The sequence below is a fragment of the Eretmochelys imbricata genome, chromosome 9 (genome assembly GCF_965152235.1).
Source record: "Eretmochelys imbricata isolate rEreImb1 chromosome 9, rEreImb1.hap1, whole genome shotgun sequence".
In the NCBI taxonomy this organism is placed as follows: domain Eukaryota; kingdom Metazoa; phylum Chordata; order Testudines; family Cheloniidae; genus Eretmochelys; species Eretmochelys imbricata.
In genome coordinates this window covers 64,870,221-64,941,183 of record NC_135580.1, presented here as the reverse complement: position 1 = coordinate 64,941,183, position 70,963 = coordinate 64,870,221, and the positions used below count along the sequence as shown (strand labels likewise).

Genomic DNA, 70,963 nt, shown 5'->3' with positions numbered 1-70,963 from the left:
AATGGAGCCCAGGTCAGAGTGGAAGTTAACCCTCTCGTGCCCAGGAACCCTTCAGGTCCAGCACTGCTGTTCAGAATCTCTGTGATCAAAGGTTACGGGAGGCATATGCCCCATGCCCAAACGGAGAGGCACTGTGGAATGGTGTCTAGTGTAGAGAAATTACATGCTAACTTCTCCCTGTGTGGGAAATGGGAAAGAAAGGGTAACAGACAAGCTAGAGGAAAGCATCTAGGCCTGTCTCTGTCATGGGCTTGCTGTCTTAATTGAGGCCAAGTGCCCCAGTGAAACCCAGCACAAAAACTGGGTAAAAAGCAAAGGTCTCCCAGAAAAGCAAGTGCTGCATCCAAGGTCAGCTTTCTTGTGAAATACACTACAAAACTCCTGGAATGGGAATGGCATGGGAAAACTGAAAGCCCCTGTCCCCTAGCAGCAAACTGCTATGCAAACTAGTCCAGTTACGCAATGGGAGGGATTGCAAGCTTTACAGAAGGCTGCTCTTTATGGACATTCTCTCCTCTCCCTGGAGCAAAGGTTGGAATTAATTCTCCTATTGCAACTGAAACTAGCCCAAACAAGTATCTATGTATGTCAATCACATAACAATCATTCCTGCATCCTCAGGGTGTGAAGCCCTAGTCCAGATGGGTGCATCACCCTAACCTGCCCCCCAGGAAATCCCAATGGAATAAAAGAGAAACAATCAGGCTCTTCCTGTTCTCTGTTTCCCCATTCGGGGGACTGTTTGCCTTTCCTTTTTCAGGCCTGTCTGTTTTCTTACCCATCTCATCATTGTGTGCTTAAATGTCTTTGTTTCATAAGGAATGAACAGGTGTTTGTGCAGTGTTTTTCAGATGCTGAATATGAATATACTCTGGGAAGCTGCTTATCTCTCTACACTTGATTTCAGGTCCCTGGTTTCCTTCATTCCATGGGGTTAAGAGAACTGTAGTGTGTGAGCTCAAAAGGAAAATTTAACTCTGCCCTCCCAAAATGTCTCAAAAAAGCTATTGACTGGAAAAGAGAGCTCTGTTAGCCCTGTTTGACTGCGTACTAGTGCCAAGCTGGGGAACACACCAGGACAGGGTGCTGATATCCAGCAGCAAGCTGAACTTTAGTTAGTGCCACGCACAAAGTACATGTACTGCTAGCTAACGGGGGTTAGTGACAACATTCCTATTACAGCAGCCCTCAACCAGGCTTTTCCATGTCAACTAGCATCAGGCTGTTGAAGGCCCTTGATTCATCAGCATCTAATTTTCCTCAGAAAAGGCAGCAGTTATCTTGTGATTCCAGTCAGACCATGTGGTGTTTGTGTGTAATTAGTTCTCAGAGTCTAAAGCCCCCATTATCCGACTTATCATTAGCAGCCAGAGCTGTGCTGGAATTTAAAGGGACAGTGTGGTATTTAACCACACATGTTTGCCACACAATTTTTCTTTGATTTGTTGGCATTTATTACAAGAGGTACTTCAAGAAAATAACACTCTCTCCCTCTGAATGTTACAGCTACCATCTACCTTGCCAGTATTGGAACCATAGGAGGCAATGATGCCCACCGCACAGCAAGCAGAGCTCATAGTGAGTAGATCCCACTACTCTCTACAGAGCCTATGAAAGCATCAGATGGATCCCTTGAGAACAGATCTCCATTTTCCACTAAGCAAATTGGGACACAGTCACCCTTTCCTTTATGTTGTCTTCACTGACCTACCTGAATCTTAAGAAATCCTTAAGCAGTGCTGACTGTAATAATCACAAATTGGTGCCAAGTAATCCCAAGCCTCACTGATTTTAACTGCTAATCCTCATTAACCCTCCTTCCCAACTCTAGTCAATCCCATCTTGTTCTAGCAAATTCCCACCAAGTTGGGCTAGTCCTAGCCAGTTTTCATGGATCCCAGATAACAGCAAATCTAGCCCATCCTCGCTCATACTCACAGTTCTTAGGCAATCCCTGTAAGAGTGAATTGCCAGTGCCTCCCAATCCTCACGGCTCCTTTTCAGTTCTAAGGATGTCACAGCCGTCCTTGTTCATAGAACCTCAGGGAATGCAGTGATGTACACCAAGATTTTTAAAATATGTGCTGAGTCTTAAGGGACTTGTGGGCTGGGAGTTTAAACAGCTCCTGAAGTTTCCGATGCCAGCATGCTCCTTCGCCTGCCTCTGAATCTATCACACAGTTGGTGATGACAAGGGGGAGATGCCCACGGGCAGCCACACTAGATTCTTGGTCATTGTGTAGCTTATTAGCAGCCCTAATGGAGAATGTCTTCTGTTATCAACCTGGGGACTAAATTCTACCTCCCAGTCTCACCTGGCAACGGTAACCAGGGAAACCTGGAAGTGCTCCTACAATAGAAGAGAGTTGAAGCCCAGAGGCCTCTCTCTGGAGGCTGAGGGAGAGATTCAGCTCTCGCCCACTTCAAAGTAAATCGGGAATAACTTCACTGGCTTCCCTCCAGTTACTCCTGGCTTACGCTGGGGTAGCTGAGAGCAGAATCTGGTCACGAATAGCTACGCCCTGTTGAAACCAAAGCTGGGCTGAGGTGTTTATCCCAAGGCCAGGACATTTGACCATGTACCCTGACATAGACTGAAGCAATGAGCCGAATTCAGGCCAGTAGCAAAATGCCCATTGACTTCAATGGATTAGGATTTGGCCCTGGAATTTTAGGGTCACTGATGCAGTTTTGCCAACTCTCTGATTTTTATTGTGTGTCTCGGAAAAATGCAGGGGGAGGGGTTAAGGGTTCCCGTGAATTGCTGGTATCTGCCTTCAATCTTGGGAAGGCTTGTCCTTATTAAATATGGCCACCATCTTCCATTACTCGACAGAAGCCACAGGCTGTTCTGAGGGAAAATGGTGGCCTTTTTGTCACCGTGTGTGGGTCTGGCAGGGGACAGGAGGACATAGAAGTGCTGGGAATGGGGCTCTGGGTACAGCAGGTGGGGCAAGAGTGCTGAGAAACAGGACAGTAAATTATGAGGGGACAAGTGGGTAGGGGGGATGCAAGTAGCAGACAGAGGGGAGCAGGAGGAGACTGTGATGGGAAGGAGACTGGGGGAGAATATGAATGTGGGGGACATGTTGTGGGGGCCTGCAGGGAGAATGGGTGGGGCAGCTGCCTGTCTTGTCTCCTTGAAAAGGAGCTAGAGAGAGGGATAACATGGCAGGTCCCCGTGCCCAAGGCATATGAGTGTGTAAGTGGTGTTTCCTCCAAGCAGCAGTCAGGGAGACTTGTGTATGTGTTTCTATGAGCACGTGAATGTATTTAAGGTTGCATTTTGATCCCAAGATGATCCCATGCAAACTGGGGATAGGCAGCAGCAGCTTCCCTGAAGGTAAAAGAAAATCAAGAGATGGGTACAAAACAGTGTGCTTTATTTGGCTTTAAAAATCATGAGATTTTTAGAAGCCTGTCTCATTATTTTTGAGACGTCCTTGTGGCACCTTAGAGACTAACAAATTTATTTGGGCATAAGCTTTCGTGGGCTAAAACCCACTTCATCAGATGCATGGAGTGAAAAATACAGTAAGCAGTATATATAATATCACAGCACATGAAAAGATGAAAGTTGCTTTACCAAGTGGGGGGTCAATGCTAACAAGGCCAGTTCAATTAAGGTGGAAGTGGCCTATTCTCAACAGTTGACAAGAAGGTGTGAGTATCAGCAGAGGGAAAATTACTTTTTGTAGTGACCCATCCACTCCCAGTCTTTATTCAGGCCTAATTTGATGGTGTCCAGTTTGCAAATTAATTCCAGTTCTGCAGTTTCTCGTTGAAGTCTGTTTTTGAAGTTTTTTTGTTGAAGGATTGCCACTTTTAAGTCTGTTTTTGAGTGTCCAGGAAGATTGAAGTATTTTCCTATTGGTTTTTGAATGTTACAATTCTTGATGTCTGATTTGTGTCCATTTTTAGAATCATAGATATTTATTCTTTTGCGTAGAGACTGGCCGGTTTGGCCAATGTACATGGCAGGGGAGCATTGCTGGCACATGATGGCATATATCACATTGGTAGATGTGCAGGTGATATATGTGATATATGCCATCATGTGCCGGCAATGCCCCTCTGCCATGTACATTGGCCAAACTGGACAGTCTCTGTGGTCAATGGGAGCTCCTCTGACAACTCAGGCAAATGGCTTGTGTCTGTGGTTAGTTCCTATTGTGATTGGCTTCACCTTCCCCACTAGTTGGGTTACAGGTGGCTGTGGTTTGAGAGAGAGAGGCTAAGGGAATTGAAATAAAATGTTCTTGTAGTGGGTCACACCACCTATCACCAGCTCTATGGGAGGCTGCTGCTGCTGTGGGAGGTCTCCATTCACGATAAAAGTTTTGTTGGATTTTTAGATAATGTGGTCTGCCTTCTTTCCTTTGCACGCCTCTGCTGTTACACTGTAAAGAGCGCTATCTCTTGGCATATGACAGTCTGTACCAATATTTGTAAGTCTATGTTAGGTAAAATTGTTAACGCTGAAAAAGGCTGCCTTACCCAGAAGCGCTTAACACTTAGCCTGGGAGTTTGCAAGCAGGGCTACCTGGTGCTTCCCTGGCTGAAATCTTGACTGCTCCGTAGACAATACAGGAAGGGAGAGTGTTACTTAGTTCAATGAGTGTTTTCGGTGTTTTTTAAACATCTCCTTTGCCATAATTGCTCTGTTCTGTTTGGTTGCTGGTGGTCAGACACAAGAGCAAACTTAGCATATTACTGTTGAACCCCACTGTGGGACTTGTGCTCAATTCAATGAACGTTGCAGCCAAGACACGCTGGCCCTTTGTGGTGTGTAGGAGGCTTATCCACCAAGTGAGCCAGAAGGGAGAGCCTGGAATGGTTCCCCTCACATTATTTTGAGACAGAAGTAGTGTATTTTGCCATGAATTTCCCACTGCAGGCATGCATGCACGTGCACACTCCTACAAAAGCTTAGGGGGGCTTAGGCAAGTCGCCTGCAGCCACACTTTTAAAAGAACAGGAGGACTTGTGGCACCTTAGAGACTAACAAATTTATTTGAGCATAAGCTTTTGAGAGCTACAGCTTTCTGTTGTGTGGTTGCTGGTGAGTATTTGCTTCAAGTTAGGGGGCTGTCTGTAAGCAAGGACTGGCCTGTCTCCCAAGATCTGTGAGAGTGATGGCTCGTCCTTCAGGATAGGTTGTAGATCCTTGATGATGCGTTGGAGAGGTTTCAGTTGGGGGCTGGCTAGTGGCGTTCTGTTATTTTCTTTGTTGGGCCTGTCCTGTAGTAGGTGACTTCTGGGTACTCTTCTGGCTCTGTCAATCTGTTTCTTCACTTCCGCAGGTGGGTATTGTAGTTGTAAGAATGCTTGATAGAAATTTTGTAGGTGTTTGTCTCTGTCTGAGGGGTTGGAGCAAATGCAGTTGTATCGTAGAGCTTGGCTGTAGACAATGGATCGTGTGGTGTGGTCTGGGTGAAAGCTGGAGGCATGTAGGTTGGCATAGCGGTCAGTAGGTTTCCGGTATAGGGTGGTGTTTATGTGCCCATCGCTTATTAGCACCGTAGTATCCAGGAAGTGGATCTCTTGTGTGGACTGGTCCAGGCTGAGGTTGATGATGGCATGGAAATTGTTGAAATCATGGTGGAATTCCTCAAGGGCTTCTTTGCCATGGGTCCAGATGATGAAGATGTCATCAATGTAGCGCAAGTAGAGTAGGGGCATTAGGGGATGAGAGCTGAGGAAGTGTTGTTCTAAGTCAGCCATAAAAATGTTGGCATACTGTGGGGCCATGCGGGTACCCATAGCAGTGCCGCTGATTTGAAGGTATACGTTGTCCCCAAATGTGAAATAGTTATGGGTGAGGACAAAGTCACAAAGTTCAGCCACCAGGTTTGCTGTGACATTATCGGGGATACTGTTCCTGATGGCTTGTAACATTCAAAAACCAGTCGGAGAACACTTCAATCTCTTTGTTCACTCGATTACAGACCTAAAAGTTGCAATTCTTCAACAAAAAAACTTCAAAACCAGACTCCAACGAGAGACTGCTGAATTGGAATTAATTTGCAAACTGGATACAATTAACTTAGGCTTGAATAAAGACTGGGAGTGGATGGGTCATTACACAAAGTAAAACTATTTCCCCATGTTTATTCCCCCCCCGCCCCCCGCCACTGTTCCTCAGACCTTCCTGTCAACTGCTGGAAATGGTCCACCTTGATTATCACTACAAAAGATTTCCCCCCTCCCCCGCCTCCCACCCCAGCTCTCCTGCTGGTAATAGCTCACCTTAAGTGATCAGTCTCATTACAGTGTGTATGGTAACACCCATTGTTTCATGTTCTCTATGTATATAAATCTCCCCACTGTATTTTCCACTGAATGGATCGGATGAAGTGAACTGTAGCTCATGGAAAGCTTATGCTCAAATAGATTTGTTAGTCTCTAAGGTGCCACAAGTCCTCCTTTTCTTTTGCGGATACAGACTAACACGGCTGCTACTCTGGAACTTTTAAAAGAGGCCACTAACGAGGTGCTTTGGTTTGATGGGGCCTAACTTGATACCTTCTGCCTGACTTTTAAAAACACTGCAAACCATGCACACCACTTCATGTCAGTGGGAGTGGCAAGCACTCTCAGCCCCTTTGACAGTCAGACCCAAGCGGTCGCAAAACGAGGCACCTGAACTCAGTGGTAACTTCTGAAAATCAGGGTGCCAAGTTCTGTAGCCCCCTTTTCCCAAGAAGGTTCTACTCCTCCCTCTCGCCAAGCTGGTGTGAGGTGAGGCTAAATAGACAAACATCTGTAAAGCACGTTGCTGTCCTTGGAGAGAAGGGACTAGAGAAGGAGAAACTATTAATTATTTTTATTTTGATCAGGGTTTTTATTCAGATAAACTATTTTAAAATGAAATCAGGGCTTTGATTCAGTTTAGTCCTCTCACCCTCCTGTGCTGGTGCACCTGTGGCGGTCCAAGCAGTCCAAAACAAGCCGTCTGTGCTAGCGAGAGGCCCACTGCTGGGAGAAGTTAAGTAATGGCAGCTGAACTTTGAATTCCATTTGGAAACTGGCTTTTATGGACTTACCTGATCCATAGTGTTAATTGAGGGGAGTCCAATGAACTGCTCAGGGAAAGTGGGAGGTTCTCCCTAGCATTGCTCACTCACCACCCTCCTGGCAGACCCAAGGAGAAGCAGTGAGGGGTTCAAACCTCCCTCTGCCAGAGAGGAGCACTGTGAAGTGGGGCTGTGTGAGGAAGGTCCTGAGGGCTGTCAGAGGGGCCTGGAGGATGCAGGCAAGTGACAATATCCAGCACATTGGCTATACATCCTTGCAGCCAAGTCTGAGCCCTAAGTGATGGGTTATTGCCTTCTCAGAAGGGGAGTTCTCACCACCTAGCCCATGAACTGTAGCGCAGCAGGCTTTCAGCCACAGCCTTACCCCCCCCTCTGGGCTGGAGCAGAGTCAACAAGTGGGGGAGGGCATCACATTTCCCCTGGTTGGTGACTACACTGTCCCTTCTCCAGGAGCTACATGAAAGAAGCAGCAGGAGTTTCTAGTGGATGTTTACTCAACCAAAGAGTGTGTGTATATGAGCGCTATTCAGCGGCAACATCCTGTTGGAAACTGCCTGTGTTCCTTATTAACCACCTGCCCACTCACTACATGTACATGATCTAGACTCCTGACCCATTAAACAGGGGCGCACAGCAAGGTGTGTGAGAGGAAGGATGCTGGGGACCCTGCAACACACCCAATGTATAATGAGTTACATACAATTTGTAGATTAGTGGTCAAGGGATAAAGCTGACCATATGTAGCAAGCAAGAAACATGTATCTGTTGAACAGGGGGGTTGTTTACAAAGGAACAATGCCTGTTCTGAGCTTTGATTAATAAGGGACAAGCTGAAATGTATTTCTTTGTTCAGAGGCCAGCTTGCTGAAAAGAGACTGAAGATAGGCCCCCAGCCTTCACCACTAATCCCTACTTAGTCCCATTATCACTTACTTACCTGCCCTGGTGGCCCTCCTGCACAATTTCCTAGAGTCCCTGTTCTGAGTCCCAAGTGTTGTCATTTCCTCCCCAAAATCTGCCCTTCTCTCTCTAGAGCTGGTGAGTGTGTGTCACTGCCTCATATCTCTGGAAGTTTGTCCCAATTCCTGCAGTGCTTAAGAGAGTTTGTTAGAAATATGGAAACAACAAATCTCTAAACTCTTCAACTCTGGATTTCCACTGTGCTCCGTTAGCTGTGTCTGAGGTTCTTTGTGTCCACGTTTTCTGTGCTGAATACAATGTTGGCATTAAACATTAATTAACAATAACTTTTTCTGTGCCTGCTCTGCTTGCCTCACTGATGTCAGACAATTCTACCTGGATCACTACTAGCAGTCTGAAATCTGTTCTCAGACTCTAGCTAGTCCTCTCCTTCTCCTTGCCTGCAGTCTGCTCATTAGTTCCAAAGCCATTCTACAAATTCCTCCCCAGGATCAGCCCTAAGGAAACAATGGAGTGAGGACTCCAATGGATCAGCCCACATGATCACAAACACTGATAATCTCCCAGGGCAGCTGTGACAGACTGATCATTTCCTCCCATATCCTGAATGAATTTTACCGAATTAAGTTAAACCTTATTGAATTAGGGTTAATACCTTTAGGGTCCATTTGTATTAAAAATGTGATTAGTGTATGTGTTTTGTATGTAACTTCTCTAGGAGGAGGGGGATGCTAATGTAATTCCTCTGGTTATCAGTCCTTTGAAGTCACCCATGGAAAGATACATGTATACTGGTTCAGAGGTGGAGGGAGTCCAGGGACCAACAGACAAAGCATTTTTGGATAAAGAGCCTGGTTTTAAACTGGTTCTTCCTGATCCAGCAAATGAACAGGACCCCTGGTCCACAGAGGGCCTCAATATTTAGTGAAGTGATGGAAAGATTGGGCCTACTGAGACCCCAAAAGACTGTGATTGTTCTGAGCTGAAGCGGAACTTGAAACTACAAGGATACTCTTTCAGTGGGGTGCTCCTGCCAGAGCTCCTGTTTGGGTTGGGGCGATCTCTGGTAAGCTTATTAGCTGGTGTGCAGGTTCTTTTTCTGTTTTGGGTATGTTTTCTCTGTCGTGCTTTTTACCTTCAGAGAATAAAAGAGGCTTGCACAGGAAGTGTTGTGTGGTAGGTAGCCATAACTGTGGGCACTGTGTTAAGTGTTTTGGAAGAGAAAGCAAGCACATCTGCTCAGATTGTCTTTTGCTGGGCTAACACAGTGAAGGCAGGAAACTCTGCAGCCTGGAAATACCAAGGTCAGAAAGGAGAGAGATTTGGGTCTCCACCCCAGAGAGGTGACGGCTAGGGAGCTGGAAGCCTGACAGAGGGTGTCATTGCTATAGCACTAGGGGGAAATACTGGTGCAGTTGCCCTATTTCTCATTTTAACCATCTGGTTTAGTAAGTAAACCCCCTTAAGGCAGGGATCTTGCCTGGTTAGCGTCATGCACTGTGATAAGATCTTTGGATGAAAAGCAAAAACTCTAAGTGCTAAGAATTATTGGGCTATATCCTCAGCTGGAGTAAATCAGTGTTGCTCCATGGATTTCACTGGGGCTATGCTGATTACACCGGCTACAGATCTGGCCAATTGCTATTAATTTACCAATATCAGAGCAGCTTGAACACCATCAAAGTATTTATAAGAGGCCAGAAGATAAAAGAACTGGCAGGTGCCACAGGATGGGTTGCCCCCTGGAAATCAAAATTTGCATGCCATGGTGTACACGATGCACGCTCCTCACCGTCCATGCCCTCCACCTCTGCTGAACTCAGCAGTTCAAAATAGCATTGCTGTCTTTAAACCGCTTATGTGTATCATTCTGATCCCTTCCCCGCTCTCTACAAGATGATCCTTCTTCTATCCATCTGGTTTTTGGCAGATCTCTATCATTTACATCCCCCTAACCCTACACGTTCAGTGGCCCCTCTTCGGTCCCAGCAACATCCTCCCTAACACAAAATGGCACCAGGAATACTCACGATATTCCAGATGACAGTGGGGTCTTCGGTACTTCCCCATCGCCTCTAGACTCCCATAGCCCTGTATATCATGCAGTCCATCACATCTTGGGCTGAATGGCCTTCACGTGATTTCTAATTAATATTGCCCCTCTCTCCCCAGTGCCCCTTCATGTCTCCTGCTCTGTGTTCTGCTTGATTCTATTTGTCCGCTTCCATACGCTGCACTGTAAGAGCCATGTGTCCAGCCCACAGATTAATCTGTCCAAATCCCTTTCAGTTTGCTCATGCTGTCCTCTCCCTTTGCTGCATCCTCATCCCTGGTGCCCTCCCTCCTGTCAAACAATTGAGCTACTGGGAAAATTGCAGCTTGGAGCCTTCTCTAGTCCTTTGTCTGTAGAGGGAATAATAGTTTTAGGGGCAGGAAGCAGGGCTGTGTGGCAAAAGGAAACCTGCTGGGGAGAGATAAGAGGCTGGGAGTTAGGAACAAGCAGCCCCTCCTGTTTATCACACCTGCCAGCCCCATTGCACTGTGTTCCTATTCCTAGAAAACAGCTTTCAACCCACATCCTCCTGTGCTTTTAAATGCATTGTGAACAAGTCTGGTGCACAGGTGTGCAGTATCCCATGGAGCCTGAAGATCTGCTTACCCTCCATCTATGCAGTTAGTAATGTAGTCCAAGGATTGTAGCCAATTTAATGGGCTGATTGCCCCTAAACAGCCCTTTCCCTTCTCAGCACTTTCTTCCCACTTCCTGTGTCAGGTTTGCAGATCTGGATTCCCATCAGTGTTCCCTGGTTTCCTTCTGAAATGAGGGAACATCAGCTTCTCTTGCTGACCCTGCTGCACCTAGCTGGGTAGTAAATTGCTTTAATCATTTCAAAAAACATCCAGTGGAAAGTGCCAGATCGGCGGTGGTACAGCCGGAGATAGTCCATTTATCCACAGAACACATGCAGGAAAAGTAACGGCTGCATAAGCCTCCCCGCACTGCACAGCCAAAGGGTCTCAGACATAGTTCAGGCTCCAGGACCATTCAATAGCTGGTCTCTGGTTGGGCACCAGATGAGGTTGCCAACTCGTGCCACCTATGATGGTGGTGTGACCCCTACACGCACCCAGTAAGAACTGCACTCCTACCTGCCAGGTTCATTTTACACAGGCCACTGAACAATAGCAGCCAGATGGTAACAACTTTGGGCATTTCAAGCTTAGGCTGCTTATGACCTAGTTATCGCTCACCTGCACCATCCAGCCTCATTCCCCCATCTGATTCCATCTAAGTAGCCATTTCTTCTTTGCCGCGGTGAGTTGAACAGTTTCTCTCCAAAGTTTTGTACTTACTGACCTGCATGTTCTAATCATGTGATCAGCCTCACCCTATTCTCTGGGTGACACACTTTCTCTGGCTGCTTTCAGAACATGCCGTAAGGCCATGTGTTTTGGGTAGACTGGGTTCTACCATACAGCCTTTGCTGTATTTTGGGCTCCCTTCACTGATTAATATATAACCCATTTTCCTTAATTTTTTGATATCACTTGGGAACTGTTTCCTTGCATTTGCCTGTGGGCTCCTGGGTTTTCCCCTGTCCTGGGTCCTTTGCTTCTGGCTGGTGGTCTATTCGAGCTGGTAGATCTGAGTTGAGTAATATGTCTGACTTTATCATACAGAGTTCAGATGTTGCCCAGTAGGTGCCTTATAAAGGTATTAAATAAAAGCAAATACTAGTGGATTCACAAGAGTCAGTTATAACTTATGTTTAAAAAGTGGGGGAGCAGCAAAGGCATCTCTCCCCAAGAAAGGATGCCACATGAGCAGTGAATGGCTGTTGCTCTTTGCAGGTGCTACAGGGTATGAATAGTAATTGGGAGATTAGGCCAATGAGTGATCTGTGGGGTGATCTGTTACAGCAGATACTATCTTTGTTGGAAAACTGTGGTGGCCAATCCGAGTTCTCCATTTCTCCAAGCCATTTAAAAACAGAGATGGACCTGATTGTTGCTTTATTCAGTGGTCATACACATGGCCTTGTGGATAAAGCAACTCTCCCTCCAGCCTTGTAAAATGCAATGGGAGAGGCAAAGCCTTCAGAACTACATTTCCCATAATGCACAGACAGCCCGGTCTGAACCCATCCTGAGATTAAGAAGGCTACACGTAGTGACTAGTTTAAATCCAGATTAGATTTAGTTGAATGCTGCAGGAAGGAGGAGAGTGTGACCAGCAGCCGGACAGCAGAGGCTAACTGGTGAGAGACTCTGACATGCACTCCTTTAACATGAGATGGTCTTGTCTCCTGGCTGGAATTGGGGCTCAATTCTGAGGAATTCTTAGCTCAGGAATATTACATGGATTCTCAGGGTGCTGCTGGGAGGGGTGTTTTTTCTCTTCAGGACTGGGTGGCTGTGCTGGGAGTTTGTAGTAATTCTTTGGGCATTAAAAGAAAGTTCAGGGAAAGATGGTGGCATTTGACTTCAGCAGCCAGGGATGGTTCTACATATAAGAACTGGAAGTTGTTTAGGGAAGCATTGTGTCAGAGGTAGAAGTATTGTGACTGAGGGGTTGTTGGGGAATGGTTACATCTGTCTGTCCTCAAAAATCCCTAGATCCATCGCTTGAGGGGAGGGGGAAAAGTCAGCTATTATTTCTCCCCCCCAAAACAAGGTTCCTTTGACTTTCTCTGCATCCTCATAGGGACCCAGGAGCAGATTTCAATGTCCTTACACCAAGTAGTACCGTTCTCCCTGAATACACCTAGTAATCTTGGTGGAGTGAGGTGTATTCGGGGTGTCTGAGGGTGCTAGAATCTGGTGGCTGAGGCTTCTTATCAGCAGGTCACTCCGTTCGGTGATGGGAATTACTCTGCGTCACAGGGAGTGGGGTTGGGGGGGCGTGGCTTTGCTTCACTTGTGCTGCTTGCCATCTCCAATGAGGAATGTCTGATCAGCTGCTCTTTGTTAGGAAAGAAAAATAATGACACACAAAGCTGCTGTTTGTTAGGAAAGAAAAATAATGACACACAAAGCTGCTGTTTGTTAGGAAAGAAAAATAATGACACACAAAGCTGCAGTGGAGTTGTTGTTACTGTTACTATTATAGTAACTATTTAATATAATAGAAATTATAGTTAATATCATTATTAAGAAATGTCTGTATTATTTGTATTGTGAAAGCACCTAGAAACCCGACTCATTGGGCAGGACCCTATTGTGCTAGGCACTGTACAAAGAGACTTGCAGCTAGTTCTGGTTATTCTCTGCTCACAGGACATCAGTATCTGGTTATTCTGTGTTCACAGGACATCTTACTTAAAATTCTGCAATAGAGCAGGAGTTTAATTTTGACTTTCTTAGATGTTACCCTTCCCTCTTGCCCTTTCCTCTCCCCATTCTCCAGACTTCCCTGCTTCTCCCAGCATCCAGTCAGGTCAGCTCTTAAACTGGTGGAAATCAGTGATTGACTTTGGTGTGGTTATGCTGATTAACATCAGCTGAGAATCTGGCCCTGTGCTTAGAGGGCAGAATGGTAAGGACAGCAGGAGAGGATAGCATCATAGCCCTGGTTTACACTACGAGTTTAGGTCAAATTTAGCAGCGATAGATGGATTTAACCCTGCACCCATCCACATAACAAAGCCATTTTTATCGACTTAATGGGCTCTGAAAATCGATTTCTCTACTCCTCCCCGACTAGGGATTAGTGCTGAAATCGACATCTCGAGGTCAAATTTGGGTTCACGTGGACACAATTCAACGGTATTGGCCTCCAGGAGCTATCCCACAGTGCTCCATTGTGACCGCTCTGGACAGCAGATGCACTGGCCAGGCAGACAGGAAAAGCCCTGCGAACTTTTGAATTTCATTTCCTGTCTGGCCAGTGTGGCGAGCTCATCAGCACAGGTGACCATGGAGTCCCAGAATCACAAAAGAGCTCCAGCATGGACCGAACGGGAGGTACTGGATCTGATCGCTGTATGGGGAGACGAATTTGTGCTATCAGAACTCTGTTCCAAAAGACGAAATGCCAAAATATTTGAAAAAATCTCCAAGGGCATGAAGGACAGAGGCTATCACAGGGACCTGCAGCAGTGCCACATGAAACTTAAGGAGCTTAGGCAAGCCTACCAAAAGGCAAACACCCGCTCAGGGTCAGAGCCCCAGACATGCCGCTTTTATGATGAGCTGCATGCAATTCTAGGGGGTGCCCCTACAGTTGCCCCACCCCTGTACGTGGACTCCTGCAAGGGGGGAGTCTCATGCAACAGGGATGAGGATTTTGGGGACTAGGAAGATAGCACGCACCCAGCTAGCGGAGAAACCGTTCTCCCCGATAGCCAGGAACTGTTTATCACCCTGGAGCCAATACCCTCTCAACCCGGGCTCCCAGACCTTGAAGGTGGAGAAGGCAGCTTTGGTGAGGGTACCTTTGTAAATATAATACACGGTTTAAAAGCAAGTGTATTTAATGATTAATTTACCCTGAAGACTTGGGATGCATTCGCGCCCAGTACAGCTACTGGAAAAGTCTGTTAACGTGTGTGGGGATGGGGCGGAAATCCTCCAGGGACACCTCAATGAAGCTGTCCTGGAGGTACTCCCAAAGTCTTTGCAAAAGGTTTCTGGGGAGGGCAGCCTTATTGCGTCCTCCATGGTAGGACACTTTACCACAGCAGGCCAGTAGCACGTAGTCTGGAATCTTTGCATAAGAAAGCATGGCAGCATGTGGTCCAGGTGTTTGCTGGCATTCAAGCAACATCCATTCTTTCTCTCTCTATGTTATCCTCAGGAGAGTGATATCATTCATAGATTCATAGATATTAAGGGACCATTATGATCCTCTAGTCTGATGTCCTGCACAATACAGGCCACTGAATCTCACCCACCTACTCCTGCAATAAACCTCTCACCTATGTCTGAGCTATTGAAGTCCTCAAATCATGGTTTAAAGACTTCAAGGTGCAGAGAATTCTCCAGAAAGTGACGTGTGCCCCACGCTGAAGAGGAAGGCGCTTAGTGCATAGTGTGGGGACACACGCAATCAACTGTATAAAATCACTGTCTAAAAAATCGACTACTATAAATTCGACCTAATTTCATAGTGTAGACATACCCTAAGAAAAACCCAGTCACAGATTTCCATTAACTGAAGAATTGGCTTAGAATATTGACTATCCTGTTTTCTGAGGTGGACACCCAGTTTGCGGTGGCTGGCTATAGACAAACTGCTGGTGGTTCAGTTCAGAGAAACATCCCAAAGCTTGGAGGCTGCTCTGAACCACTTGGGCCTGCAAAACCAGGCCAATTATTTATTACTTTTACATTGCAGTAGCACTTAGGCGGTCCACTCAAGTACCAGGAGCTGTACAACCGCACAACACAAAGATGATCCCTTCCTGAAAGAGCTTACAGACTATTTCTTGCGGCATTTTGACCCTTTTACACATGGCTGGAAACAGGAGATTTTAGGGAGAGTGAGGCTAACATGACTCTGCTACCCCACACGTGAAAAGGGGAATTTCAGGCCAGCATGACTCTTCCCAGAAGAGATGGGGAGCCCAGGCCTGTTTGTGTGCAGGAGACGGAAGGTTCTAGGGATCCTGAGAAATCCCAATAAAGCCTTATCTACAGCCCAATGGGTGGTCATTCTGGATAGATGAGCATTGCTATAGCTGGGAGGATGAAGCACAGCACAGTAGAACTGGAGTCTCTGGTGGTTCCGTCCTTGTATCAGTGACGACTCCTCCCTTGGTTGCTGTGCTGGCTGGCACAGCAGTAAGGAGGGCTTGCTGTTCACTTTCTCTGGTATTCCTAGGTACAGAGGCGAGAGGCTCTCCCCTCTCTACAGAGTATGTTCCAGCTCCTCTCCCACTGCTGGTCATGGCTGCAGGCAATACAGGAACCAATCAGGTAATCCCCCAGCACCCAGTTGCCTCATGACATTTTGCATGTTAACTACCAACAGCTTTGCATTAGAAATGAATCAGTGACTTCTCTGGATGGGGCGGGTGGGAAGTCTGACCCTTTGCTTTGTCTGGGACAGGGATCTGTATCGTGTCATGCACTCTGAGGAACTTTGTCCTGATGCTGGCCCTTTGTGTGATTGTTTAATAAACTCTTTTGGATGCCTGGTACCTGGGAGAGAGCCCCATTTCTCCAGCCCATAGGACTGTCCGTATTGTCAGAGAGGGAGCATGCTGCATTGTTGTGTTTCCAAGCTCTTTGCTTTAACCATCAAAATAGTGTTAATGTTAAAATATGTTAAAATCTATAAAGAAAATGTTATTAAATTGAAAACCAGATGGGAAAAGATTTAAAGGTCCTATCTCACTCCTAAGCTGGACTGGCATGTTCCCTATGGTATGCTTGCAGAAGACAGAAATTCCATTTCACAAAAGATTTCAAAATCTGGCGTTGTTTCAAATAGAAACAAACCTGAAAATTTTAAAATTCTCCACAGAGGAAAATTCTGAAGAATTTTCATTCCGGGTTGGTTGACCTGTTTCATTTCAACCAAATCCAAAATGTTTCAATTTTGACTTTATTTTATAATATAAAATAAAAAAAATTCTAAACAAAGTAATTTAAAAATGTAAAATCAAAATGTTTAGTTTGGAAAATGAGAGAAAGGGATGTTTTGTCTTTGTTGGAACATTTTTTGTTTCCTCTCTGAAATGAAATTTTGGTGAACAGGACATGATTTCGTGAAGCGTTTCGATTTAGATGGAATTGAATCTTCTGATGGAAAATGGTTCTGTTGAAGTTTTTCTGACTAGTCTATTGTTTAGTTTTAGGCTAAAATGACCAAGCAATAAGGTTTTCACCATTTACACTGGGGACTAGCACCCCATAAGAAATAGACCTCAGTGCTGGCATATGTTCTCTGCTATTCAGCCTTTGCTCAATTTCATCCCATTACTTTTAATGAGAGCTGAATTCTGCATTTTGTGATAGTATTAGAAATTCTGGGATTCTTGCTTTTAAAAAAAAATTCATGCAATGATGTGCCACCAGTATTTTAATTCAGGGGTCCCACAAGTGTCCCTTTAGCCTGCGATGAACCCTGTATCCCCAGCCCCAGGAATACAATTCATTGTTTTTCCCATGTAAACAAAATCCGTCTCCTCGCCATGGAAGGAGAAAGCTCCACTGGACCAACAAACTGGTTTGAAGCTGCACTTTGCTAGAGATGTCTACACTGCTACAGCAGGGGTCACCAGGTAGCACGGTTACACATAGTCTTACACCTTTTTTTTTCTTAGAATGTGAGTAAATGTTCAGCCTCTGAAGAGATGTCAGTTAGTTTTGTTGTTGCAGGTTCTTTAGGGGAGCTGTGGAGGCAGCAGGAGGCTTTGCCCTCTACCCTCATGTAACTAGGCAATTGTTGAGGCAGAGTTGCTCCCTGGGAACTAGGAATTGGGTAGTGGGCTGAGATTGCTGAAAGAAGGGATTGCCTGCATGCTGTTCATGAGCCCTTCTGTTCCAGGGCTGTCATATAGGTGTAAATAAAACCAGTTACACATAAAATATACTCAAACTCAACATCACTGCTTTCTCCTCCATGGGGAAGCCTATGTACAAGGCCCCAGACATGCTACTGCTCAGCAGAGGGACAATTCTTTGGGCCGGATTCTCCTTTGTCTTACACCTTATCTAGTTATTTACACTTGTGCAAAGTGGATGTAAAATGCTCCCAAATCAGAATGTTTCCCTCTCACACATCAGCAGGAACAGTTTCTATGCAGCCTTGCAGAGGTGCAGATGCCAGCAGAAGATGCAGGGTCAGGAGAAGAAGGCCTTTGTCCCTAATACAATAATTGAATGGGGAGGGCTGGGGACTCCTTCCCGTAGGAATGTTTTTGAAAATATCTGTCATTTGGCACTATCTAGTGGGTCAGTAAGGAAAACACTGAGCTCCTCAACAGGATCTTTGAGCCCCAAGGATAAGTAATCTCTGTCAGGGGGGATTAGCCGTGTCAAGTGAAGGGGTGAGCTTGAGCAGAGGCAGGAGAATCGCCCAAACCTCCTTCAGAATTAGTGGCAGAACTAAAACAGGGAGTCCCTTTGAGCCCCCTCCAGGTCATTGCTTGTTCATCATAGATCTTGGGAAATTTCTTGTCTGTTGGGACAATGGGTAAAGAAGAATAAAGCTCCCCAGCTTAGGCGGCTGTTGGCTCAGGTCTCAGCATCACGGGGCAAGGTGGCATTGATGCATCTTGGGGTTACAGCACAAGAGGATAAGTGGATCTGACAGGCATTCCTGTGCCTAGGGTGCTGTGCGTGATGTATGTGTGGGGACAGAACTTTGTCAGGGCACAGCCCTGGCGGTCCTTACCCCCATTCCTATAAATGCCATTGTTTCAACTCTCTCAGGATGGATGGAGACTCTGCACTGATGTAAGGGGAGGGTCCAGGAGAGAGGGGCTCTGTCACAGGGATTGGCCCTTTCAAGGGAGTCAGGGACCAGGTACCTGTGACAGGTCTGTAAGTGAGAACAAGCCAACCCAGACCCCTTGGCAGTAATTACATTCCTAGGTGGCTGGTTGGCAGCTGATTAGAAACCACCTCAGCTGAGCTCTGGTAACCCTTTATCTGGCTCATTAGCTAGAGACAGGAACTTCCAGCAGAGTGCGGGCAGGCCTGGCAGGTGTGTGCCAAGGAACAGGGAACTCCCAGGCAGTGGCAGGAAGCCTTAGGCTGTCATGAGTCCCCAGAGGAGAGCTGCAGGAGGCAAACCCCTGGCTCTGGGAAAGGATTCTGTCCAGGTAGTGGCAAGAGGCCTTGCTCCAGGGAAGGAACCCAAGCCAAGAGAACCCTGCTGAAGGGGACAATCCTGGGCTGGCCCCTAGGGAATGGACTAGGGCAGGGGTGGGCAAACTTTTTGGCCCAGGGGCCACATTGGGGAATAGAAATTGTATGGCGGGCCATGAATGCTCACAAAATTGGTGTTGGGGTGCGGGAGAGGGTGCAGGCTCTGGGGTGGGGCTGGGGATGAGGAGTTTGGGGTGTAGGAGGGTGCTCTGGGCTGGGAGCAAGGGGTTCGGAGGGTGGGAGGGGGATCAGAGCTGGGGCAGGGGTGTGGGAAGGGGTGCAGGTTCCAGCTGGAGGTGTGTGCTCTGGGGTGGGACTGGGGATGAAAGGTTTGGGGCGCAGGAGGGTGCTCCAGGTTGGGATTGAGGGATTTGGAGAGCGGGAAGGGGATCAGGGCAGGGGGTTGGGGCGTGGGGAGAGGCTCAGGGGGTGCAGGCTCTGAGCGGCGCTTACCTCAAGCGACTCCTGGAAGCAGTGGCATGTCCCTTCTCTGGGTCCTATGTGGAGGCACGGCCAGGCGGCTCTACACGCTGCTCCATCCTCAGGCATCCCCCTGCAGCTCCCATTGGAGTGCATAGGAACTGGAGCGGGGCCACGCCGTGGCTTCTGGGAGCCGCGTGATACAGCCCCCAACCCTGCACCCGCGCCAAAGCGCCGGAGAAGGGCCAACCCACGTGGTGCAGCCCTGACCCAGCACCCCAGCTGGAGCACCAAAGCAGGGCTGAGCTGCTGGTCCAGTCCACCCCTTGACTAAGGGTATCTTTTCTGTGTTACTCTCTTACCCTGCCCTTGTCCTCAGTTATCCACTCTATGTCCACAAAGGGCCGGCTTCCTCCCTGCTCTAACCCCATGAATTCAGTGGAGTTATACCAGGGAGAACTAGACCCAATGAGCCCTTAGGATAATTGCTTACAAGATGGCTGTGATGACCATTTCAAGTCAGAGACCACAGTCCCGTTGCTTGGAGGGGAGAATATCTCCTCGGTGCAGGCTAACTTTGTTTTTCTTCCTCATCAGGAAAGTGACCCTCCTTGTCATTGGCCTGGACAATACAGGGAAAACCTCCCTCATAATGGAGATACAGAGAGGTGAGGAGCCAGCTGTCTCCAGTTACTGCTGGAGTCTGGGGATATGTCTATGCTGCTGTCAGAGGCGAGAGCGGATGTGTTGACGTATCCGAGCTAGCTTTGATCTAGCTAGCTCCAATAACACCCAGCACTGAAGCCACGAGCAGCAGCGTGGACTAGCAACTTGTGTACATAACCAGGGTCTTGGGCAGGGCTGCACAGCCCGGGCTGCCACTTGCAGTACCTCAGCTTTGCTGCTGTGTCTACCTGTGCTGCAGTCACACCCCGAGTCTCAGCTGAGCTGACATGATGCCAGAGGCAAAGAGTTTATTGTTCTTTGCAAATAACTTCAAATCTCCCCATCGCTGAGGGGATAAATCTTTCCGTGCTTCCAATTATTCCCCTCCATCCTCTGCAGGAGGCAGCATTGTAATAATCCTGTGAGGTCAAAATTGGATCATAATTGTGTCTTTATGCTCTGGTAGGTGGGTTTGACTTTCTCACGTCTATTTGGTAACTTTATGTAGCTGACATTGTTTGTCCGAGTCCAGCGTAGGGGGATGTAGACTTGGACAGTCTATATCACTCACTCTCTGTGGGACGTGAGGACCAAGCCACTGCTGAGCATCAGAGATCTGAATTCACTGCATCAGGCTGTTACACAGGATGCAGGCATACAGCGTGATGCATCTAGATTTGCAGAGTGTCTGGAATACAATGGCCCCTTCTGCAGAACTGGGATTTAGACAGCCAGGTGCAACAGAAATGTAGTACTGGGTAGCCACTCAGGTTAAACCTAGGGGATAAGATCGCCAGTGGGAAATATGGCTGGGATATCGACAGGCCTCAATCCCTGGGATTCCTCGCAAGCCATTTGGCTACTCTAAAACAATCAACAGAGTCATGATTGCTTTAAGAAATATACTGCTAGGATTAACCTAACCTGCCACTGCACAATAGGAAACAGGGTGGGGCTATTCCCCTCTCCCCCCACGCCAAACCTGCCAGGATTTAGGATAGATCTGTGAACAGGGGTGTCACAGAGCAAGGAGTTTGTGCTGCAGTGGCCTAAAGTCATGATGCTGACCAAGACCCACTTAATCACCTACTTTAAGACAGGAATTGGATCTGAAACAGCCACAGCCTACAGTGAACACAGTCCTAGGATTAACCTACCTACGGTATTTATCTGGCCCCCATCACTGTGCTATCTGAGCACGTTCCAATCTGTAATGCAGTTACCCTCTCAGTACTCCTGGGAGGTAGGGCCATCCTATTATCCCCATTTTACTGGTGGGGAATGGAGGCAGAGAGGGACTAAATGACTCACCTGGGTCACACTAGCCATCTGTGGCAGAGTAAGGAATTGGACCTGGGTTCTCTGAGTCCCAGGCTAGCACCCTAACCACTGGACCACTCTGCTAACTAAGGTCCTGCAATAACCCCCTGGAGCTGTCCATAGGGAATGTAATCCTGGCGTTTCCCAGAATTGCCAGTGTATCCCCTTAAATGAGAACAGGAATGTAGCTGAAGGGGGTTAATGCTAATACAAGGGATCCTTGCTATAAACCATAGCTGGGAACAAGGAATAATAATGTTCAGTGTTTGTCTGGGGGCTGCGTGTGTGTTACTGTGGGTGCTGTTCTCTCTGCAGTGCTCTCGTGTGAGGTGCTCCCCACAACAAAGCCTAACCAAACTGAACTCAGAGTGGACCGGTTTGAAGTCTCCCTTGTCGACCTGTCCGGGGGGCAGAGGTTGCGGGGCATATGGCGTAATCACTACGGTGACACTCATGGGATTATCTTTGTTCTGGACTCCAGCGATGTGCTGCGGATGGAAGAGGCCAGGAGGACCTTGGGCCGTGTTCTGGCTCACCCTAGGATTTCAGGGAAGCCCCTGTTACTGTAAGGCTGCCTTTCCCTTGCATTGAAGTGTTCCTTGGCCATTCCAGTAAATGGGGTTGCTGCACATCCGGGCAGGGACCTCAAAGGCAATATTTGGGGATCCCAGTGCTGAAACAGCATGGGTGAGGGGAACCCAGGATTGGAACGAATGAGAAAGCTGAATTAAGAGAGGATTGTCCCTTTGGATTAGGGCTGGTGGGGTGATTAGAAAGAAGCACAGTGCAGGTGAGACTAGCATGGAGTGAAAGTAGGGTAGTTCTGCAGACCGCACTTCTCTTGTGTCCTCTGCAGGGTAGAGCTGCGGGTGCCTTCGTGATGATCATTAGTTATGTTGCACAGAGATGTGCCTGGCACGTTGCAGGTGCTAAAGGAGAAGGTCCTTGCTCCATGGAGCTGTCAATCTAAACTGGGTGAAGAGAGAGTAGAGTAGAGGGGAGAGCGTTCTTGGGTTCCCACACAGAGCAGATAGTCCATCTGCTCAGTCTTGTTGGTTGCCATTGGGTCTTGTTAAGGTGTCTGAGTTTTTAACATGACTCAGCAGTTACTGAAGCATGATGGGTTATCTTCGGGAATGAGACAGGTGCAGCTTATCTGGGAGACTCTGCCAAACATTGAGGTGATGGGACGCTCCCCATAGGACTCTCTGTGCTCTGAGTTTTAACTGGGCCTGGCTGACATGATGCAGAAAGAAAAGCCCAGCCACACGGTTCTGTTCACATCAGTTTGGAACCGTGGCTTAGTGTGGCTTTGTATTCCCTCAGCTTAGCACATCCTGAACCACTCTGGAAATGGTGGTGGCAACATGTGAACTAATAGGCCCTTGTCACTGAGCCCCTCAGTCCCAACTCACAGTGTCTCCACCAGTCCCTTGCGTTCCACTGGCATGGTGTCTGCACTGCCGGGGTGGATGGGACAAGGCAGTTAATCTGTGAAGCAGGGGGCTGTGGCAGAGCAGGACAGCGGGTTATAGGGAAAGGGTGAGGGCCCAGGCTCAGGGCTGGGGCCAGTGCTCAGGTGAAGGGGCCAGTCCTGATCCCACTAAGGTGAATGTAATTTTTGCCATTAACTCAAACAGGAGCAGGCCTGGGGTGAAGTGAATGTTAGGGATGAACAAAGCCTACCCCAAATCACGGTTCTTCATTCGGAACCATGAGCCAGTTGGGGGTTCTCCTGTCCATGTGACAGAGGCTGTGGATTCCATCCCTCTGCTTCAGCGGTCCCAAACTTTCACATGGTCCCCTCCACACTAGAGATAAGAAGCTTGTGTAACTAAAACCTGACCCTGCCAGACTTCTAGGGAAACTTTTGGGGGCTTTTGCCAGACTCTGCCAAACTCAAAGTGAAGCTTCTTGCTGCCTCAGATTTGTCTGAGTTTCTGTGGCTGAGTTTGGTGGGTTTGTTTGATCCCATCCCAGAGCTCGGGACAGATGGTCACAGAGTGGTGGTCTGGGCTGAACCAGGCCCTTGCAAGCTCCCGCAAGCTCATACGTGAATCTCGCTGGCTGTCTTTGGAATTTGCCATGTTGCCTTTGAATAAACCTCAAACTGCAGGGTTACCAAATCATGCCAACCACCCTGGACAAGCTCCCCACAGCACTAGCCTGGCTCCACCTCCCCACGGGAGTGAGGCTGAAGAAGGATAACATTGAGCTACTGTAGGAGCTCTGCTGGCCAGTGACGTCTTATTCTTTTTTCTCTTTCGTCCCTTCTTATTACTCCCAGGCTGGCCAATAAACAGGACAAGGTTGATGCCCTCCTCCCATGTGAGCTGATCGAATGCCTGTCCCTGGAGAAGCTTGTGAACGAAAACAAGTCACTGTGCCGCATCGTAAGTGTGAGAAGGGCTTGTCCAGCTTGATGTAGTTTACACCATTCTCACCAGTCTCATAAGAACATAAGAATGACCATACTGGGTCAGACCAAAAGTCCATCCAGCCCAGTATCCTGTCTACCAACAGTGGCCAATGCCAGGTGCCCCAGAGGGAGTGAACCTAACAGGTAATGATCTAGTGATCTCTCTCCTGCCATCCATCTCCACCCTCTGACAAACAAAGGCTAGGGACACCTTTCCTTACCCATCCTGGCTAATAGCCATTAGTGGACTTAACCTTCATGAATTTATCCAGTTCTCTTTTAAACCCTGTTATAGTCCTAGCCTTCACAACCTCCTCAGGCAAGGAGTTCCACAGGTTGACTTTACGCTGAGTGAAGAAGAACTTCCTTTTATTTGTTTTAAACCTGCTACCCATTAATTTCATTTGGTGGCCCCTAGTTCTTATATTATGGGAACAAGTAAATAACTTTTCTTTATTCACTTTCTTCACACCACTCATGATTTTATATACCTCTATCATATCCCCTCTTAGTCTCCTCTTTTCCGAGCTGAAAAGTCCTAGCCTCTTTAATCTCTCTTCATATGGGACCCGTTCCAAACCCCTAATCATTTTAGTTGCCCTTTTCTGAATCTAATGCCAGTATATCTTTTTTGAGATGAGGAGACCACATCTGTACGCAGTATTCAAGATGTGGGCATACCATGGATTTATATAAGGGCAATAAGAGATTCTCCATCTTATTCTCTATCCCTTTTTTGATGATAATTCCTAACATCCCGTTTGCTTTTTTGACTGCCGCTGCACGGATGTCTTCAGAGTACTATCCACGATGACTCCAAGATCCTTCTCCTGATTAGTTGTAGCTAAATTAGCCCCCATTATATTGTATGTATAATTGGGGTTATTTTTTCCAATGTGCATTACTTTACATTTATCCACATTAAATTTCATTTACCATTTTGTTGCCCAGTCACTTAGTTTTGTGAAGTTCTTCACAGTCTGCTTTGGTCTTAACTATCTTGAGTGGTTTAGTATCATCTGCAAACTTTGCCACCTCGCTGTTTATCCCTTTTTCCAGATCATTTATGAATAGGTTGAATAGGATTGGTCCTAGGACTTCCCTTTGGGGAACACCACTAGTTACCCCTCTCCATTCTGAAAATTTACCATTTATTCCTACTCTTTGTTCCCTGTCTTTTAACCAGTTCTCAATCCATGAAAGGATCTTCCCTCTTACCCCATGACAACTTAATTTACATAGGAGCCTTTGGTGAGGGACCTTGTCAAAGGCTTTCTGGAAATCTAAGTAAACTATGTCCACTGGATCCCCCTTGTCCACATGTTTGTTGACCCCCTCAAAGCACTCTAATAGAGTAGTAAGACATGATCTCCGTTTACAGAAACCATGTTGACTTTTGGGCAACAATTTATGTTCTTCTATGTGTCTGACAATTTTATTCTTTACTATTGTTTCAACTAATTTGCCCGGTACTGACGTTAGACTTACCGGTCTGTAATTGCCAGGATCACCTCTAGAGCCCTTCTTAAATATTGGTGTTACATTAGCTATCTTCCAGTCATTGGGTACAGTAGCTGATTTAAAGGACAGGTTATAAACCATAGTTCCTCAATTTCACATTTGAGTTCTTTCAGAACTCTTGGGTGAATGCCATCTGGTCCCGGTGACTGGTTACTGTTAAGTTTCAGAGTAGCAGCCGTGTTAGTCTGTATCCACAAAAAGAAAAGGAGTACTTGTGGCACCTTAGAAATTAATAAATTTATTTGAGCATGAGCTTTCGTGAGCTACAGCTCACTTCATTGGATGCATGCAGTGGAAAATACAGTGGGGAGATTTTATATACACAGAGAACATGAAACAATGGGTGTTACCATACACACTGTAATGAGAGTGATCAGGTAAGGAGATCTATTACCAGCAGGAGAGGAAAAAAAACCTTTTGTAGTGATAATCAGTTCCTCAGATTTGTCACCTACAAAAGACGGCTCAGGTTTGGCAATCTCCCTAACATCCTCAGCTGTGAAGACTGGAAGCCGTGAAGCCGTCTCATTCCTTTTCATACGTATACAGGAATCACGGCTCCTGGGAACGCATTAAGCTGTGGGTCTTTTGCCATCAGCGTCAAAGGGAATTATGTAGAGGGGAGAAAACATGGGCATGTGGAACATGCAGGCCAGCACTGTCAAAAATGCCCAGTGATTTTTTTGGGGTGGCTCATTTTCTGGGAGCCCAACTTGAGACACCTTGGGCCTGAGCACCTGTAGCTCCCACTGACTTGCACCCCCATACTAAGGGGGTGTAAGCTGGGCTCCTGCTACACAAAATCAGTGGCCACTTTTGAAAATTTTGGCCATAGTATCTTTGGAGAGACTCTTCATGCAGAGCCTTATGCTGAGTAGGGGGAGCGATGGGACCAACTCCCAGGGCGTCTGGGAGTGCCAGGGGAGGAAGATGCGTGGCCCCATGAGCACCTCTGCATCAGTCCCAGCAGTCAGGAACTGGGCTGTGAGTATGGGAGATACATAAGCAAAGGTTCCCTGGGAATTATAAACATTTCTCCCCATTTTATGCCACCACCTCAGCATTGGTGAGGACATTAAAGGACGTTATTTATTCGGTATCTAGTGTCCCATCACCAGTATTTAACAGGGAGCGGCTGAGAAGCATTTGGCCTATGGAAGGGGGTGTACTCACCATCTGTAGCATCCCCTTGTGTCAAAGCGCAATGCTGCAAGGGGTCCTCATCCCCAGTGCCTCCTGCTGGATGCCTGCCTCTTGCCAGGTCTTGCGTGGCTCAGCCCTCCAGCCAAGTCAATGTCCATACCCTCCAGGGGCAACAAAAAGGTCCAAACAAAAGTTCTAACAAATCCAAAGTAGTAATTCCTCGGTCCCTCTTGGGCCAAACTAACATCTACCTCCTCTCCAACAGGATTCCCCATGCAGCCTCTCTTCCCCAGGGACTCTGGCAGGTTACCTCTGGGGTCTCCAAGTTACAAGCCCTGTCCCAGAACTCCTCTCACAGGGGTCAAACCAACCAGCTCCCCAAGAGTTTCTTCTAAACATTGTAGGCCCTAACTCAGGGCTTCGCCCAAGAGAGAGTCTGCTCTGCTCCCTGGGGGTTTCTTCTCTCTCCTTATTCCCTTCCCAGAAGCCAGTGTTTACATGTAGACTCTCTGGTCCGGAGGCCAAGGCCGGCTCTTTTCCCAGAGCCTAATGACAGGAACTCCACCACTGTCTCCCTTCTCCAGGGCTCCTGATAGTTCTCTTGCAGCTGTCACTGTCGCCCCCACCCAGAGCTGCTCTACCTCCTGTGGGCTCCTCCCAGCCTGCAGCAGCCGCAGCACCTTGCTTGTGAGCACTTCTTTTTCTCTCCTTTCCTTCTCGGAACTTTTCCTTTACACTGTTCTAGCTCAGCTGCTCCATTGCTGATTAGCTAAACGGGCAGCACCTGCCTGCTCTCAGGTGTAGCCCACAGGGTCGTTGTGAGCCAGTTAGGCCCTAATTCTCCTGAAGAGGCACTGAGCCCATGACAGCCTAATAAAAATAAGGCCCAAACCCTAATCCACACCACTCAGGCTGTCTTGAAGCTAGCAGACCGCTCAGTGTGAGGTTAAGATTAGGATTCCACTGGGTGGAAGGGGAATGTCATATACAGGCAGGTGTCTGTCCCCCGTGCCCTCTACTGGACCTGTTCAAGTGTGTGACCATGTTATCAGCTAGTGACCAGAGGTCCTCAGAGGATATAAACACTGCTACAGCTGAGATTGTCCTTTGGTTTACTTGGTGGCAGCCTGTGGCAGTTTTGGAGCAGGATTCCCCATGCTGCCTGTGAGTGGCTTGGCATGCTGGGATGGTGTCAGTCTCTCTGCACGTCTAGATCTTATGTGGGAGAGAAGAAACTTCTCCACATGCTTTGCAACCAGGTCACTATTTCCTGCTACCCCTCTCCTAGCCAGGCCATCTCACGTCAAAGGACTCAGTGTGTTTCCCCCAACTTGCCAATCAGGTGATTCTGTCTCAGATACAGAAATCCACAGTATGGCCCCAGGTCTGCAACCTGATGGCCAGACATTAGAGCTGCCTTAATCCTTAGCCTAACTGGGCAATCAGATGTGTGTCCTGTATGTTACTGCTGACCTTGATCGGGGACTCTTGTGAGTTGCTGTGCCAGTGAGCCATACGGGGACTTCCCCGGTTGCAATAGTAGAAGCCGGGTGGCTGGCCTTCTCCCTGCGGTGAGCTGCTCTCTGCAGTTGTTCAGGTACTTTTCCTCCTCGCTGCTTTGCTGTCAAGCTGCTGCTGCTGCAGATGCTGATTTGGGCTTTCTCTGCCCACAGGAGCCATCTTCAGCAACCAAAAGTCTCCATAAAAGCCAGTCCCGGACCATTCTGCAGGGACTCCGCTGGCTCCTGCACACCATTGCCATCAACTACAGTGTCCTGAGTGCCCGGGTGCAACAAGACAGCCCTGACCAGCCAGCCCCCGGAGAGCAAGAGGCTCCCAGGAGAGCAGCACGGACCCGCAGCCAAACACGGAGGGAGAGGTTTGTTCTATGGAGAGTTAACGTTCTGGGCCATGCCCTGCCCTTGGTCTGACATCTATGGATCTGAGTGCAGACAGCCAGCCTAGAAGAGGGGGATTCATTCTTCAAAGCCAAAGACTGCCCCCCCACCCCGAACTAGCACATTTCTCACTCTTCTCCTCTCCCTTACACCGGTGTAAGTCAGGAATAACTCCAGCCAAGCCCAAGGAGTTACACCAGTGAAAATGGGAGCAGAATCAGGCTCCAGGATGACACTGCACCACAACGAAAAGTGCTCCACGGAGCTCTGTAATTATAGCACTACCCCCATCCAAGAGGGTCCTCACGATACGCAGTAACTAATGCCATTCCTAGTGATACTGGAGTAGCTGTGAACTTCCTCACGCACCTCTCAGCAGAGATGATGGGGGGGCGGATAGCTCAGTGGTTTGAGCATTGGCCTTCTAAACCCAGGGTTGTGAGTTCAATCCTTGAGGGGGCCATTTAGGGATCTGGGGCAAAAATTGGGGATTGGCCCTGCTTTGAGCAGGGGGTTGGACTAGATGACCTCCTGAGGTCCCTTCCAACCCTGATATTCTATGATTCTCTCTCTCCCAGCAGGGGCTGTGCCAGCATCTCCCCTGGTGCCTCAAGAGTTGGGCCTGTGTGTACAAACCAATGGGGGGAGGGGTGGCTATATTCAAAACTGGGAGCATGAAAGAGGTGGCCATTTTAGCTGGCATGGTGACAGTGGGGTGGGTGAGGTGCTTCCCTGGGACCAGATTGGGGGAGAGAACTTTGGGCAGGCCCCCCCTTCAACTAAACTACATGGGGCCTCTTGAAAAGCCCTCAGGGAACAAGAGTTGGTGTATGAGGTGTGGTTGCTGCAGGTCCGTGAGCAGGGGAAGTGATGCATGCCTGCTGGGATGTGACAGAAGCACCCTCAGGCATATAGGGAGCTCTTGGTCACATGCTCAGCAGAGGCCTGGGACTGGCTTCATGGAATGGCTGGCTGGAGAGGATGCTACAGAATGTTAAGGGCCTCCATCAGCATCCGGGAACCTGAGCCTCTGGGCTCCTCAACGGGGCAAGATCCCGGGGACAGGATTTTGCTTGAGGCCTGCAGTTGAGAGGCATCCATGCTCTGGTCTCTGAATTCCTGCTGTCTGGTAGTGTGCCCTTCCTTGCCACAGCCAGGCAGCAGGGGACACTGCAGCTAAGGGCTCTGGGAGGAAAAATACTGCGGGAGATGGGGGGTGAATTTGTTAATTTGTCTGTGCTTCCCTGTCGCTAGGGAGTTGCTGGCCAGAAGGGAGAGTTCCCAGGAAGGAAGCGCCAAGATAGGGGAGTACAAACCACTACAGCCCATCCAGAACATCCTCCCACAGGTAACCAGCCTCTCCACTCATTCCTCACCCCTTAATATTGCTGTTCCTGTTACTATCCCCACCAAACAGGGACTGACCTCTGGTAATGGACTTCCCCCACCTCTTCCCTGCACAGAAGGAGGAAGGCCCAAGGGTACCCAAGAGAAGGAAAAAGAAAGTGAAGATGAAGAAGAAAGGGTTGGTGCAGTGTGGGAACGTGGCTGATGAAGAGGAAGGGAAAGCTTGGGGAGGAGAGAACAGAGCAAGTGCTGCCGTTGGGCTCCTCCACAGCAACAGAGTTGGCCAGGAGAAACCACTCCCACAGGGGACAATTCCTCTCCCGGCAGGTAACAATATTAGTAGGCATCAGACTGAAAGAAGGCTCTAGCAGGGGTGCTGGAACAATTCATTTAGTGGGGGATGCTGAGAGCTGTTGAACCAAACTGTAGACCTACAGATGATGGACACCACTTCAACTCAGGGGAATCGGAACAGCACATATTGCACATGTAAACACTAACTGTGTGAAAAGTTTAGCTGGAACCCAACACCCACCTCAGGTCAGGATGGGTCCAGTTTATAACCAACCTGCAGACAATCAGAGCAGGTCCATCCAGGGTGTTCCCATCACATGGGGCCCTCTGAATTTCACCTAGCATGTTGTTTTCAGATGGTGGGTCGTGATGGTGGCCTGATTCCTGCCCTCTCCTGGGGTTTGTGACCTTCTCTACTAAGCCTGCCCCCCAAATCCTGCAGTGGTATCAAGAAGCACCTGTTCCCCATTCCCTCACCATGGAATTGGGAAATACTTGTGCTGCAGCCACTAATATAAAACAGGTGGTAGCAGATCCCTATAAGGTTTTAGTGCCATAGCAAAGGAACTTGCTCAGGTTTTGTGGAACTTGAACCTCCGAGTCAACCTGCATTGGGTGCCTTGGTGTAGGCCACCTGCCAATGAACCTGTCACTGTCTGGTCCATGTGACACAAACTCTACAGAGCTTATTCTTCTCTAGTGAGTATTTAGTTACCCCCCTGAATGCCACATGCTAAGCATAAAAACATAAGAACGGCCATAGAATCATAGACTATTAGGGTTGGAAGAGACCTCAGGAGGTCATCTAGTCCAATCCCCTGCTCAAAGCAGGACCAATCCCCAACTAAATCATCCCAGCCAGGGCTTTGTCAAGCCGGGCCTTAAAAACCTCTAAGGATGGAGATTCCACCTCCACCCTAGGTAACCCATCCCAGTGCTTCACTACCCTCCTAGTGAAATAGTGTTTCCTAATATCCAACCTAGACCTCCCGCACTGCAACTTGAGACTATTGCTCCTTGTTCTGTCATCTGCCACCACTGAGAATAGCCGAGCTCCATCCTCTTTGGAACGCCCCTTCAGGTAATTGAAGGCTGCTATCAAATCCCCCCTCACCCTTCTCTTCTGCAGACTAAATAACCCCAGTTCCCTCAGCCTCTCCTTGTAAATCATGTGCCCCAGCCCCCTAATCATTTTTTTGCCCTCCGCTGGACTCTCTCCAATTTGTCCACATCGCTTGTGTAGTTGGGGGACCAAAACTGGACACAATGCTCCAGGTGTGGCCTCACCAGTGCCAAATAGAGGGGAATAATCACTTCCCTCGCTCTGCTGGTAATGCTCCTACTAATACAGGGCAATATGCCGTTGGCCTTCTTGGCAACAAGGGCACACTGCTGACTCATATCCAGCTTCTTGTCCACTGTAATCCCCAGGTCCTTTTCTGCAGAACTGGTGCTTAGCCAGTCGGTCCCCAGCCTGTAGCGGTGCATGGGATTCTTCCTTCTTAAGTGCAGGACTTTGCACTTGTCCTTGTTGAACCTCATCAGATTTCTTTTGGCCCAATCCTCCAATTTGTCTAGGTCACTCTGGACCCTATCCCTACCCCCCAGCGTATCTACCTCTCCCCCCACAGCCATGTGTCATCTGCGAACTTGCTGAGGGTGCAATTCATCCCAGATCATTAATAAAGATGTTGAACAAAAGTGTTCAGACCAATGGTCCAGCTATCCCAGTAACCTGTCGTCCGACAGCCGCCAATGCCAGATACTTTAGAGCGAGTGAACAGAACAGGGCAATTTACTGAGTGATCCATCCACTGTCATCCAGTCCGTTTCTAGCAGTCTGGGGTTTAGGGACACCCATAGCATGGGGTTGTGTCCCTGACCATCTTGGCTAATAGCCATTGATGGCCCTATCCTCCATGAACTTAACTAATTCATTTTTTGAATCTAGTTGTACTTTTGGCCTTCACAGCATCCCCTAGCAATGAGTGCCACAGGTTGACTGTGCATTATGTGAAGAAAGACTTCCTTTTGTTTGTTTTAAACCGGCTGCCTGTTCATTTTATTTGGTGACTCCTAGTGCCTGTGTTATGTGAAGGGGTAAATAACACTTCCTTGTGCACTTTCTCCACCAATCATGATTTTATAGACCTCTATAACATCTCCCCCTTAGTTGTCTCTTTTCCAAGCTGAATAGTCCAAGTTTTTTTAAACCTCTCCTCATAGGGAAGCTGTTCCATATCCTTAATAATTTTTGTTGCCCTTCTCTGTACTGTTTCCAATTCTAATATATCTTTTTTAGATGGGACAACCAGAACTACGTGCAATATTCAAGATGTGCGTGTATCATGGAGTTTTACAGTGGCATTATGATATTTACTGTCTTATTATTTATCCCTTTCCTAATGGTTTCTAACATCATTACCTTTTTTGACTGCCTCTTCATATTTGAGCGGATGGTTTCTGAGAACTATCCATGATGACTCCATGATCTCTTTCTTGAGTGGTAACAGCTAATGTAGACCCCATCATTTTGTATGTATCATTGGTGTTACATTTTTCAAGGTGCATTACTTTGCATTTATCAACATTGAGTGTCTGCCATTTTCTTTTGCAGTCACACAGTTTTGTAAGATCCCTTTGTAACTCTTTGCAGTCTCCTTTGGACTTAACTATCTATAATAATTTTGTATCATCTGCAAACTTTGTCACCTCACTGTTTATCCCTTTTTCCAGGTCATTTATGAATATATTGTACAGCATTGGTTCTCGTACAGATCCTTGGGGGATCCTTCCATTTATCTCTCCACTGTAAAAACTGACCGCTTACTCCTACCCTTTGTTTCCTATTTTTAACCAGTTACTGATCCATGACAGGGCATTTCCACTTATCCCATGACTGCTTACTTTGCTCCTTTGCTTTGCCTTTGGTGAGGGACCTTATCAAAGGCTTTCTGAAAGTCCAAGTTCAAGCATAATCAGGGGTTAGCAGATTTCCTGAGCCACAGGACATTTCACAGCATGGTTAGACATCCTGCTACAGGGTCATGTGAGTGCCACTTCTCTGGAAGGTCATAGAAAACTTGATCTGTTCTTAAAAATAGTTACCCTAACCATCCCATTCCATATGCACTGCACAGTTTGCTTGTAGATCCACCCCACAAATGTCTTTTTGGTTAAGAGCATTTAAAAAACAAGCCTGAAACCAATACCACCTGCTTTGTATTACAGGACATTTCCCTCAGGTGCGTTACTAACCCTTGAAGATAGGGAGTGGCAATAGAAATAAAGGTGGTAATAGAAATATAAGTTAGGTTTTTAACATAGAAAACTCTGGTGCCTTAATAAATCCACTCTCTCTGTAACTGGACACAGAAATGTCAGGTACTGCAGATCTAAACAGTGAGTTCTGAAATGTAGATAGTTTAGAGCACCTAACTGAAGTTTAGCTGCATGGGGCAGAGAGGATGGGAGGGGGGAAAGGAAGGGAAGACTTTTCAGAACATCTTTGCCATCCTTGGCAGGTGTTGCTGTGAGAATGAGGAGGAAAATACTGATGTTCTCAGAAAGCTGTTGGGCAAAGTTTTCCCGGCTAGTGTAATGACCACAAAAAATCCTTGTCCCAGTGTTAAATCTAACTTAACTTCATTTAATCCAGGGCAGAGCACAAAGAAGAAAAAGAAGAAAATTAAAAATAAAATCAAGTCCCAGGAGTCCTCACTGGAGCCACAGAACGAAGGCATCTCGGGTACCTTTGGTCAGTATTTCCCAGGTGAAGTGTGTATGCAGGAGGGGATGCTGTACATCTGCTGTCCATGTTCCTGCAAAGAGTGGGAAGGGTTCGATCTGCTATCATCTGTGTTTCTTGGATCAGGAAAGCTTGTGAAATGTTATGGCCCGTATTGCGTCCAGTTACTGGTGGATTTCAAACTGACCATGGGGAAGTATCTTCCCCCAACTTGCTGTTGGCCTGAGGAATGGTTGGGAATGGTATGTTTAGTCAGCAAGAAGTTGTGAGCAGCATTGGTTTGATTTGTTTTGCAGCACAGCTTATAGCCTGGGAAGGTCCCAGACTGACCAGTGATGTTATCTGGGTGGGTATTGGAAACCAAGGTTTAAAAGGGATAGCCAGATGTGCCCAGAGTACATATGTATGTATTGAGTACATACAATGGTTCAAGGCAACTCTGATACTGTGACATACCATCATATAATCCAGACTAGTGGGTCGCTGTGTCATTCCTGTCTTGTAACCTGGGGTGCCTTGCTCCTGTAGCCTCCAACCTGGACTGCTCACAACCAGCCACCAGCAGACAGGCCACTCCCAGATGTGATTGTGTAACTGCTGCCTGCCAGTCATACCCTGGCTCTCACAGCCTGGTTATACTACAGGATGACCCCAACACACTCCCAGTCTTGGACTTTCCCCCAGAAATGTACATCTTGTACTGCCCAGCCCTCTCTGGGACAGTCCGCAAATATTAAGTTCATTATCCTTTTAAGGAAATAATATACAGCAGTGTATCATGATAAATGAAGTTACCTAGACAATTTAAACACACTGGATTGGATGAAACAATAAAACAAGTTTATTAGCTACAAAGAGAGATTTGAAGTGAATACAAGTAATGAGGCATAAAAGTCAGAAATGGGTACAAGAAAGATAAAATGCTTACTAGTGCCTAATTTAACAAACTGTGTTAGGTTCTAGCAAAATTTCTCACCACATGCTTCCAGCAAGATTACTGATCAAACTCTTCAGGTCAGGAGCCACTCCCCAGAGTCCAATCCCTGTTTCCTTTTGTCTTCTGAGGTGCAGAGAATGTGATGAGCATGGAGAAAGGGGGTCCGTTGGGGGTGTTTGCTCCTCATTTTATAATTTCAGTCCCCCTCTTGAAAAACATTTCCAGCTAAGAACCAGGAAATAGTCTATGTAAAAGGATGTTCCCTGCTGGGTTTTTTTTCCCACCTGTTGGAGTTTTTCTTTGTTTTCCCTTTCCTTCCCTTCCTGATGACTCTGTTTACTACTTAAATGCAAATTAAGGCAAGCACACATTCCTTTGTTTAGGACAGACCTGTTTACTGACTTCTGCTTGGGCGGGGCTGTGGGGTTTGGAACAGGGAAATCTTGTAACTTCACATACGGTGTTGCCACATGTATGTTATCAGGACAATACTGACCAGTGAATTATGAGTTTTCAAATGATGCCTTACAAGGCATACCTTGTACATAGATTATTACAGTAGTGTGTCGGGTGTGAATGCAGCGGTGTGTTCCATCACAGATGCCCCCTATTCCTTGGGGTGAAGTCTGATTTGAGGGCTTGAGAGTGAGGCTGAAAAGGAATGGGGATAGGGGACAGCCTGTCCAGAAAGGCGGGGAATACTTCAGACCTTTAGCTGGGACTGCTGTCCTGGGATTGTCAGATATCAAAGTTCATTTGATTTTCCAAAGTTATATCTCAAAAGTCTGCACTGGGTGGGTGACTCTATTCTCTCAGAGAACTTCTCCCCAGGAGAAGGCAGGTGTCTTGTTTTGATGATGATGGCTGGTGAATGATATTACTTGGATTTAAACTTGGAGAGTGGTCAGTTTGGATGAGCTATTACCAGCAGGAGAGTGAGTTTGTGTGTGTATGGGGGTGAGGGAGTGAGAGAACCTGGATTTGTGCAGGAAATGGCCTAACTTCATTATCATGCACATTGTGTAAAGAGTTGTCACTTTGGATGGGCTATCACCAGCAGGAGAGTGAATTTGTGTGGGGGGGTGGAGGGTGAGAAAACCTGGATTTGTGCTGGAAATGGCCTAACCTGAAGATTACTTTAGATAAGCTATTACCAGCAGGACAGTGGGGTGGGAGGAGGTATTGTTTCATATTCTCTGTGTATATATAAAGTCTGCTGCAGTTTCCACGGTATGCATCTGATGAAGTGAGCTGTAGCTCACGAAAGCTCATGCTCAAATAAATTGGTTAGTCTCTAAGGTGCCACAAGTACTCCTTTTCTCTTTGCGAATACAGACTAACACGGCTGTTACTCTGAAACCTGGTGAATGATATAGATGTTTTTGCATACATTAGCTGAAGTTGATTGTTAATACTGTTTGGCCTTTCCACATGAGGGATGGCAGAATATCTTTAAGGTTATTAGACTGGGTTTTGGAGGTTATTTTGGCTCAGATGGGCAGTTTTTGCTTAGATGAACAGAGGGCCCCTTTAGTCATCTTCTCGCTGGACTTAAAACTACCCTTTCTTCAGAGCTAGCTTATGTGTGGTTGAGCGGTGGCAGCGAGCCAAGCAGGAAGCTACCCCAGCCACTGATGCAGAATGAACTCCTTTTCTATACCATCCTGCAACACTTGCTGGAAAGAGGAGGAGTTGCTGCTGCTCCTCTTTATTTGAAAAGGGCTGGAAAAAGGAGCGGATAGGGAGTTATGAATTAAGGGTAAGCTCCATTGTCTGGGAAACAAGCAAGGTCTGTGCTCAGCATTATCATTATGGGGGGTGGGGAGTCTCATGCTGTCATAGGGCCTGATCCAAAGCTTATCAATGTCAATGGGAGCCTTTCCATTGACTACATAGATTGTAAGGCCAGAAGGGATCATTGTGATCATCTAGTCTGTCTTCCTGCATAACACAGGCCAGAGAACCTCACCCCATAACTTCAGCATCAAGCCCAGAAATTCTGACCTAATGGGCTTTGAATTAGGCCCATAATATACTGCCCAGGAAAAGGAGTCCTGCACGCTGGTAATCAGTTTTGCCCCAAGAGGTTGGTTGGTTGGTTCTTATTGTCTTGCTCAGCAGCAAGATTTACAATCTTTCCTTTGTTATTAATGATGGGTCTTTATTTTCTCTCAGACTTGTATCGAAGGGCAATGCTGGCTCTGAAAATGAGGCAAGAGCGGAGGAAGCAGCCTTCTGCTGTCACTTCCTGAAGAAAAGCTCCATATTGTTGACCGCATAAATGTGGTCTCCACCAGGCATGAGGAGGTGATGGCAGATCGTTCTGTGCTGTTATTGCTGGTGGTGTGAGGTTCTATGTTCCCCTCTATCAGTGCAATGTATCTGTGCTCCCACTCAGAACCTCCCAAGTCCCAAAGGGTAAGTGTCCACGAGCACGTGCAGTCAGTATCGGCTCCAGCAGTGAAATTGTCTAACCTAATGGAAACTCTGCTCGAGAGACAAGATTCTCAGGGCTCGTGGGCTACAAAGGTGGAGTCTCAAGCATGAGTCTTCAAAATGTAAAGACCAGTTTCCTCATCCTAGGGACTGTGGGAATGTTTGGGATTCACACATGTAAGCTGAAGTGTCACACGTGTAGCGAGTTCTGCCAACAAACTGGATGTAAACATCTGAATAAAATGAAATGGAACATTTCTACACCTGAGTGGTTTTCTGTGTCTCTTCTTAATGTTCTCTCTCAGACTTTCTTACCCTGTAAGACACTTGGGGGTGGGATGTGGGGAACCAGACCAAGTCCCCGTATCCAGTAGGCCAGGGAAGAGGGCTATGCGTGATGCAATCTGTCGACCTGGAAAAGGGCAGCTGGTGTCCATACAAGCTTATCCTCACAGGGCTGGGGCTGAGCTGGATAATCATTCATTCTACATCTACAAACTGGAAGATATTTTTTTCCAGTGACAAGATTAGGAAGGGATTTTTGGATCCCCTGTGAGGGGGGCCTCACTGAGTGTTCAACCATGCCAACTGAGGCTTTCTTTCTGGAGTCCTCTCCCACAGGGACGAGGTGGTGTAGGATAACTAAAGCTGTGTGTCATCTGCATATTGCTGGCACTTGAGTCCACGTTGTCTGATCAGTTCACCTAGAGGGGTGCCTGTCAATGTTGAGTAGGACTGGAGAGAGAATTGATTTTTGTGGGAATCCACAAGTGAAGGGGTCTGTTGGCAGAGGTGCACTTTACTCTGAGTCATCCCACAGAAATGAATGGGACTAGTCATGGAGTAATGCATTACTCAACATGAGCAAGAGTGGCAGAATCTGGCCCACAGTGTTTCCATGGATTAAATTCCTTGGCTAGATGGGATCATAACCCTGTCTAGCATATCCAGCTGCTGTGCTCTGCAGATTCCGATGTGTGAAACATCACACATCTTTTACCTGTTGTCTCCTTATGCATCCTGTAACATATTATTGCACATAAGAACAGCATGTATGATGGAGGGGAAAGGATACCTCAGTGGTTTGAGCATTGGCCTGCTAAACCCAGAGTTGTGAGTTCAATCCTTGAGGAGGCCATTTAGGGATCTGGGGCAAAAATTGTGGCTTGGTCCTGCTTTGAGCAGGGGGTTGGAATGGATGACCTCCTGAGGTCTCTTCCAACCCTGATGTTCTATGTGATAACAGGCCAGGAGTGTGTGGCTGCATCCAAGACATGCTTGCATACACTATAAATGCATAATGGAGAGGAGTAGTTTTTTTGTTTTTCAGCTGTTAGTGTTTCAAAGCTGTGTATATATATGCATGGCTCTGAAACCTCTGAAGCCACTACAGAGATGCAAATGCACCAGCTGGATGCTTTTGACGTGAAATAGCAACAGCATATTGAAGGCGTATGGTGGTTCCATCATGTTGTGAACAAGGATGTGAGGCACTGGACCAACCAGCAACCAATATCTTCCCAAATGACAATGCTGGTTCAAGTGGCTTGGCCATCTGCTCAATGTGCTGGAGTCCCTACCAACCCGCCAGCTTTATGTGGTTAATCCAACAAAAGCTCGTTGGCGAAGACCTTGAGGAAGGTCTTGAAAATGCTGGATGGATGTCATGGCCTCTGATCTCACCTCCCTCTGCCTTAACATAGACATAGCCATAACATTGGTAGGAGCCAGACTTTCGGAAACAGGTGAACTGAATTGTGCACTCAGCGCTCCACGAGCAGGAGAATTAATCAATGACTGACCGTTAGAGTGTGTGTACAGTACGTTCACATGTTCACAGTTCCCATTGGTTTGTGGTCAGCAAGAACTGCTGGGGCAATTCAAAGTGGCCTGTTAATTGGGAGATGAATAGGAGCATTATCTGCCCCCAGTTAAAAGAAAAGGGCTATTGAAGTTCCCTTTGGTCACATGATCTTAATCATGTGCCTGAGGCGATGTGGGGTCCAAGAGACATTCTGGCAGGGCCTGCACCTCTGATAAATAGATGACATCAGGGCTATCTAACTGCTTACGGCTACAGCCTGGTTGTCTCTGGTACATGACACCAGGGCTCATCCTAACAAACACAGCTCTACCAACACCTGTCTCTCTGATGCAGAAGCCACAAAGCATTATGTTTACCAACATAGCTAAATGTGCTGCATTAGCGCCTGGCGCAAGCAGGGAAAGCAGGTAGTTCCTGGTACCTTATGTCACTGAAGAATGGGAGCACTAAGTTTGCTGCTGCTCTGAAGGAAGGCATTGAGATGTCTGCTGGCCTCCATGACAGCACTCCCAGCTGTCCGTCAGGGTGGCAGGAGCTGGGCTGTAACATCTTCCACCTGTAAAAAGAATAACTCACTAGTCCTTTTGTTTAGGTTTCCCTGTGTTTGTCTCTCTCTTCTATTAGGGTTTGTTTGACTCCATGAGTTTTAATCTACGATTAATCACTAATGTAACTGACGAACACCCAAACCCAAAGAGCTGAATAAGCCATTTATTCTCTTTGACATACAAGTTCTGCATCTGGTATGAATTTTCTAAGGGGTCGATGGTGATGAAATGTCACTTGTGCTGCTGCATGACTGTGAGAAAACTGTGGATAGAACACAAGGCACCTTCTTGGGCACTGAATCCCCTTGACTGGGAGTGGTGGACTCTGAAACAGCAGGCTCTCCTGTGGAGGAAACAAAACAGGGGTATGACATGTCTATAAGAATCATATAAACTGTGACCTCTTGCACCATATTGGCGGGAGGCCAGTAATAAACAATGGCCAAACTCTGTATAGAGAACAGTGCACTAACTAGCAATTATAGATTTGATGAAATACTGTCGGGGAAAGGCTAGTCAGGGTAAGAAGGATGGTCTAGTGGGTAGAACACTGGACTAGGGCTCAGGTAGGCCAGGAGTTCAATTCCTGGCTCAACCACAGACTGCCTGTGTGACCTTGGGCAAGTCATTTAACCCACTCTGTGCTTCAGTTCCCAGCCTGTCAAATAAGGATATGTCCCTACCTCGCTGGGGTTCTGAGAGTCTAAAAGCCATTAACAATTAGGATGCACTTAGATCAGACAGTGATGGGGGTCCTATAAGTACCTAGATACCTGTTTTCTCTTCTAATGAGGAGCCTTTATTTCCAGCATCTTCGCAGGGCAAGGCAAACTGCACCATGAGAAGAGTAAAGAGTCAGTGTATGATTCTGTCTCATTCATGCTCTTCAGGGCTATACAGCTACCAAATGAATAACAGGAAGCTCTTAACTGGGATTGTAGGGGGAGTTGTAATTCCAGCTGTGGTTCTGATGATGTCAGGAATGACAGGAGTGAGGCTGGAGGCACTAGATGTAATTATAGCCTCTTCAGCATGCCACAGTTTTCTAAGTAGTCTCTAACCCAAGCTGCTGGACAACAAAAGAGCTGACCTTCTAGCCCAGTGCCTGGATTACTTGATGAGCACACAGGGAGCTTGAAGAAGGGAGGCTGCCATCGGGCCAGGCAAAGAACAGCACCCTATTGATTTCCTTTAACAAATTCAATCCAAACCATTTCCTGGGACCATGTAAATATCAGCCCTCCTCACTACTGAACCCATCCTTAAGTTAAGGTGACTACTCACATGAGCTACAGCTGTTGTATTGGCTCCAGTTTCCCCAGGCATTTGCCGCTTTAGCTTGGAGCTTGTGAATTGTTATGAATACCAGACAGGGGTGAAAGCAGCTGAGGGGGATGAAGATGTTTTCACTGAAGGATGGGAAAAGTAACAATTGACTCATGTTTTCTACTTTTAGGGTACATTGGACCATGTCTCTGAAAATAACAAGACCTTGTTACTTGACTGTAAGTAATGGCCAGTGGCATGGATCCCTCTGAGTATGTGTGTTTGCACCCATCGGTCTGTGTGTTTGTCTCTTTTTAGGTAAATGAGACCTCAAGGCTGATCTCCACAAGGGCTGTTAATGCATAGTCAGGAGCAGACTGACCGTAAGTCCAAATCTTTCTCCTGGCTAGCAGAGACCTGCAGAGGGCAGAAAAACTGGGGCTACTGCTATTTATTGATTCTTTATGAAAAAGCCCTGAAAGAATTTTTCCAAAAATATTTTGGTTCTTTTTTCACTTTAGAAATTCAGGCCTTGTCCACCCTGCTGGCAACTGCCAAACGAGAAAAATCACAGGAGTGAAAGTTTAGCAACAGGGAAGGGAAGGGATTTTTAGCCAGACTCAGACTGTTTTTTTTGTTTGTTTTGTTTTACACTTATTTGACTCCCGTGACTAATGAATACTTGGGAGACAGGGTGTTTTTGTTAGCGGTAGCACATCACCACCCTGTCAGCTGAGGTGTAGAAGCTCATAATAGACATGGACAACCCCAACCAGTTCTGTAGCAAAATCAGAGAAGACCAGGCTAGACATGCCTAATATTTTTAAAGGTTAGAGAAAAGAGGGGGTGTTTATTTGTTTTTAAATAACCCCCCAAGTATTCTGCATCCAAGAGAAAGCAGCAAAAAAGGACACAATCCCAGTGTTTTAGAAAGTCCTTTGCAGCTCATCTTCACTATAAAGAAAGACTCCAATATCTGGTTCTGATGCCATTACTAGCCTGTGGAGCCATATCCCATAAGCATTATTGGCATAAGGGGACTTTTTCCTTTTAGTCAGCCCAGGTTTGTCTTATCAGTAGAGTGGAGGGGGAGCAATCTGTGACCGAAGCTGGCCAAGGTTTATTGAAAAGATGTTACAAGCTTGCTAAGCTAACAGCTGGTTGGTCACAAATCCTTCCCTTCTACTTTCTCTCTTCTGACCCCTTTGGATAGGCTACTCGAATAGCTGTGTGTATTAGAAGATGATGCTGTTGTGCAGATGCATAAAATAAGGTGACTCGATTTTTTGATCACATTTGTTTGGGAGGCGGCACATACAGCCTGTACGGGTATGTCAACCATGTCATCACAGGGTGTGATGGCAGCTCGTGTATACATAGCCATGCCAGCTTTAATTAGCTAGCTTGGATACTGGAGCAGCTGTGGTACCATGGACTTCTGCATGGGCTAGCCCCAGGAGTCATTGCCCAGGGTTCCAAGTGGGTTTGTATAGTGGCTTCGCTGGTCTGGGACCCAAGCTAGCTAGATCAAAGCTAGCTCGCGTATGCCAGCTCAAGCTGCAATCACACCCCAAGGTTATTCTAGACCAATGGTTCTCACCCACAGGTCCAGGGCCCCTGGGGGGCAACGAGCGGGTTTCAGGGGGTCTGCCAAGCTGGGCCAGCATTGGACTTGCTGTGGCCCAGGGTAGAAAGCTGAAGCCTTCCTCTCCACCCCGGCATGGGGCTGAAGCTGAAGCCTGAGCAACTTAGCTTCATGGGGGCCCCTGTGGCTTAGGCTCCAGGCAATTGTCCTGCTTGCTACCCCCTAACACTGGTCCTGGCTTTTATATGCAGAAAAACAGTTGTTGTGGCACAAGTGGGCCATGGAGTTTTTACAGCATGTTGGGGGGGGAAGCAGGGGCTCAGAAAGAGAAAGGTTGAGAACCCCTGTTCTAGACATACCCTACGATCCCTTCCTCCCAGCTGGCCAGTCCCAGTGAGACTCCAGTATTTTGGGGTTATTTTTTAAAAAGGCACAGGTAACACAGCTGCCTCCTTGTACACTGACCTAGTATGTCAGTGTGACAGGAGTCCCATCTCTGGCCCTTCACCTGACCACACTGCTAGTGCTTGGTGGCCAGCACAGTCACAGCAGCACAAGCTGGGGCTTAGACAGTGAAGAAACATGCTTCCTAGAAGAGAGAGGAAGACGGCAGCAATCTGTCTGGGAAAGGTTCTGTCTGACACAGGAGAAAATGGCTTGCTGATTGTACACCTTTCTGGGGGTTTAACTGCTCCTCTGCAGGTACAGAGAGTATAACAGGCAGCTGTGGGGCCACTGGGGGGAGGGGCTGTAATTCCATCCGGGGTCCTGGTGATGTCAGGAATGACAAGAGGGAAGTCGCTAGATGGAATTTTAGCTCCTTATATAACATTTAGATATCCATATTTTGACTAAACTGTGAATCCATCCACCTTTGGTGTGGAAACCTCAGCTCCACCCATTCTGTTCCCTCTACTACGTCCCTCTTTCTCAGAATATCCCCAGCTTCTCTGTGCTTCCCCCTTGTTTTCTCCAACTGTCCCCACTGCACTTCCTTCTGGCCCTCTCCTGCTGGGCTTTCTAGCCTCTCTTGCCACTCCTGATTGGGTCCCCGGCTGCCTGCTCTACGATCATTGCCAAAAGCTGTATACAAGGAGTACCTCTCATGTAAAACTATTTTAAAACAGATTTACCTCAGAGGTCCTTAATGTGTCTTCAGTATTCTGAGCGTGGGGCATGTTAACATACGGGTCTATCAACAAGAACACAGACATCGTTTGTTCAACCATCTCTAGTTTCTACTTCAAGTTCTTATACACTGCATCACTCTTCTAGCATTACCAGAGAGCAGTATCTTGCATCTTTTCTGTCCTGGTGGGTGGGTGGGTGTGTGTGTGGGTGTGTAAATATAGTGGGGACTGTCTTTTACCTTTAGGAGCTTTGCTTACATTCAGGGGATTTGTTACTTTCGGGGCATGTTTTTACAGTGTCTAGGACAAAGGGGCCCTAGCCTGTAGGTGCTGCCATCATAAATAAGCAACAGTAACAATACATGAAATAAGATGAGGGAACAGAGAAGAATAAACCTGTAAAGACCCACTCAGTTATAGTTTTATGCTCCATTTCTGCAGGTCATTAGTGGACCTTAATCATAGAAATGATGCAATTGTTTCAAGGCCTGTATCCATTTCAGCAACCTGTACTGGTGCACCATGCTTATCAAGCACGGCGTTCCAAGGAAGCCAAAACTAATCCCCAGAAGCAGGACGTGAAAAGGAGTTCTTACTCAAACACATGCTACAGCTGATATGTTCCAAGCAACCCAAGTAAGATCATCCCCAAAGGCTGGTGTATCAGTCATTTCACTCCCCCGACCTTCCCAGGTCCAGTCCTTGTACCCTCTGCATTCGATTCCTTCCTCCTTTACTCTGCCAAGGCCCAGCAATAAGGTCATCACTGGACAGGCAGGCTCTGTCTCAGTTAAGTAGGACAAGGAGCCTGGGGAGGTGTGGGGGGTGAAGATGGGAGACAGGCGGACGGGGGGAAGACTAGAACTGGGAGTAGTCAGTGAATCTGGGACTGGCTGGCCAAGGAGACTGGCACTGGGAGCCAGAGAAAGAAATGCAGGGGAGGGGCTGGGAGCTGGTGGATAGTTGGAGACACTGAGATCGGCTGAGGAGCTGGGATGAGACTGAGACTGGCTGGGCAATGGGACTGGAACTGGAAACCAGTGAGCAGTAAGGCGATGCGGGGAGGGGAGACAGTTCTGATGAAGAGCCAGGGTGCGGGCGAAGGACTGGGACTGACTGGCCAAAGGGACTGGGACAAGAAGATGGGGAGTTGAAGACTGAGACTGGATGAGGGACCTGGGAAGGGAGACTGAGACTGGGAGCTAGTGGGGATAAGGAGCACAGGTGTGAGGGTGATTGGAACTGGGGCAGGGGGAGAGAGACTGATCAGACAAGGAGCCAAGTATGAGGAACGGGGACTGGATGTGAAAGCAGTCTGGAGACAAGGAGCTGGAGATGGGTGGTGAGGAAACTGCAAATGGCAAGCAAGGAGACTGGGTCTGGGAGCAGCAGGAAGATTGGGACTGGGTCCAGAGTGGGAGACTGGGCCTGGTTGGGCAATGAGGGATGAGAGGTCTAAGGAGAAGAGACTGGGACTTGTTCCGTGAGGAGAATGGGACAGGGCTGAGGAGCCAGGGGTAGAGAAGAGACAGGGCTAGGACAGGGATAGATTGGAAAAGAAGTGATAGATGAATCTGCCGGGTAAAGCACACTCCAGAGACTGGAATGGCACATAAGATTTCTGAGTCTCACCATTCCTCTGCTGTCAGCAAATACCTGTGAAGTCCACTAGCAAAGTGTCTCCTCTTCCTCTAAGCTGGTCCACGTAGAGTATAACCACCTACTATGGCAATTGGTTACTCAGTTAACTCAGGTGGCAAAGGTCTGAGCAGTGGACATAAAAGTTCTAACCCTGCTGATCACCCATGTGGGTGTCAATACGATGCCACATGACAGAATTTCTGTTTTTGCAGTTTGCTTTTTTTAAAAAACCTAGAAAACTCCACCCAAAAAGCTATATTTAAAGAATAGTACTAAGGAACAACCCCAGAGCGGGTCCATCCCCAGGGATCTTGTGGAAAAAACAGTATTTGAACCTATAACTGAAGACTGTACCATGCATATGCACAAGGGGGCTGAATTAAAGTCGCACAGGTAACCTTAATTCTGACATTTCCTAACTTTTGAGTGCTTGACTTTCCAACCTTATGTGCCATTCCAACCCACTTATGTGCCATTCCAACCTTAATAATGTTCTTTTAATGTAGTTTTTGTGTGTGCAATAGCATTTTATTGCATACAAAATATCAGTATTCAGATTAAGAAAAGGAAAAAACTTCAAACTCTCAAAAAAGTAAAAAATCAAACATTCACCTTTGTCCTGGGTCTCAGGAACTGTCAATGTTTCTTCAACACACTCACTGAAAAACAAAAGAAGACCATCATTTTGACTATAAATAAATAAATATTTGATACAGAGCTCAGTGCATCTCCATCAGTGCATAACAATTAAGCAATAGGCATTCACAGCACTTTATGCATGTTTTTTGCTCAGTCCTTCAGCCCTGACTCCAGTGAGTATTCCCACCCAAAGGCATCATGCAGTGGTGATCCAGGACTCCTGTGTTCTGTTCTCCGCTCTACCCATGGCCTGCTCTGTGTCCGGGGAAGGGGGTCTCTTTGCCTTTCTGTGTTTCAGTTCTCCTATCTGCTTAAAGCACTTTGAGATGTGTGGCTGAAATGCACTGCATAAGATTTATGTATTATTGGGTGGCTTTTCCAAAGCACCTAAGGAATAAAGTCCCATTGAAACTCACCAGGACTTCCGACTCAAGGAATATTTCCAACATACCTCTGACCAACATCCGACTCAAGGAATATTTCCAACATACCTCTGAACAACATAAGCTATTACCAGCAGGAGAGTGGGGTGGGGGGAGGTATTTTTTCATGCTTTGTGTGTATAAAAAGATCTTCTACACTTTCCACAGTATGCATCCGATGAAGTGAGCTGTAGCTCACGAAAGCTTATGCTCAAATAAATTGGTTAGTCTCTAAGGTGCCACAAGTACTCCTTTTCTTTTTGCGAATACAGACTAACACGGCTGTTACTCTGAAACCTGTCACCAGGACTTTGATTCTTGAGCTGTTGACTTTCAATGAGACTTATGCTCCTATTTCACTTAGGTGCTTTAAAAAATGGCACCTCTTATTGCTGACTTCAGGGACACCTGACTGCAAGGTTGGGCATGTCAACTAGTTATTGTCTGATAAGGAAGAAGCATGTAAAATTTGCATCAAACTCAGAATGAGGCAGGTGAACAAGAAGAAAACCCACACTCTTTTAAAAACACAGAAGGTTTTCTTTTTAAATTTCAGTTCTGCCCTGTATTTAGAGCCCAATCTGCTCCCTCTCAAGCCAATGGCAAATCTCCCACTGGAATCAATGGGGGCAGGATCAACCCTTTGTCTACAGGGAGGGCACTGCCTGGATATGCTTGCAGAAATTTGCTTCATAAAATTAGTGTCACAAGCAACTGAAGGTGTCAGAGGGTCACTCCCAGAGCTTCCTTTTCATTCCTACTTTGGGACACATCTAGGGCTCTCTTCTGCTCGGAACACTGTAGGGGGGGAAAGAGCACTGGGCATTTCTTTCATCAACCTAGCAGCAGGACAGGATTTCAAACACCAGGCTGGGTTGCCCAGCATGGTGCAGCCACTTTGTGCCACACCACTAGAGAATTCTGAATGTACAGGTGATGTATTGAGCTCCAGGAGGAATACCCCAGCATGAGAGGGAATACCCCAGCCTCCTATTCCAGCCCCCATTCTCCTTGCTGGTAGCAAAGGAGGCATGGCCAGAGGAAAGGCAATATGCCCAGATTGCCCCTATGCACTGATCTCTAGCTGAGGTTTTGGCTGCTTATGCGTGCTGGAATCTGGTATAAGATAGAGCAGTACTAGAGACTGGTCCTGCAGTCAACAGCCCCTAGACTGGCAGAGTGCGAAGGTAAATTTTATGCTCCTCTACCAATGCTGTGTGCGGTTCAGCCAGACCCCAAAACCTGGCCTGTAATGTTAAACAGAGTTATATACTGAAACCAGCTAGTGCCACTGATAATTCACCATGACTGCAAAGGGGCATTGTCCGACAACTGGTGTAGTCTAGGCCCCTGCATCCTGTGTACCTCCTGAGAAGCGCTGACCCCCTCCCTTCCCGGTAAAGTCAGCTGCAGTTGAGGAAGTTCAGCACCTCACAGGAGCAGCCCATGCTGCAGTCTGAAGCCTCTGCTGGAGGTGGGTGCAAGGTGCACCCACACCATGCATTCCAGCTATGGCCACCATGAGCCATTTTGCCCTGGGAAGTGGGGTTAGGATGCGTGGAGAACACAGCAAAGAAACAATTCTCAAAAATAATCACCCACAAGCTTTGTCAGTGAGTATTTTCAACGGTGAGCTCTGGCTGTGTATGTTTGTGTGGAGATGGGAAGACAGAAATGAAGGATATTTCTTTAGAATAAATTAACTTTGCCAAGGAACTTAGGAGTTATTGCCATGGATTGGTCCTATTGTGTGGCAGAGTAGCCAGGGCTACTGATCAGGGCTTCAGAGCTGGTCAGATGAAGAGAGAGTTGGATGGAGCCCTGTGTTACTTCAGAAAGAGCCCCATAAAATCTAGAGACAGCCCTGCCCAGGGATCTCTGGAAACCCCCACCCTCAAACATAGATCCCTCCTTTGTTTTTAGCACCAAAGTAGTTACCTTAAACATGGGATGCCCTTGCTTAGAGCAGACAGCACATCTATGTCTGAGGATAAGCTGGCCACACTCAGTTTCGATTTAGGGCCAGCCAAGTTAGTTGATAGTGTTTGTTCCATAATCTGAAAAACAATTACATTTATTTCTCACAACATTCCAATTCCTGGCTCATTCATCTCACCTGCTTCTATTCCTTGCTTCTCTAGGGCCTCTTTTTGTTCCCTTCATGATAAGATCACCTGAATAGTACTGCCTCACAGAGGAAACTCAAGTCAATAAAGGGGAGGTGGACCCATGGGGAGTTCTAATGAAAAGCTAGAAAATAATTTAGGCAACACCTGGATTAAAAAATAATCCAAGGGACAAATAATGAAGTTAGGAATAAATGGTATAAGAGAGGGGAGTGAGATTCCATGTGGAACAAGAAGTCAGGCAAAAGTCCATACCATTTAAACATGTCCTGTATGTTTCCATTGTGTAATATGATGTTCAGCTATATTTGTTGATCTGTATCAACTTTAAATTCAATTCTCTGTTTTCTCCCTCTTCTGATCATGAAGGAGGATTTTAAACAAGACTGGACATAGCTCTGATCTCTGCAACACCTGCCTCTTATTTTTGCTCAGCCCTATGGAAAATGGCCAGATGGTGTGGGTGAGCTGCACTTTGCATCCTTGGGGGGTCTGATTCTGCACGCAATGGGAGTTTTATAATTGACTTTATGAGACCAGGACTTGGCCCAGTGTAATCAGGTGAAATAGTAAAAGTTTCACGTACACCACTTACCTTGTACTGATCCTCTTTCTCAGGTGCCTGGGCAGCAATTAAATTATTCTGCATATCAGCCAAAGGGGTACTCTCATAAGCAGGCATGATTTCCTCTTTCCCTGCTGCATGTGGCTGGCTCTCAAAAACCAAAGCAGAATCTACTTTTAGGATTTTTTCAAAATCCTCGTCCTCATCATGCTCAATATCATATGAGACAAGTCGTAAAATAAGTTCCTCCTTGCTCTTGACATCTTTTAGAAGTTCCACCCTGGTGACATCGGGTTTCTTCAGGTTCTGAAATGAATTTCTGCAAACGACCTGGTGTTGAAGAGAGAATTTTTGAAGAGAACTGTATTTCAGAGTCATTTTTCGTACAATTTGTCTACTGTTCGCTAATTAGAAAACAAGACAGTACAACAAGACTGTTTTAGCCTTGCATATGGATACATTGTTTTTACTCCATTTCAGTGGGCAGGAAAAACCAGGACTTTGTATTTGAATCTTTTTTTAAATAAAAGGCCGTCCACTCTGTTGGATGAGGTGATAACCACAGGAAAGGCTATCGTAAAAGAGAGGAAACATAGCAGACCCCGGGAGGATGAAATCTTGCCCTCACTGACATCAGTGGGAGTTTTGCCGTTGACTTCAAAGGGGACAAGATTTCACTTACAGTATCTACTAATTTACCAGAGGTTGGAGGCTAGATACTGCCACCATTATTCAGGTGGGGTAGCATCTTACTCCAGGGGTAGTTCAATTTGTTAATAAGACAACTGGAGAAGTATGGTACCACTCAGCCTGAGTAAGACTATCAGAATCTGGCCCTGAGTGATTTGTTCAGGGTCACACAAGAGTCAAGAGTGTTTTGGGAATATTAATCTAGGAGTCTTGACTCTAAATTCCCTTCACGAACCACTAGACACACTACCTCTCTTTTACTATCAGGACTAGACTTGCTACCCGGATGCCGAAGACACTTTTGAACACACTTGTGATTAAAAATCAACATTATATTCTTAGTGTACTTTGCCCACTCTGTTGTATTTAAACTTTCTGAATGAAAAGAGATGAGAATAAAATATGAAGGCAACATAAACTATCAAGTCCAAGTACAATATCCAAAACAGACGACTTGGCCTTGATTCAGCAAAGCACTTAAACATATGCTTAATTTTAAGCATATTCTGAAATCCCATTGACTTTAACGGGAAAGGAGCACATGCTTAGTGTTATGCATATACTTAAGTGTTTTGCTGAATTGTGGCCCTCGGTGCCTCTGTGCGATCCCGTAAACTGCTTAAGCATGTGAGTAATCTAATTGACTTCAGTGGGACTTTTGCTTAAAGTTTAAGCATGTGCTTATATGCTTTCCTGGATCAGGATCATAGTGACAGTATGATAAACAATTTTTTACCAATTTGCATATGAAAATTACTCATTCTTTTTACTTACCTCCTTTGGTTTGACATCTAGTCGTCCTAAAGCATTCACAGAGGACCGTCTTTCTCTCCTTTTCTCTACATCACTTTCAGTAGCTGTACTTAGCAAACTTGTCTTAGATAGCGATGCTTTTTTTAGTTCTGGTAGCTCTAGTCCAGAATGAGTTCTAAATCTTTCATTCCGTTTCTCAGTAGGCTCTGTTTTTATGGAAATAACTGCTAAATGGTCTGAAATAAGGTCTGGATCTATGTCTAATGGTCTGTCTCTAATATGAGGGATTATTTCAACTGGTAGCTCTTTTGCTTGTAGCAATGTTTCTGCTGAATACCCATTTACATCTCTAACTGACTCTCCAGAACTTCCTGCCTCAATATTTATTTGAATGGCAAATGATGAAAGATCTTTGTCAGCAGTACTGTCAAACTCTGTAGTACTGTAGTTCTCAGTTGGTGAGTTTTCATTAAAAGAATGTATTATCTGGCCACTGGAGACTTCATTTATTATTATACTAGCTGTTCGTTCAGGAAAAATTGTTTTGCAATTTGTTCCATCATGATAAAGGACTGGCTGAGATCCAGTTTCTTGCATGACACTGTTGTAAATGCTGCAAACCACTTGATTAACAGTATCTTCATACTCTGGATTTAAATGTTGGTCTTCATCTGCAGCTCCTACAAGACTGATTTTATTTGTGGACATTCTTTTTTTTATTGACTGTTTAAGTGTGTCTGTGATCTCATTCACTTTGGTTTTTGATAAACATCTTTTGTGTTCCAGGCTTGTGCTGCAAACGGAGTTTAAGACTGTAGACACCAATTTACTTATTATTTCTTCTACTACTATTGCAGGTAATGCACCATCCTGTAATTGTGATAGCTGATACTTGGTTTCATGTGTTGACATTAACTGGCAGTGCTCTTCAGACACCTGGCTCTGCCTTGCTTCATCTCTGGGAGATTTCGTTATGCCCAGTGGAGAGAAGGATTTTCTTGGAAACTGCTTACCAATAGGGGGTAGAGTCATCCTGGAGCTAATTGCTCTTTGTTTAGTTATTGTTCCCAGTGATGGTCTAGAAGGTCTTGCTGTGGGAGCTGACATGTAGTATGCAGACTTTTTGATCACCTCTGATGTGGTGTGAGCATTCCGCGCCGAGAATTTATGGATTGTTGGACAGAGATGAGATGGAATTTCCTCTTCCATTTCTGTTTCTTCCTCAGAATAAATCACCATTCCAGGAACATTGATAGGTGGAAAGTTTTCCCTCGGGTCAATTTCTTTTAATTTTCTAGCAGGCAGTTTTATTCCTTCTGACACTGCAACACCTTGTCCATGAAATTTATTATTTCCAAATACTCGTCCAGACTTTTCCATTTCAAGATTCCCAAACTTCAATTCTGAAGTAATTTCAGTTTGACGTTGAGCACATCGATCTAATACAGCACCAGTTATCTCCCCTGCCATAATGTTTTCTTCGGAGTCATCATAAAATGGGATTGTTTGCCTTTGGCTAATTTCTTTTTCTAGCTTCTGCTTGAAGATTTCAAGAACATCATTAACAGCAATTGTAGCGTAAATGTTCAATTCTGAATGGAAACCTTGCACTTGGACAATAGCACTCGCTATGCTTTCCTTTGTAATCATACTACTTACCCTTGATACATCCGATGAACTCTGGAATTGTTCTACGGTTGGCAGCGTTCTTTTATTTGTAGTTCCTGGCATTTCACGTTCAAATGCTTTAGATGATACTTCTATTTCATTTACTATCTGGGTTGAGAGAGGCCTTAAGAATGGTGTCTGTTGTGCACTAGAAATATTTTCAACAGGGAGTTTCACTATTTCAGAAAATTTACATTTAAAGTCATGTTTAAACTGAAAGGCTACAAATGACTCTAGTGTGAATACAACACTTTCGACCGCCTCTTTGGCTACTTTATCAATAGTAAACGAAGAAAATGTTGGGTCATAAGCAGGTAATTCAGCTTGCATGATCTTATTTTTTTCTGATTTGGACACTCTTCTCGTTCTTCGGGCAGGGACCTGGTCTTTCCTTCTTATTACCGGTTCTTGGTCTGATGCCATAGCAATGCAAGACACCAAGCACTTGTGAAAGTTATCAAAAACAGTTGCTACAATTTCTTTAGCAACTAATCCAATTTCTTTCTGGAAATCTTTATGAAAAGTCTCAGGAAATTCAGTTCTTTTAAAACTACTACAGAACAATCTTTCACTAAGCTCAATGGGAGCTTTCTTTAAAATGCTGACAGAATCACTTAGATCTTTTACTCTCCTAAAAACTTCCTTGACCACATTCTCGGCCACCTGTAGCATTTTCATGTTGTCATTGTCATTGGTGTCTGTTACAGTTTGCTTGTCAAACCTTTTTTTAAAAATACCTCCTTTAGGAAGATCTTGATTTAAGTCTGAAAAAATATCCTCACCAGTCAGACCTTTTTTTGGCTTGGTATCTTTTGTTGTGGATTCACGTTTAAAATAAGTTTGGCTAAAAGGAAACTTCTCTGTGTTGAAAGGCTTTGTGGGAAACTCAGAAGTAGCTCCCATGCTCACAACTTCCCGGCGCAATCTTGAAATACTTTCAGTATGATAGTGAGGTGGTGTTGCTGTTTTCCCCTTGTGAACACTTTCTTTCCAAAATTCACTTTCCAGAGACCTCTGTGTGTTCTTTGACAGAATTGTGAAAGATGATTTTTGAGACTGCAGTGGAGTTGGTTTCCCTCCTGTCGCTATCTTGAGATCACTTGGTGAGCTGGTGGCTTTTATGCTTGTATCTGTAAAGATGACCTTTCTGGTACTGGAGGATGGAAGACTTGCAAACACATCAAAGAGCTCTTCATTACATGTGCTACAGCTACTAGAGTTGTCTGAAGAGAGTGCGGACTCTTCAGACATTGTATATACTGTATCACTAATTCTCTCTTCATATTCGGTTACTGCTGGGTATAAGATACTTGTTACTTCAGCCACGACCCGTGTCAGGATGTTCTCTATTGTATTGTTCAGTTCTTCCCTTATGGTGTTCTGTAACAGAAGCAAACAATAATGGGCAAGTTTATGTGCTTATTCACTCCACATTTTTTTTGTTCATAAGGTATACATTACTTACTGTATGCTTTTTATCAACTTTCCTGTAAGCTAAGTATTGTTAGGGCAGAAAGAGAATTTTGGCCCCGTGGCAGAGATTCATTTAATTGCAAAATGAAATATGGTTCAGGAGGAAGTTGTGTTGAAAGAGCAGGTCATCCATTCAGGGAACAGAAACAATACCATGTGGGACAGGTGTTGGTATTCTCTATTATATACTGGTGAGAAGTCACAAAGCTTGACTTTTGAATTGCAAATATTCGATACTGAAAGGAATCCTGTGCAGAGTGCAAAGTTTAGAAAGACTGAGCCACTCATTGGTAGAAATTGATATGCACAAAATAATCTCAAATAGTGAGTATATCCTAAAAATCAGTCTGTTCACAGAGGAAAAAAGTTGCGTTCACTGAGTAGATATCGGAAAGTAACTGAAGTACTTCTCTGATGGATTATATCTACTAAGGGACAACCCATCCTAAGTGCTCAATTACTGAGGGACAATCTACACTTATTCCAATATTTGCTTTCTACAACCAACTCTCTGTATAACTTTTCATGAATGATGTACCCGAATATTCTGATTCTAATATCTAAACTGTATTGTTAAATTTATTCATCTAAATTTGGGTCATTGCAGATTACGTGCTGTAGGCATCTTATAAGTTTTTTAATGAACTTTTTATTTGTAGATAATCTAAGCACTATACCCAGATCTACAGACGCTCTTTTCCCAACCTGTGTATTCTATAATTTTAACATTAGCTTTAATAAAAATTTAAAATCTGTTCACTGATTGCTAGCCCAGTTCTACTCAGCAATTATTCCCCCCACCATTCAAGTTCCCTTTCAAGTCATTTAGGGCTCTTCAGCAGTCTTGAGAATGCATTTTGTTTCACCCCATTTTTGTCCCTTCTTGGTTTGTGAAAGAATGGTTGTTTGTTAGTTCTGAGACCAAAAAGAAAGACAGACCTTTATCGGCTCCACCAGCTGTTGTCTCAAACCCTGAACCATAGTTTGCAACTACAAGAAACTGTCCAAAGAAAGAAATGACCCACCTCTATTCTGGAATGCAGTGTAGTCATCTGGTTACTCCTGCGTAACAGTACATTTCATACATGAAACACAGTTACACACATCCAGCAAACTCTTACTTTTTGTTTTATATTTGAGATCTATACGTTCAATGACTTCATACCTGAAAAAGTGCTCTGTTTGTGACATTATTAGCCATCTCATCGAAGCTCTGTTGAGAGACCAGTGAAGAGAGGAACATTTGTGGAAAAGACTTTCCATTAAGTGAAGGTTGATTAGAAGAAATAGCACCTGGAGGGAAAAATGAATAAAAAACTGTTATTCACCTTCTCGTAACTGTTGTTCTTCGAGATGTGTTGTTCACATCCATTCCAATCCGGTGCGCGCACACCGCGTGCATAATCGTTGGAAAGATTTCCCTTAGCAGCACCCATCGGGTTGGCCCCTGGAGTGGCGCCTTTATGACACTCAATATATGACCCTGGCGGCTGGACCTCCCTTCAGTTCCTTCTTGCCAGCTACTCCGACAGAGGGGAAGGAGGGTGGGGTGGGTATTGGAATGGACGTGAACAACACATCTCAAAGAACAACAGTTACGAGAAGGTGAGTAACTGTTTTTCTTCGAGTGCTTGTTCACATCAATTCCAATCAGGTGACTCCCAAGCTCTACTCTGGAGGAGGGGTAGGTGTCAAGGAACCACTGGTTGGAGCATGGCTCTGCCGAAGGCTGCATCATCTCTAGCGTGATGGGTGTTAGCACAGTGAGAGGTCACCGATGACCAAGTAGCTGCTCTGCGTATCTCCTGTACCGGAACTTGGGCCAGAAATGACACTGAAGAGGCTTGAACTCTTGTGGAGTGAGCTGTAACAGGCGGAGCTGGGACCTCGGCCAGCTCATAGCAGGGTGTAGGCTCTGGGAGGGAGTTTGGGGGAAGGAGGGGGTGTGTGGAAAGGGGGTGGGGATACAGGCTCTGGGACAGAGTTTGGGTGCTGTGCGCAGGCTCCAGGCTGGGACAGGGACTGGGGGTCTAGGAGGGGATGAGGGGTGCAGGCTCTGGGACTGAGTTTGGGTGCAGGCTCTGGGCTGGGGGTGGAGATGCAGGCTCTGGGACGCAGTTTGGGGATGGGGGGCAGAGGGAGGGGGTGCAGGCTCTGGGAGGGAGTTGGGGGCTGAAGCGGGGATGCGGGCTCTGGGAGGGGGTGGGGGATGTGGCACTTACCTCGGCCTCCTAGGCAGGGCAGATCAGGAGTCTCCATGTGCTGCTACCCACAGGCACTGCCCCTGCAACTTCCCATTGGCTGCAGGGGCGCTTGGGGCAGGACACAGACCCACCCAGCCCAGGGGCTGCAGGGAGGGGCTGGCAGCCATGTGGAGGGAGCAGGCAGGAAGCTGCTCAGCTCCTCTGCGCTGCCAGTGGTGATTGGGGATCCTGGGCTGTTTTTAAAGGGCGCAGGGGATGCGCGGGACAGGGGCACCAGGGGCTGGAGGTGGGGCCGAGGGAGAGACCCGGCCTCAGACAGTGCTGGAGCCGGGCCCCAGGCCAGGAATATTCCTGGTGCCCAGGCACCACGGGCCCATAGAACTCGCCACCTGGATAATACCAGGTTAAGGTCCCACGCAGGTACTGGCTGACCAACATGTGGATATAACCTTTCCAGCCCCTTTCAGAAACACCCCACCATGGGATTGGCGAATACGGAATGGCCGGATGCTCCCGGGTGGAATGCCGAGATGGCCACAAGATGTACTTTAATAGAGGACAGTGCAAGGCCTTCTTGTTTCAGGTGTAGAAGGTGTTGAAGGAGCAGCAGTGATCTGTATGCTATGTATACCCTGTATGCTCAAAGGGTCTGTTACACACCCGCCCCCATGCCTTTTGTCTCCTCTCCCTCTTTGAATACCTGCCTGTTCCTAGAGAAGGGCAACAATGGTGTGACAAGATTATGACTATCAACAGATGGCTCAGGCAGTGGTGCTATAAGGAAGGCTTTGGGATGTATGGCCACTGGGAGGCATTCATGGACAGAGGACAGTTCTCTCGGGATGGACTTCATCTAAGTAGGGAAGGAAATAGACTTCTAGGATGGAGACTGGTACAACTGATTAAGAGAGCTTTAAACTAGGAATTTGGGGGAGATGGTTGGGAGATGTCCAGGTAATCTCCACGCCGGATTTTAGCATTGAGAGGGAAGAAAACAATGTAAGAAAGGATACAGCCATGGGTAGGAGAATGGACATAAGGAGGAAGGCAGTGTGGACAGGACCGGTGCAACCACTAGGCGAACTAGGTGGTCGCCTAGGGCGCCAAGTGGTTGGGGGTAGTGGTGGAGCAGAGGTAAGCTGGGGCAGGGGGGTGCGGGGAGGGCCGCCTACAGCAAGTAATTGGGCAGGGGGGAACGGCGCACAGGGGAACCACTCCCTGCCCCAGCTCACCTCAGTTCCCCTCCTCCCCTGAGCATTGCCCTGCTCTGCTTCCTTCTCTCCCTCCCAGGCTTGAGCGCCAAACAGCTGATTGGCACCGCAAGCCTGGGAGGCAGGAGAAGCTGCGGTGTGCTTGGGGAGGAGGCGGAGCAGAGGTGAGCTGGGGTGGGGAGCTGCTGCACGTGGCTCCCCGGGCCAAAGGTGAGAGAGGGGGCGGCGGGGAGCTGCCGCAGGGGGGGCTCCCCAGGCAGAGGGGAGAGAGGGAGGGAGGGGGCAGTAGGGAGCTGCCATGGGGGGGCTGCCCGGGCCGAGGGGGGGGCGGGGGCAGGGAGCTGCCACGGGGGGGGAGGGCGCATCAGGGTGGAGGGGGAGGGGCGGGGAGCTGCCACAGGGGCGGGGGGCGCAGCGCAAGATGGAAGTTTTGCCTAGGGCATGAAACCTCCTTGCACCGGCCCTGAGTGTGGATACCAGTCTAATAGGTCATACTGGCAGTATGTCTGTGCCTAATCGGGTAAAGAATGTGAGCAAGACCAAACAGCAAAAATTAAGAGTTTGTACACCAATGAGAGGAGCCTAGGTAACAAAATGGAGGAACTAGAGCTACTGGTGCAGGAAGTGAAACCAGATATTATAGGGATAACAGAAACATGGTGGAATAGCAGTCATGACTGGACTACAGGTATTGAAGGGTATGTGCTGTTTAGAAAAGATAGAAATAAAGGTAAAGGTGGTGGAGTAGCATTGTATATCAATGATGAGGTAGAATGTAAAGAAATAAGAAGCGATGGAATGGATAAGACAGAGTCCGCCTGGGCAAAAATCACATCGGAGAAGAAAACTACTAGAGCCTTCCCTGGGATAGTGCTTGGGGTGTGCTATAGACCGTTGGGATCTAATCTGGATATGGATAGAGCCCTCTTTAATGTTTTTAATGGAGTAAATACTAATGGAGGCTGCGTGATCAATGGAGACTTTAACTTCCCAGATATAGACTGGAGGACAAGTAATAAGCTAGTAATAATAATAGGGCTCATATTTTCCTAGATGCGATAGCAGGTAAATTCCTTCACCAAGTAGTTGCTGAACCAACAAGAGGGGATGCCATTTTAGATTTGGTTTTGGTGAGTAGTGAGGACCTCATAGAAGAAATGGTTGTAGGGGACAACCTTGGTTCAAGTGATCATGAGCTAATTTAAGTCAAACTGAACGGAAGGATAAACAAAAATAAATCTGTGACTAGGGTTTTGGATTTCAAAAGGGCTGACTTTCAAAAATTAAGGAAATTAGTTAGGGAAGCGGATTGGAGTGAAGAACTTGTGGATCTAAAGGTGGAAGAGGCCTGGGATTACTTCAAGTCAAAGCTGCAGAAGCTATCGGAAGCCTGCATCCCAAGAAAGGGGAAAAAATTCATAGGCAGGAGTTTTAGACCAAGCTGGATGAGCAAGCATCTCAGAGAGGTGATTAAGAAAAAGCAGAAAGGGAGTGAAAGATGGGAGAGATCAGCAAGGAAAGCTATCTTATTGAGGTCAGAACATGTAAGGATAAAGTGAGAAAGGCTAAAAGTCAAGTAGAGTTGGACCTTGCAAAGGGAATTAAAACCAATAGTAAAAAGTTCTATAGCCATATAAATAAGAAGAAAACAAAGAAAGAAGAAGTGGGACCGCTAAACACTGAGGATGGAGTGGAGGTTAAGGATAATCTAGGCATGGCCCAATATCTAAACAAATACTTTGCCTCAGTCTTTAATGAGGCTAATGAGGATCTTAGGGATAATGGTAGCATGACAAATGGGAGTGAGGATATGGAGGTAGATATTACCCCATCTGAGGTAGAAGCGAAACTTGAACAGCTTAATGGGACTAAATCAGGGGGCCCAGATAATCTTCATCCAAGAATATTAAAGGAATTGGAGCATGAAATTGCATGCTCATCAGCAAGAATTTTTAATCAATCTGTAAACTCAGGGGTTGTACCGTATGACTGGAGAATTGCTAACATAGTTCCTATTTTTAAGAAAGGAACAAAAAGTGATCCGGGTAACTACAGGCCTGTTAGTTTGACATCTGTAGTATGCAAGGTCTTGGAAAAAAATTTGAAGGAGAAAGTAGTTAAGGACATTGAGGTCAATGGTAAATGGGACAAAATACAACATGTTTTTACAAAAGGTAGATCGTGCCAAACCAACCTGATCTCCTTCTTTGAGAAAGTAACAGATTTTTTAGACAAAGGAAACGCAGTGGATCTAATTTACCTAGATTTCAGTAAGGCGTTTGATACAGTGCCACATGGGGAATTATTAGTTAAATTGGAAAAGATGGGGATCAATATGAAAATTGAAAGGTGAATAAGGAATTGGTTAAAGAGGAGACAATAGCGGGTCATGCTGAAAGATGAACTGTCAGGCTGGAGGGAGGTTACCAGTGGAGTTCCTCAGGGATCGGTTTTGGGACCAATCTTATTTAATCTTTTTCTCACTGACCTCGGCACAAAAAGTGGGAGTGTGCTAATAAAGTTTGCGGATGGTACAAATCTGGGAGGTATTGCCAATTTAGAGAAGGACCGGGATATTATACAGGAGGATCTGGATGACCTTGTAAACTGGAGTAATAGTAATAGGATGAAATTTAATAGTGAGAAGTGTAAGGTCATGCATTTAGGGATTAATAACAAGAATTTTAGTTATAAACTGGGGACACATCAATTAGAAGTAACGGAGGAGGAGAAGGACCTTGGAGTATTGGTTGACTGCAGGATGACTATGAGCCGCCAATGTGATATGGCCGTGAAAAAAGCTAATGTGGTCTTGGGATGTATCATGCAAGGTATTTCCAGTAGAGATAAGGAGGTGTTAGTACCGTTATACAAGGCAGTGGTGAGACCTCATCTGGAATACTGTGTGCAGTTCTGGTCTCCCATGTTTAAGAATGATGAATTCAAATGGGAACAGGTACAGAGAAAGGCTACTAGGATGATTTGAGGAATGGAAAGCCTGTCTTATGAAAGGAGACTCAAGGAGCTTGGCTTGTTTAGCCTAACCAAAAGAAGGCTGAGGGGAGATATGATTGCTCTCTATAAATATATCAGAGGGATAAACACCAGAGAGGGAGAGGAATTATTTAAGCTCAGTACCAATGTGGACACAAGAAGAAATGGATATAAACTGGCCATCAGGAAGTTTAGACAAAGGTTTCTAACCATCAGAGGAGTGAAGTTCTGGAACAGCCTTCCAAGGGAAGCAGTGGGGGCAAAAGACATATCTGGCTTCAAGACTAAGCTTGATAAGTTTATGGAAGGGATGATATGATGCGATAGCCTAATTTTGGCAATTAACTGATCTTCAACTATTCGCAGTAGATATGCCCAATGGCCTGTGATGGGATGTTAGATGGGGTGGGATCTGAGTTACTACAGAGAATTCTTTCCCGGGTGCCTGGCTGATGAATCTTGCCCACATGCTCAGGGTTCAGCTGATTGCCATATTTGGGGTCGGGAAGAAATTTTCCTCCAGGGCAGATTGGAAGAGGCCCTAGGGGTTTTTCGCCTTCCTCTATAGGATGGGTCACGGGTCACTTGCTGGAGGATTTTCTGCACCTTGAAATCTTTAAACCATGATTTGAGGACTTCAATAGCTCAGACATAGGTGAGAGGTTTATTGCAGGAGTGGGTGGGTGAGATTCTGCGGCCTGCATTGTGCAGGAGGTCAGACTAGATGATCATAATGGTCCCTTCTGACCTTAATATCTATGAGTCTATGAGTCTATGAACTGGCATTCCCCCTCACCCTCCCTCCTGGAATGCTTGTGGGATGAATGGGCTGCTTGAGCAGCTGGAAGATCAGAACTCCCAGGTAGACTAGGTGTCTGGCACTCTAATTAGGCAGCGCTCACACACCCAATGCATGGACACTGTCCGAGGTGGAGTGTGACCAACCAGACATGCCCAAGTAATCTCTAGTCGCAAGCAATGAAAAACAGGTCCTTAAAAGGGGAAGGGGCCATGTGCTCAGGAGTGCACTCACAAGCTTGTACCTCCTGTGAAGGCCCTTCGCCCAGACCGCCTGGCCAGTGGTTCGCTGCATTGCATTCCATCGTGCCTTGGGAAGACTTACCTTCATCGCACCATCCATCGCTGCGCTGTGGGACACTTACCTTAAAGGATCCTGACATCTCCAGTGCTGTGCCTGTCCTGGGAGCGTGAGTATGCGAGTGTGAGTGTGACACCCCCCGCCCTTCTTTTGAACTTAGCTATCAGTATAATAAATGTGTTGCTTTCTGCCAAACTCTGGTGGGTCATTAGTCCTCCCTAAGCTTACTAGCTGGCCCAATTTCGGGTAACAGGAGGTACTGAGTGGAACTGGTGTCTGTAAAGGAGGTGTATGATGCTCCTCACACCAGCATGTGAACCTTTTCCACTTGCCTAAATAAGTGGCCCTAGTTGATGGTTTCCTGCTGTCGAGAAGGACTCAAGCACAGGAGTTCCATCGGATTTAACCATGAATGTGAGCGAGGCCAAACAGCAAAAATTAAGATGTTTGTACACCAATGCGAGGAGCCTAGGTAACAAAATGGAGGAACTAGATCTACTGGTGCAGGAAATTCATAGACAGGCCGTGAGATAGAGGGACTGAAGGTCTGGGTGGTGAAGGCAGCCGTGGTCCTGCGTGATTAGGTCGGGGCAGAGTGGTAGAGCTATTGGGTCATCCACTGACAGCTCCAAAAGCATGGTTAACCAGTGCTGATGGGGCCACGCTGGAGCAAGGAGGATTACCTTCGCCTTGGCTCTGCAGATCTTGAGCAGTACCTTGTGCACAAGAGGGACTGGCGGGAAGGCATACAAGAGGTGGCCTCCCCAGGGTAGTAGGAATGCGTCCAAGAGGGAGCCCAGGTTGTGGTTCTGAAGGAGCAGAACATCGGGCATTTCCTGTTGTTCCTGGTGGCAAATAAGTCGATCTGGGGAAATCCCCACCTTTGGAAGATAGAGTGAATGACATCCGGTTGGCTTGACCACTTGTGATTGCGGAAGGATCTGCTGAGTTGGTCGGCTAGTTCGTTCTGCACTCTTGGGAGATAGGACGCCTCCAGGTGCATGGAGTGGGCTATGCAGAACTCCCAAAGTTGAAGGGCTTCGTGACATAGGGGAGAGGAACGCGCTCCCCCCTGCATGTTGATGTAAAACATGGCAGTGGTGTTGTCCGTCATCACTGCCACACACTGGCCTTCTAGTATGTACAGGAACGTAAGCCAATCGTACCGCTCTGAGCTCCCTGATATTGACATGAAGAGAGAGCTCATCTTGTGACCATAGCCCCTGTGTCTGGCGGTCCCCCAGGTGTGTCCCCCAACCCAATGATGGCGCGTCCATTATTAGGGTCAGGGTGGGCTGTGGGCTGTTGAAAGGAACTCCCTCGCACACAGTACCAGGGTTGAGCCACCACTGGAGGGACTGAAGTACTTGTTGTGGCAATGTAAGTACTGAGTCCAGCCTGCCGCGCCATGGGCGATATACAGAAGCAAGCCACGCTTGGAGTGGCCTGAGCCTGAGTCTGGCATGTCTGACCATGTACATGCAGGCTGCCATGTGGCTGAGGAGGACCAGGCAACCCCACGCCATAGTGGTGGGGTACTGCATGAGGCCCTAAATGATGCCCGCTATGGCTTAAAATTGTGTCTCTGGGAGGTAGGCTCTCGCTTGTACCGAATCCAGTACTGCCCTGATTAATTTTGTTCTCTGGGTCAGTGATAAGGTTGACTTGTTCATGTTGAGGCGGAGTCCTAGTTTCTGAAACATGGATTTGACTAGTTGGACCTGAAACTCCACCTGCTCCCTGGAACGGCCCTGCAGCAGCCAGTCGTCTAGGTAGGGATATACCCACACCTGCCTCCTGCGGAGGAAGGCTGCTACCACTGACATGCACTTGGTGAATACCTGGGGCAGAGTCAATAGGCCGAATGGGAGGACTGTGGACTGGTAATGTTTGTGACTGACCACAAACTGCAGAAACTGTCTGTGCTGAGGTCGAATGGCTATGTGGAAGTATGCGTCTTTCGTGTTGATGGTGGCATACCAGTCGCACAGATCCAGGGAAAGGATACCTGTGCTCAGGGAGACTGCGGAATTTCAACTTTACCATGAACCTGTTTAGTCCATGCAGGTCTAAAATGGGTCAGAGACTCCCCTTTGCCTTGGGGATGAGGAAACAACTGGAGTAGAATCCCTTGCCCCTTTGCTCCTGAGGAACCTCCTCCACTGCCCCTACATCTAGAAGTGATTGCACCTCCTGGATAAGGAGTTGCTTGTGAGAAGGGTCCCTGAAGAGGGATAGGGAAGGTGGGTGGGAGGGGGGGAAGGAGCACAACCACAGGCGCTGACTTCTGCTGGCGCCAGTGGGTGCTTGACCCCACTCTGCTCCCGGCCCCACCCCTACTCCACCCCTGCCCTGCCCCCATTCCAACCCCTTCCCCAAAGTCCCCTCTCGAACTCCTCCCCCTCCCTGCCCCTATTCCAAACTCTTCCCCAAATCCCTGCCCAGGCCTGCCTCTTCCCCGCTTCCTCCCCTGAGCTCACCGCGTTTCCACTTTTCCCCCCTCCCTCCCAGAGCTTGTTATGCCGCAAAACAGCTGTTTTGTGGCTGCAAGTGCTGGGAGGAGAAGTGGGGATGCAGTGCACTCAGGGGCGGAGGCGGAGGTGAGATGAGGCGGGGGGTGGGGCAGGGAGCTTGGCTGCTCGTGGGTGCAGAGCACCCACCAATTTTTCCCCGTGGATGCTCCAGCCCTAGAGCACCCACAGAGATGGCACCTGTGAGCAGAACTGGAGAGAATATCCCACCTCTACCTTGCGAAGAACCCAGCAGTCCGATGTTATCTGGGACCATGCATGGTAGAAGTGGGATAGGCGATTCAAAAAGTAAGGAGGATCCAGCGTCATGGCGGGTATGCTGTCCTCAGGCGCCCCTTCAAAAGGCCTGCTTTGAGCCTGACGATGGCTTGGTTAGACCCTGGCCTGGGAGTGGGGTGGTTTGCACCTAGAATTTCTAAGGGCTTCCTCTGTAAAAGTCTTGTCTAGGGTGAGCAGGGTAGGACTGTTGCTGTTGGGGCTGGGGCTTGAAATGTTTTTGCTGGGGTGCTGGGGTATGCATCCCTAGTGACTTCATCGCTGCCTGAGAGTCTGTTAAGCTGTGCAGGTTAGAATCAGTCTGGCCTGAGAATAACCCTGTGCCCTCGAACGGAAGGTCCTGCAGGGTTTGCTGCACTTCTGGAGGTAAACCAGATGCCTGCGGTCATGCATCCCTTCTCATGGCTAGACCAGATGAAAGTGTGCCGGTGGCAGAGTCCACTGCATCCAGGGGAGCTTGAAGGGAGGTCTTTGCCACCGACTTCCCTTCTTCAACGATAGCCGTATATTTGGCTCTGGAGTCCGATGGTATAAACTCCTTACACTTCAACATCAAGGCCCACAAGTTGAAGTTATATCTGCTAAGGATAGCTTTTTGATTAGCTATCCTTAGCTGCAGGCCACAGTTGAATAGACCTTCCTACCGAATAGGTTTAACCGTTTTGACTCCTTTGGCTTTGGAATTGGCCCCTGTCTTTCTTTCTCAATAACTGCAGCAACCACCAGGGAACATGGCTGTGGATGAGAAAACAAATACTCATATCCCTTGGATGGGACAAAGTACTTGCATTCGATGCCCCTTGCAGTGGGTCTGGCAGAGCATTTTACATTGCTCTGTATAGTTTTAATCAGGGGCAGAGCGACTCTGGATGGGCCCTCCGGCATTAGGATATCGACCATAGGGTACTCGGGTTCAATAACCTCCTCCGCCTGCAACTCCTTGTTGCAGGTGATCCTGCACAGGAGGTCCTTGTGTGCCCTATCTATCGGTCTATCGGTGGAGGTCCAGAAGCCAAGGCCACTGCCTCGTGAGGGGACAAGGATGATGACGCTAGGGGTCCTCTTGTCCCTCAAGCTCTCTGGCTTCGTCCTGTTCAATATCTGGGCCCCATTGGCTGACCCTTGTTGCGGTGATGGTAGTCTGGTCAGCAGTCAGTGCTGTTGCTGCACCAACCTCTGTGATGACCTGGCTAGCCTGGTCATGGGAAGTAGCTGTCTCCAATCCCTTAGGGGCTGGACAATCCTTAAGTGGTTGGGTGCTCTGGTTTTGGAGATGACCGAATGAGAGCCCCTGGCGAATGAACCCTGGGCCTGGTGATAAGCCCATGGGGTCCAAAAGGGCCATTGCAGCTGAGGCTGCCAGCGCAGAGGCCAAGCTACAGGTGCCTCGCTCCTATGTCTGTGGGAACGGCGCCCACTGTGGCAGGAGTAGAATGATTTGGCATCTGAGTCCGACGACCCAGATGTGGACCTGGATGACCATGGTGGCACCAACCGCTATTGCACTGGGGATTGGTGCCTAGAGCTGGGCGCTGGAGATCGGATCGGACCCGCTCCATCGGTGCTGGTGATCGTTGCCTCTCTAACAGTGCCAGCGATTGGTGCCATTCCAGTGGTGCCAGAGATCTGGATTGCCTGGCCAGCACCAGGGAGGAGTGTAAGGGGTCCTGAGATGGCTGCCGGTGCCTGGCCGATGATGAGCGGGAATGGTGCTGAGGAGAGTGGCACCATGCAGGAGAAGGAGAACACCACATCATAGCCAGCTTTCCTCTAGATGGCGTCGGGCATGGAGGTACAGAGGCCTTGTCCCTGACCACCAAGGGTTGCGGTGCCGTTGGTTCTATCAACTCGCTGGCAAGCTTTGAAAGTGTCCAGGGTGGAGGGGAGCTCCAATTCCTCCACCTGGCACTGCCTGTCTGGGGAGTCACTGGGCACCAGACTCAACAGTCCCCCCCAGGGAACCTAAATTAACGGTGCCAACTCCTGATCCTTGGGCGCTTAGTGCTCCTTCTCGGGACGCACTGCCGATGCACCCAGAGGCTGAGATGCCTTCGGCCTCGGTGAGCAGCCTCTGTCTGAATTCTTCCGCTTATGCAGTACCAGCGAGTGGGAACGGTGCCGGGTCGTCTATGGTGCTGGGGATCGCTGCTGACGGTCTCTGGACTCTTTTCTCAGGGCCGTATCACGCACCGAGGCTGCAGCACTGTGCACCGATTCGCTCTGGGCTGAGACCCTAAGCTCCGAGGCAGGTTGAGGACCAAGCGCGGACTCCATCGAAAGCTGTTTCAGACGGAAGTCCCGCTCCTTTTTCATCCTGGGTTGAAAGGACCTGCAGATTTTGCACCTGTCTGTTTGGTGCTCTTCCCCCAGACACTTAAGGCATGTGTAGTGGGGATCGCCCATTGGCATGGGCTCACTGCAGGTCCCACGCGGTTTAAACCCTTGGCCCCGAGGCATGCCCCAGAGCCGAGGGAAGGAAAGGAATAGGGTGGAACCCCGGTCCCTAACCAAAAGTATAACTCTAACCTATGCAAAACTAAGAACTGACATGCTAAATGTAATGCACAAGCTAAGGGAAGCACTTGTGAGGCAAGCAAATACTGTTTCAACGAAGCCCCATCATCTCAGGCATTGGCACCGTGACAGCAGGATTGTCTGGCTATGTAGACTCCTTCCTCAGGCCCTATGCTACCAGCACTCCTAGCTATCTTCGAGACATCACTGACTTCCTGAGGAAACTACAGTCCATCGGTGATCTTCCTGAAAACACCATCCTAGCCACTATGGATGTAGAAGCCCTCTACATCAACATTCCACACAAAGATGGACTACAAGCTGTCAGGAACAGTATCCCCAATAATGTCACAGCAAACATGGTGGCTGAACTTTGTGACTTTGTCCTCACCCATAACTATTTCACATTTGGGGACAATGTATACCTTCAAATCAGCGGCACTGCTATGGGTACCTGCATGGCCCCACAGTATGCCAACATTTTTATGGCTGACTTAGAATAACGCTTCCTCAGCTCTCATCCCCTAATGCCCCTACTCTACTTGCGCTACATTGATGACATCTTCATCATCTGGACCCATGGCAAAGAAGCCCTTGAGGAATTCCACCATGATTTCAACAATTTCCATCCCACCATCAACCTCAGCCTGGACCAATCCACACAAGAGATCCACTTCCTGGACACTATGGTGCTAATAAGCGATGGTCATATAAACATCATCCTACACCGGATACCTACCTACATGCCTCCAGCTTTCATCCAGACCACACCACACGATCCATTGTCTACAGCCAAGCTCTACGATACAACCGCATTTGCTTCAACCCCTCAGACAGAGACAAACACCTACAAGACCTCAATCAAGCATTCTTACAACTACAATACCCACCTGCTGAAGTTAAGAAACAGATTGACAGAGCCAGAAGAGTACCCAGAAGTCACCTACTACAAGACAGGCCCAACAGAGAAAATAACAGAACGCCACTAGCCATCACCTTCAGCCCCCAACTAAAACCTCTCCAGCCCATCATCAAGGATCTACAACCTATCCTGAAGGACAACCCATCACTCTCACAGATCTTGGGAGACAGGCCAGTCCTTGCTTACAGACAGCCCTCCAACCTGAAGCAAATACTCACCAGCAACCACACAACAGAATCACTAACCCAGGAACCATCCTTGCAGCAAAGCCCGTTGCAAACTGTGTCCACATATCTATTCAGGGGACACCATCATAGGGCCTAACCACATCAGCCACACTATTAGAGGCTCGTTCACCTGCACATCTACCAACGTGATCTATGCCATCATGTGCCAGCAATGCCCCTCTGCCATGTACATTGGCCAAACCGGACAGTCTCTACGTAAAAGAATAAATGGACACAAATCAGACCTCAAAAATTATAACATTCAAAAACCAGTTGGAGAACACTTCAATCTCTCTGGTCACCCGATTACAGACCTAAAAGTGGCAATTCTTCAACAAAAAAACTTCAAAAACAGACTTTGAGAGACTGCTGAATTGGAATTAATTTGCAAACTGGACACCATTACATTCGGCTTGAATAAAGACTGGGAGTGGATGTGTCAATACCCAAAGTAAAACTATTTCCCCATGCTTATTCCCCCCCCCCACACACACACTGTTACTCACACGTTCTTGTCAACTGCTGGAAATGGCCCACCTTGATTATCACTATAAAAGGTTTTTTTCTCTCCTTACCTCACTCTTGTTACAGCGTGTATGGTAACGCTCATTGTTTCATGTTCTCTGTGTATGTAAAATCTCCCCACTGTATTTTCCACTGCATGCATCCGATGAAGTGAGCTGTAGCTCCCAAAAACTTATGCTCAAATAAATTTGTTAGTCTCTAAGGTGTCAGGAGACAGGGAGCACGGGGGGGTTGGATAGGGGGTGGGGTCCCGGGAGTGGGGGGACAGGGAGCAGCGGGGGTTGGATAGGGGTGAGGTCCTGGGGGGGCAGTTAGGGACAGGGGGTCCCAGGAGGGGGAGGTCACGAGACAAGGAGTGGGGCGGGGGGTTGGATGGGGCGGGGGGCCTGTCAGGGGGTGGGGGTGTGGATAGGGGTTGGGGCAGTCGGGCCAGGGAGCAGGAGGGGTTGGATAGGGGGTTCCTGGGGGCGCAGTCAGGGGCGAGGAGTCCCGGGAGGGGGCGGTCAGGGGACAAGGAGCAAGGGGGTGTTGTATGGGTCGGGGGTTCTGAGGGGGGCAGTCAGGGGCCGGGAAGTGGGAGGGAGCGGATAGGGGGCAGGGGCCAGGCTGTTTGGGGAGGCACAGCCTTCCCTACCCGGACTTCCATACCGTTTCGCAGCCACGATGTGGCCCTTGGGCCAAAACGTTTGCCCACCCCTGGGCTAGAGTTTATTGCCAGGAGTTTGGGATGAATGTATTACTCACAATGGAGGAGCCTTTATTATTTATTTATTATTTCTATTGCTCATCATGGGTCAGGATCCTGGTGTGCTCGGCACTGTCCAAACCCAGAATAATGAGTAAGATATATAGAATATCCTTAAAAAAGGTTTATCCCAAAACAGAGAACTTCACAGTTTATGCCAGTTATTTTGTATATTTATTAAGGTGTGATTTGAAACCACTTTGGTCCAAGCTGTGATTTTAAACCAATTTAGTCCACGTTAATGGATGCTCTTATTTTGGTTTAAGAGTCACTTATTTCGGTTTAGCTTAAACAATTTCTTAATTGAGTTAAGCTATATTGCAATTAGCCTCTTTGAAAATGATATAAGACTGCCCACACTGGGATTCGCAGTGGTTTAACTAAACTGGTTTAAAAATTTCACCGTTAAAGGCCAAGAATTTTGAGTTATGATATTCCAAGAAAAAAGCCCAACAATCCCCACCAGCAAAAAACCAAACCCATTCAGAAAATGGCCAAGAAGTAAGATCCCCACCTCATTTTGAAACACCTTTATCTCCCAAGAATCTGGCCCTATATGCTTCAGGCTATCTGGAAATCTTTATCCTCGCGTAAATCTATCCCAGTATATTTAAGACAGGTTTGGAAAAAATTAAATGTGTGGGAGTGGGTCTCAAAATTGGGCTTCTAACTGAAAGCTTGTAGTGGGGACTAGCATTCTTCCATAATGGAGGGCTAGAGAAAGAAAAGGGGGGCGGTTACCTGTGCCGCTACTGCCTGTTTCTTCATAGCACTCCACGGAGGCAGAGATGGAAAGGTCACCAACGTTGCTGCTGTTGTCAGGTCTGCTGTTCTCACTGTTATAAACTTTGCCAGTGTAGCTGCTAGATGCTTGTAGGGGGAATTCTCCAGATGCAGCTAAATAAAGTTGGTCATTGATGCTGCTGCTTTCTTGCAAGGTGGGCTGGCCTGAGATAGAGAACAAAGGATTCTCTTTGCTGGCCTGGAGCATTTACTAAAGGGAAATTTGCTATTTCATTTCACTGTTTGACTTTCAAATATTTTTCCAGAAAGGAATGTATTCATTTTATTATTAGGCAAGAAGGAAAAGTTAATAATGTTTCTATGATTTTATAGGTATTATTGGTATAGTTAAATTAATCCATCCGTGTGTATAAAATCAACATAAATGGCAGAAACATGGATATGCAATGGATGTACACAAAAACAGTGTGATGGGGTGTCTGCCCCACACTAGCAGAGAACGGCTTAATAGAGCCTTGGGGAGGCTGTGTGGGAAGCGGCCAATAGGAGAGGGGCTGTGAGGAACAACCAATTGGGGCCCAGCAGACCCATATAAAAAGGGAGCTTCAGGGCAGAATAGGGCAGTTGCTGCTGGGAACCCAGGGAGTGAGGACTGTGTCCCTGGAGGGCTGAGAGAACTGTAAGCACCTTGGACAAAGCAGTGGCTGGCTCTTGGGACTGAGCAGCTGAGGCCCTGAAATAAGGGTGAAGAAGGTGCTGGTGCCATGGGGAAGTGTCCCGGGGAATAGAGCAGCATTGACCAAGGCTACAGAGGAACAGCAGGAGGCTGCTATTTACAGGGTCCCTGGGTTATGGCCCAGAGTAATGGGCAGGTTTGGGTCTCCCACACTTGCCATTGGGATGTAGCTGAACTGTTAGACAGAGATGCCTACCTCCGAAAGGGGGAAACACAGGTGACAACCTAGCCGGAAGGCTGAGTCAAGAAGAGGCTGCTGCGGTTCTGGGAGCTAAGAGAGGAACCGTAGGTGGGAGCAGAGATAGAGGGCCGGTTTGCAGACGGTGGACGTGGGCATCGGTCTCTAGCTAATCCCCAGCATGGCTAGGAGGAGGTGCCAGTCTGGTGATGAGGGCTGCACCCCGTAACACATGACTATAAAGTAAGGGGTGCTTCATTTTGCTATTTAACATTCTTTTATTTTAGTTTTTGATACAGAATTTTCTAAGTACTTAAAAACAGAAAATCAATAAAACAAACAAATTCCATCAATTTGGAACAATTTGATAGACAACATTAAAACCTCTGTGCTGCACGTATATACACTCAGCGTGAAATTGACCCCTTTTTGAGCGTATATACACAGAGCTAATAGAGCACTGAGAAATAGTACTTGAATAAAAATGTTCATACGCTTGCATATGCATGCAGGTATTTACAGAGAGTTTTCCATCTGTGGATCTCGAAACTGATGGTGGATATAAGCATCTGGAGTAGCCCCGTTTTACAAACAGGATAATTAAAGCACACAACATCCCTCCTCATTCTCTGCACACCTTGCAAGATACATACACAATGCAGTTACATATTCCATTCATGCTTAGGAAGCTAATCCTACCTTTGCAGCAAACTTTGGTGCAAAGTGCTAATGAAATAGCCCAGAGTGGTCAGTTTGGACGAGCTATTACCAGCAGGAGAGTGAGTCTGTGTGTGTATGGGG

General features: G+C 47.1%; 2 protein-coding genes across 3 annotated transcripts; one reads left to right on the top strand and one right to left on the bottom strand.

Moving 5' to 3' along the window:
• Positions 1-12,158: 12,158 nt before the first annotated feature.
• ARL13A (ARF like GTPase 13A) lies at positions 12,159-37,132 on the top strand. Of its 2 annotated transcripts, XM_077825917.1 has the most exons (10): positions 12,159-12,217; positions 15,781-15,875; positions 19,794-19,864; positions 21,498-21,747; positions 23,470-23,575; positions 27,939-28,144; positions 29,418-29,511; positions 29,627-29,837; positions 33,463-33,561; positions 36,665-37,132. In XM_077825917.1, exons 2-10 carry the CDS (start codon positions 15,817-15,819, stop codon positions 36,739-36,741), a joined length of 1,173 nt encoding a protein of 390 aa, XP_077682043.1. In that variant the 5' UTR covers positions 12,159-12,217; positions 15,781-15,816; the 3' UTR covers positions 36,742-37,132. The 2 variants fall into 2 exon arrangements, with proteins under 2 accessions (XP_077682043.1, XP_077682044.1); XM_077825918.1 differs by lacking the exon at positions 21,498-21,747.
• Positions 37,133-39,504: 2,372 nt separating this feature from the next.
• On the bottom strand, positions 39,505-50,229 carry LOC144269758 (uncharacterized). Its single transcript, XM_077825557.1, has 5 exons — positions 50,137-50,229; positions 48,703-49,002; positions 47,920-48,038; positions 45,533-45,579; positions 39,505-39,641 (listed from the first exon to the last, which is right to left on the bottom strand). The coding sequence occupies exons 2-5, from the start codon at positions 48,787-48,789 to the stop codon at positions 39,505-39,507; spliced, it is 390 nt and encodes a 129-aa protein (XP_077681683.1). The 5' UTR covers positions 48,790-49,002; positions 50,137-50,229.
• Positions 50,230-70,963: the final 20,734 nt, after the last annotated feature.

Excerpts from the sequence above, each read along its gene's own strand:
- LOC144269758 (XM_077825557.1), bottom strand. The coding sequence starts at position 48,789 with ATGCCTGCTTATGAGAGTACCCCTTTGGCTGATATGCAGAATAATTTA. Across the intron at positions 48,039-48,702 it reads AGAAAGAGGATCAGTACAAG|ATTATGGAACAAACACTATC; the intron begins GTAAGTGGTGTA and ends ATTGTTTTTCAG. Across the intron at positions 39,642-45,532 it reads TCCTGAGACCCAGGACAAAG|GAGAGCCTGCTGTTTCAGAG; the intron begins GTGAATGTTTGA and ends TTTCCTCCACAG.
- ARL13A (XM_077825917.1), top strand. The coding sequence starts at position 15,817 with ATGTTCCAGCTCCTCTCCCACTGCTGGTCATGGCTGCAGGCAATACAG. Across the intron at positions 29,512-29,626 it reads TCCAGAACATCCTCCCACAG|AAGGAGGAAGGCCCAAGGGT; the intron begins GTAACCAGCCTC and ends TTCCCTGCACAG. Across the intron at positions 29,838-33,462 it reads GACAATTCCTCTCCCGGCAG|GGCAGAGCACAAAGAAGAAA; the intron begins GTAACAATATTA and ends CATTTAATCCAG.